This window comes from Lampris incognitus, chromosome 13 (genome assembly GCF_029633865.1).
Source record: "Lampris incognitus isolate fLamInc1 chromosome 13, fLamInc1.hap2, whole genome shotgun sequence".
In the NCBI taxonomy this organism is placed as follows: Eukaryota; Metazoa; Chordata; class Actinopteri; order Lampriformes; family Lampridae; genus Lampris; species Lampris incognitus.
Genome location: NC_079223.1, coordinates 18,690,114 through 18,760,487, shown reverse-complemented (window position 1 = coordinate 18,760,487; position 70,374 = coordinate 18,690,114). Strand labels below are relative to the sequence as shown.

The following is a 70,374-nucleotide window of genomic DNA, read 5'->3' as shown; positions in this document are numbered from 1 at the left end:
GACCAGATGGAGAGAGCCAAGTTGGGAATTTTGCCAGGACACCGGTGGACCCCCTACTCTTTGCAATAAGTTCCATGGGATCTTTAATGACCACAGTGAGTTAGGACCTGGGTTTAAAATCTCATCTGAAGGACGGCATCTCCTACAGCACAGTGTCCCCGTCATTGCAGATGGGCTTTCTGTTGTTTATTAGGACCAGGGGGAAGAATGCCCCCTATTGGCCCACCAGCACCACTTCCACCAGCAACTCAGTTTTCCCGGGAGGTCTCCCATCCAAGAACCAAGCAAGCCCATACCCGCTTAGCTTCAGTCATTTGGCAGAGGCAGGGTACATGTTGGTATGGCTGCTGAATTTTTGCATATGTTTGTATGCGATAATACCGCATATATAACAATATATATAATGGGTGAAGCTTTAAGGTCAGAGCCTTGCTCACAAAATAGGGTAATTACTTGAGGGTAGAATATCTGCCTTGATTGATGATCAATTGATGCATGGATTCACTACAATCATTTATTCCAATTAGGGCTTGTGGGAGGTGGGAAGAAGATGCAGAGGACAAAAAGGGATGGAAATGGATGATCTGCTGTGGCGACCACTAACGGGAGCAGCCGAAATTAGTAGCAGTAGTAGTAGGGCTTGTGGGAGATGGGTGGCTATTCCAAAAATATTTTCGAGAGGCCCAGAATGATTGCGACACTATCATAGGGCCCTCAATGACAATCATTTTCTCTATTCATTTTAATGTTGGGCTAAGTATTTCCTCAAATTTAAGAAAATATATGAAATTTAAAAAAACAAGGCATTTAATTTAATAATATTTTTTGAACAGAGTTGGATGTATGACTGATATGCCATGACTATCCACAAAAAGGGTTCATGAAAAAAAATGTATTTGTAACAACATCTAATCAGGGTTCGCCAAATATGTAAAGCACATACCCTGCCTAAACCAATGGACTAGAGCCCAATTAATTTTGACAGCCCTTCTAATATACAGCATAATAGTGTTTGCCCCAGTGTTTTATAGTTAAGACGAGCTGCCATGACGAGAACTGTCACCTGACTCGACAAGAGTTTCCCCAAAATTTCTTTTTCATTGTACTGCCAAACCCACCAGTCATCACAAATTCAAAGATGGATAAAGCAAGTATGACAACATATGCACAAAGCATCCGTTGAACAGCTGAGGTGCGTATTTTCCAAACACTGCGTCTTGGTTGCTTTCAAATCTCAAAACACGCTGCACCAGAAGTTGGTCCACCCCAAGGATCAGATCCTCCGGCACAAACAGAGCAATAGTGTACGCGGTTAAGTGCCGGGAGGATTGTCATGACTTGTACATTGGGGAAACCAAACAGATGCTGGCCAAGAGGATGGTAAAACACAGCGGAGCTAACACGTCAGTCCGGGACTCCACAGTCTACACCCATCGCCAATCTTTCAAGGATGAGGATGAGCAAATCCTTGATAGGGGGGAACCCTGGTTTGAACAGGGAGTCAAAGAAGCCATCTATGTTAAGAGGGAATGACCATCCCTGAATAGTACAAATTGCCATTTTAACTCTAGTTAATTGCTCGTGGCAATTTACATGTCAGGAATCAGGAACACTTTGTTCTTTGAAACAAAATATCATTTCCCCCAGCCCACAGCAGTGCAACACAAATGCCCCTTTTCCACTGCATGGTATTGGCTCAACTCGACTCTACTCTATTCGACTCTACTCGCTTTACTTTTTGGGATTTCATTTTCCACTGCAGATAGTATCCCCTCACGGCGAAGCCCCACTGGTCATTTGTGGGCGTGTTGACTAATTTTTTTATTTTTATTTTATTTATATTCAAATAAATATACATATATTTATACTTTATTTTATTTATAGTGGTTTTTTCATGTTACCTTTTAGTATTGGCTCAGCTCACTTGGAACCTCGACAGAGGTGGTACCAAAAAAGTACCTAGTACCAGGTACTATCCCTAACTTTTGCACAATGGAAAACCAAAAAAAGCGAGTAGAATTGAGTCGAGCCAGTACCATGCAGTGGAAAAGGGGCATTAAAGAAGGAAAAAAAAACACATCTAAAAACTACAAGAACATATATATCAAAATACAAAAAAAAAAAAAATCACTGTCCGAGAGAATGAACGTCATAATGACTGTTGTAACTGCCGGTCTGCATGAGCTAGCAGTTAGCTTAGCCTGCCCCATTTCTGCATCCTGTCAGACTGCACTCAGTGTTTCGTCTTCAGGCGCGGCTCCGGGCAGGGCTGTGGTCCCTGGGCCCACAGGACACAGCAGACCAAGCTCTCCCACCCGAATCAACGCCGGCTCTCCCGGCCATCAAACGAGGACTCAAACTTAGACGCAGGTGTGGACAAAGACACTGCATGGATGGTACTGGGTGAGGCCACCGCAAACTAAGTTTGCGCTGCCATCTTCCCACATTGGTACTGGGTGAGGCCGCTGCAAACATGAGTTTGCGCCGCCATCTGTCACCATCTTACAATGCTGTGATCCCCATTCCCAAAGACCATTCCCCAATCCTCTGAATAGTACACATGACCATTGTAACTCTAGATCAGTGTTTCTCAACCGGGGGTCCGCGGACCCCTAGTGGTCCGTGGTGTAATTGCAAGGGGTCCGTGAAATAAAATATCTTTAAAAAAAAGATCCTATGACATTTATAGAAATAGGATTATTTTACTCAAATGTGACTGAGACCTTTGTCTACCTAAACTATAAAGGGTAACAGGACTTTTTTCTCTAATTACATCTGTTTCACAAGTGTAATTTATTGTATTTTAATAAGAGATCTCGCTCCCGTTTGCATTGTTAAAAGTTACTGCATAAAAATTCTGTTGTTACATATATCTGAAAGTTACTGAATACATATTCTGTTTTGTTACATATAACTGAAAGTTACTGCATAAGAATTCTGTTTTGTTAACTATATCTAAGTTACAACTGAAAGCTCTTATTTTTGCCCCAAAGAGTGAATAAATGCTATAATGCAATTTAAAATGCAGTTTCTACTGTTTCTACAAATTGCAACCCCCTCCCCCAAGATCAGGTGGAGGGGTCCTCAGGGTAGATCAAAAATACGCAGGGGGTCCAGGACCCCAAAAAGGTTGAGAACCACTGCTCTAGATAATGGCCATGGCAATTTATATATGAAACGGATCATTGTCTTTGGTCGTTATGCCACTGTGTTGTTTATAAGGGTAGGGATACCTGCAGTCAGTTTAGACTGAAGAGGTCACTTAGATGAGTAATGAAATGTTTCTCCCAATACTAAATGTTGTGTTCAGATGAACTGATTCAACTTTCTGTGATATCTCCCTTTCAAAATGCATTACTACACAAACAAGAAACAGAGAACACTACAGCAGACAAAACACCCCAAAAGTCAAGTCAAGTCAAAGGTCTGCATTCAGTCGTCCTCTTAGGTTTGATTTATGGCTCTGGGTCAATGTGACTGTAGGGTTCAGTGTAGGCTACAGCGGGGTCTCTGTAGCAACGTGTGGGGCTTCGCCGCAGCCTGCGGTGACCTCATTAAACATGTAACTGAGACTATGGGGGGGCTACATGGACACCGCAAAAGCTGATTGGTTTGACTGGGCGGCTTACCTGCTATGTGTTTCTGCTGCACCATCTTGACTGCGAGATTGTCTGGGGGAAACACTGATATTGGCATGTCTTTGTATAATAATATTTAGTATATTGCTATAATTTATTAGTAAAATAATATCCATCCATCCATTATCCAAACCGCTTATCCTGCTCTCAGGGTCACGGGGATGCTGCAGCCTATAATAATTCAGGTATAATAATCATTAATCATCAGTATTTTCTTATAAACTGCTTCTTAGAATATGCTTCTTGAGAGAGGATTTTCAATAATTTGAAACTTTTCTTAAATGTGTTTTATTCCCAGATTATTTCATTTTATTTCACATTGTGTGCCCATTTTATAGAGCTGTCTTGTCTTGTCAAGCTGTTTTATCATGTGTTTTATTTCTATTTTACTCTTTTACCGGTGTGCCTCAGACCACAGATACTTTACAATTTATTTTTTAACCTTTATAAATTGTATTGTATTTTTATTTTATTTTCATTTTATTATTATCAATATTGTTTATTTCTGTTGCTGCACAGTTTTTGAGTTGCCAAAAAAAATAATTTCACTGCTTATTGTACTTCTACATGAAGTATGTGACAAATAAACCTTTCAATCTAGAACCTGTTTTTATTTTCCTTTTAAATTCTGTGCAAAAATACTTTGTAACTCCATCTTTGACAAGTTTTGATCATTTACATATTTCATCTGCCTCAAACTGGCTGCTTTATATGAAGCTCCCTTTGGGGGAAAAAAAGTGGTTCTATTCTAGTCCATTCTAGATTATTCACTTTCATGAAAAAGGTGGGCTATGTTTGCTCATTCTTAACAAGTCTGTGCAAAGCATTGAAAACAAAATCGTGGTACATCTCTAAAAAGAGTGAAACGTCCAGATCCAGAGGATACTGCCACGTCTTCGCCCCTCCTCCTCCTCCCCACCCCCCTCCCCCGTTGCTGCATGGAGTCTTTAACGCATGAGACAGACAGCCAGGGGGGCTTTTCAAGTTTTCGGTGGGCGGCTGTGTTACTCATTTATTTAACAGGCGCGTTTTGAAGAGCGCTCACAGTAATTATCCCACCAGTAAGTCAACTCGGCTTTAAAAGGAAAAAGGGGGAAAAAAGAGTCTACAATGAATGAGAGCATAGCGCCTGGTGAAAGCAGCAATACGGGATCACTGCCCCCTTCCCCTGCTAGGTTACAGTATTCAGTGTGCGAAGCAATTTGGTCTGCCATTAAAAAAGCAACGCGGGCAAGGTCGAATGTCAAGAAGAGAGACCATTTTTTGGGGGGGGGGGGCTGAAAGCGTGAAGCCAGCATCCCCACGCCGGAGTGCTACCCTGCATCACGGCGTGCTCACATAAAGCCTCGCCGGGACTCGTAGTAACCCGCGCATGACAGTATGAGGGTTGCAGTGACGGTCGAGAAGCAACGTCCAGAGTTTAGCAGTTAAACATCTGTAAAACGCGTTTAACGGTTAACCATTTAACTAGACTTAGCACGGCAGCCAATGGGAAAAAGAGTCGACAAAGTTCGGCTGAATAACTCAGCACCGGGTAATGGGTCAATGTTTACCTGAGCGCACAACCGGTTTCCTCCGCGGGATGACGAGTACAGTCGCCGTCGTCGGTCTGGTCCCCGCTGCTTTATAGTACCTCGGTCCGGTCGAGACCCACGACTGACCACGGGATCGCTTTGAGGCAAAACTAACGTGCGGTCGGCCCGTCTCTGAGGATGAGGCGTGCCGTTCGCCATCTGCCGGTCACTTCCGGTTTTACACCTCAGGGGTCTGGATATGCTACGTGCCGAGTCTCACACACTCACACACGCATGCAACACACACCCCCGGTCGACGGGGACGCTTTGGGGTTCGTAAATTGTACGGGGGAGGCGTCAGGTCGGTGTAATCCGGATGATAGCCGCCACGCATGCTGAATTTAGGGTTATTGTAGGAATTTGGGCCTCATGTTGCCCGAAGACGATGAATTTTACACTCCAGAGACAGACGACTCCTGCGCCAAATGTTGTCGGATGCGTTTGGCGCAGCGCTACTCTTCATGTAGATAAAGCACAACCCCGGGTATGAATGCGATTTGTGATGAGGCCCTATCGGCGTATATGATATGTTTGAGTCTAACTTGACAAGACATTGTACGTTTTATTTTAACTCCCACGTTATCCCTCCACATTCCAGAGACTTCTCCCTTGCCTTTCACTCAAAGGGAGGTTGAAAAAGTGAACTTTGCGGCTGCTTGGCGTGTTGAACAGGGTGGAGCCTCTGTGTGTGTGTGTGTGTGTGTGTGTGTGTGTGTGTACGCGTGTGTGTTTGTTCTGGTTCAGCTATTACTTGTGAGGACCCATTTTAGTTTTAAACCATAGAAGTGAGGAATTTTTTCTCTTTTTTTTGCAAAGTGGTGGCATTTTGGCTGGTAATCACCTATTCACTGGTCTATTTTAGGATTAGGTTTCAGGTTTAGGATTAAAGTTAGATTTAAAATCAGACTAAGGATTAAAGTTAGGCATGAAATGCTAATGTTTAAGTTTAGGGAAATTAATGCAGCCAATCACAAGTATAGAAAAGTGTGTGTGTCTGTGAATGTTCTCATTCATCAATGTCACGGTTATCCAAAGGAGTTGAATCAAGTGCAACTGGACTTGGTATATATCCGTGTGTGTGTGTGTGTGTGTGTGTGAGAGTGAGAGTGAGAGAAAGAGAGAGCGCGCGCGTGTGTGTGTGTGTGTGAGACAGACAGACAGAACTATGAAACTGTATGGACAGGTGAAGTGATTCTGATATAGTTGCCACAGTTGAAAAGTCACAAATCTCTTGAAAGCCGCCATGGAAACATATTCAGTCTGAAAATGCTTCCCTTTGTAAATATTGTGAAGTATTTCAAATAGAATTCAGAACATCACCACTCGGACAACTCGTGGGATAAAAAAAAATCATGCAGCAAAACTTTGATATAAACCTTATTAACTTGTCTTTTTCCACAGTCAGGAATCAGGAACACTTTTATTTGTCATTTCATTTCATGTACTTGTGTACATGAAATGAAATAGTGTTTCTCCCAGCCCACAGCAGTGCAACAAAAAGACAAAAACACATATCCAAAAACTACAAGAACACATATATCCAAGCTAGAACACATATATCCAAACTAAGAACACATAGCTGAACTAAGAACACATATGTCCAAACTAAACACATATCCAAACTAAACAAATATATCCAAACTAAACATATATCAAAACTAAGCAACAAAAAAATCACTGTCCAAGAGAACAAACGCCAGCCAAGATGACTGTCAGAACTGCCGGTTTGCATGGGCTAGCAGTTAGCTTAGCCTGCCCCGCTTCCGTGTCCTGTCAGACCGCCCTCAGTGTCTCCTCCTCGGGTGCCGCTTCGGGCAGGGCCGTAGTCCCTGGGCCCACCAGACGCAGCAGACCAGGCTCCCCCAGCTGATCCAACACCAGCTCTCCCAGCCAGACACCCCCAACATACCCCCCTGCACTTCACATGACGACACCAAAAACACAGTCAACGCTAGGTGAGGCCACTGCCAGACCGCCCTCGGTGTTATCGGAACTGCCTGTCTGGATAGGCTAGCAGTTAGCTTAGCCTGCCCCACTTCCGCGTCCTGTCAGACAGCCCTCGGTGTTTCCTCTTCAGGTGCACCTTTTCCCACCCGTCTTCCTTCCAGTCAAAGACGAATGTCGTCCAGGTTGGTGAGTCTGCTTCCAAATAGCTGCTCTTCGTAGGTCAGTAGTTGACGCAGGAAGTTCACATTTGGTGCCGTGCACGCTCTGCGCGCCTTCATCCAGCGCAGGGCATGGAGCAGCGACCAGCACCGGTGCTCCATGAGGAAGGCAAGCGTTACCGCAGAGCTGCGACTCCGGCCCAGGCTACAGTGGACCAGAACACGGCCCGCCGGTTCGCCCATCAACACCTCGCTGATAAACCTGGCTGCGAGTGGCAGGGCTTCCACCAGGTCCTGCTGGGCATTGTCGCTTAGATGCAGCCTCAAGTAGTTAAGTGCGTTGGGGAAAGCATCTGAGGAATCAGCAGTGGCGTTGACCACATGGGTGATGTGTAAATTCTTGATGATGCGGTAGTCAGAGGCCTGGGGTTGCAAGCCCTGGTAGAGAGCCCCCTCCAGGATCTCCGAGGGATAGATGGTGAGGGCGTGGCGTTCGTGCTCTAGCAGCACCATGTGTGGAGTGCAAAGGAAGGGGTAGAGGGCGTGGAAGGCCAAAAAGCCTCCTTGCATGATGACAGGGTCCATTCCTAAATCACTGAGCTGGAAAAAACAGCGCTGAAGACTTGGTGAGTCTGCTCTGGCCTCCACACTCCCAACTGAAATACACACATGCATAAAGATGCAAACAACCACTTGTACACAACACACAGGTGGCAAGACAAAGCCATATGACAGCCAACATGTCATAGATAGTCTAAAAAGATTTCATGGTGATAAGTTAGGGATTATTCCTCTTGTGATTAAACAAAAAAAATTTGCATTTGTTTGTGTGTGTGCATGTATCTGATGAATATATTTACTTATGTGTGTTGCTGACCTGGGCTGCTTCCCTCCTCAGCATAGAGCAGTATTATAGAAAACTCTTGTAGTTGTACACAACTGATCAAACATCCCAGCTCTGGGTGGATCACTGTCACACTTACCCGCCCTGTCACCAGGTGGTTCTGTTTGTACCTGGCATGCACATGTGCACAAACACCCCCATGTGCACAAACACACACACACACACACACACACACACACAAAGGATCAAAATCATTATATTGACTCAAACTGGTCACCAAAACATTTGTGGTATTTTTGATGGCTGTAATGAGAGTAAAATAAAGAGATCTGGGGGTATCTGGGTAGCATAGAGGTCTATTCCGTTGCCTACCAACACGGGGCTTGCCGGTTCGAATCCCTGCGTTACCTCCTGCTTGGTCAGGCATCCCTACAGACATAATTGGCCATGTCTGTGGGTGGGAAGCCAGATGTGGGTATGTGTCCTGGTCGCTGCACTAGCGCCCCCTCTGGTCGGTTGGGATACCTGTTGTTGAGGGGGGGGATACAGTGATTTCCCCACACGCTACGTCCTCCCTGGTGAAACTCCTTACTGTCAGGTGAAAAGAAGTGGCTGGCGACTCCACATGTATCGGAGGACGCATTTGGTAGTTTGCAGCCCTCCTCGGATTGGCAGAGGGGGTGAAGCAGCGACCGGGATGGCTTGGAAGAGTGGGGTAATTGGCCAAGTACAATTGGACAATTGGGGAGAAAAGCTACACAAAAAGAAAGATCTGTGGGCATCTACTCTTGCAATTTAGCAACAATTTAGCAGGGGTAGGTATACAGTGAAAACTGGGACTTGTGTACACCTGTAGAAATAGCAAAAAAATGTAAAAATCACTGTATTAATTTTTTTTTTGGAGATTACATTTCAATCATTGAGCTGACATTCCTATCTGTTTAACTAACAATGAGTGCAACCATAGTTTAGGGATGAAAATGATACACCCATGGACCACGCAACCGATAGGACCAGTAGGGCCCGGGCCCTACCTACTTTTGGACATCAAACATGTAAAAAAAGTTAAAATCCATCAGCAGCCACATATATCATACACTGCTTCCCTGTGTGCCCCCCCCCCCACAACCTATCAGGAAGTAGTAATTTCTGTTATGTGAAACTGTATTGGTTAATTTTCACACACCAACGCTGCTCCCTCCATACAGTTGATGTTAAACAGCCACTTCATTCTTTGATTATTCAGTTAGCGATTACCGAATAGTGTGAAACACCGAAAAATAACAAAAATAACAGATTTCTGTGGGGCAATGCCATCAAAAGTTGGGGATTGCCAAGGACTTCATCCAGCACAATGACAGACGGGGACAGTTCTTCGGCAATATTTAAAGAGCAGTGGTGAGTTTGACATTTCTTTTTAAATTCTATATGACAGGACTTATTCTTAGTGTCTTAATAATGTGTTAGCTGTAGTGTTGTGATGATCGTAAAAATGGCTCTGGAAGTCAAGTTGGTTCAAAGTTGGGGAGCAAGGAGGTGGTGGTGGTGTTGTGTGTGTGTTCGTGGAGGGGGGGGGGGGTTGATGGGCCCATCAATTCGAAATGTGTTCCGCGGTTCATGGACACACTCATAATGAATCATCCTACTAGAATAGAGCATACATCAGCAATACTCATAACACTGAACTTTATTTATCTGACTTCATTACAAATTAGATTCTGCACTTTCTAAAATCATCATAAACCCAGTCTAGTAGTCTCTGATTTACAGATAAATTAACACAAACTTAAAACACACTGTACAGTTTGTAGGCACAAGGCACAATTCCACTTTTACTATATAACCTAGCTCACTACTGTGGTGTTTTTTTTTCCTGGAATAGATTTATTTGCATGTCTTTGACTCAAGTGAATCCAATATCAGACTCATGCTGATCAAATCTTAAGTTTAAATTCTTTCACATCTTTCAGTGCATTGCCTTCTGGCTTGTTTCCAACTGTAGCTCGTCTGCTAAACTCGACAAGAATCCACATGAATCAAGAGCAAAATAAGGCCTATTTCTTAGGTTAGAGTTGCAAACAACCAAAAGGAAGAGAGCGAAATCTTCACCCCCTTGGGATTAGTTGTGAGAGGGAAAGAAAATAAATTTTTCTAGCCACTAAAAAAAACACCTGAACACCCCTGTTGAACACACCTCCCTGCACTGCGGCAGTCCAAGATGAGGATGTAGTATGGGTCGTGCAGTGCTGGATGGCCCGCCTCTGCGTTCAGCAGGTTGTACACCTGCTGAGGGGTGATGTAGCCTCGCTCTACTAAGGGTATCTCTGGAAGGGCAGGGATCAGCACCTCCTCTGGCTTACACACTGCATGGGGGTGCAAGCACAGGTCAGACACACACACACATCCATGAAAGGAAGCCTCAAATACAAAGATAAAAGGGTGCTGGCATGCACATGCATGCATATATGGGTTTGTATTGTGTTTTTGCGTGTCATAGAGAAATACCTCAGAACCCGCCACTTACCTTTAGTCTCAATAAGCGCAAGCGACGACTGGTCACTATCAGTGCTATTAGCCTCCCTGATGCTCTTCACTGTTTGACAAGTGTTGACTAGCTCTTGGAAGAGCCTCCTACAACTGTTACTCACTCTGGAATGGCACAGGTAGAGATGCAAGAGATCACTAAACACAGACACAGCAGTGTTCGAAGCTAGAGGAGGCAACCCCACAACGATACACTAATACTTTCTAGAGCACAGTTTTTAGACAATGACAAGGTTGAAGGGGGGCTGTGGTCACTCACCTGGACAGCACTACGCCCATCTTGTCTAAGGCATTTGACTGGTGCATTAGCCGTTCCCGACCAACCCTTCATCAAAGGAGCATGCTATTTTGAGGAGCAGGGAGATAACAGGGAAAAAAAGGGATGATTCCTCTCAAATGCTTCAGAAAAAAATCTCAGCAAAGAAGAAAAATGTTAGGAAATGAAAAAAAAGGAAAGGAAGAAAAGATGGAAAAACTATACAGGAATTGCTTAATTTTGTTTGTTATGCCGTCTCCTTTTGGCCTGGCCCTTATTTTAGCTGGTGGTCTTGGTAACGCTTTAAAGGACAAGTGCTCTACAAGGCCATACGGTAGCTGGCCGTAACAGCTGAGGGAGGAGAGACACAAACAAGAATTATATCTCTCATGTGCACTTCCAAACTGGTGGCAAGATCCTTCTTTGCAAGCCTCATACATCCTGGCCCTTAGCTATATTTTAGATGCTTTCCACCCCCTTCTGATGAATAGGAGCCTCAAATCCTCTGACCAAGGATTCCTTACTGATACCCCCGGCTTTTAGTTTTACATTTTTACAAATCATTGTTGTTTGTTTTCCTATTTTCTAGTTGATTTCTACTTTTTTGAGAGTGCCAATTCCTTTTATAAATGTTTGTTTTTGCTTTAGAAATAAAGTGACTCAAGTTGATGATTTCAAGTGTCTTTACTCACCCAAACTGACCCCGGCTACAAACAACAAGATGGACTATATTTTGGTTTGGACCTATTGGAAGAAATAGAGATAGGCGGTGAGGAGAGATGACAAGGAGAATTTAACTTGCATGAATGATATGAATAATGAATAATCATGGGTGTAACCAAGGGAAGGTGGATACTTTTATGTTCTTCTAACATGAAAGGTCCAGAAATTGGAACTAAAGTGTATTTGATGTAACCAAGCAGCAGTTAGCTTAGGAATAAAAAACGTTTATAGTCACTACTGCATGTTTTAAGTCTGAAATATGCATCATTTGGAGATCTTTCCAACAAATTACAAGTTTTGATACACTATAAAGCATAGCCCTAGCAGAATGCAGGCTGGCCTGTATTAGGTATGATGTGCTTGGAATTAAAAGGTCCACATTTTACCTAGACCCATCCCTTTTCAGTTGACTATGGCCCTGATAGTAGTAGCAGTACCTTTCCGTGGGGTTTCAGTCAGGACCCTCAGTAACGAATCAGATCAGCTGATTTGTGAATTAAGATCGACATCTCGTTTACTTTCAACACTGATACCCAAATATGTATACTGTCGCTGCCTGAGCTAAATCAACCATGCGCATGCGTGCAGCGACAGCGCAGCGTTGGTCGAGCGAGCAAGAGTGAACGAAGAGGGGGAGCGGCGGTAGTGAGCACAAACGTGATCCAAAAGATTTTAATCACCGCAACCACGACAGGTTCTTGATCATACAGTCATAACTGTGCACATTTTTTTGGGGTGATAGGTCCGTAGATTGCGAGATTATCCGCGGACAGACACACGCAACCAAACGCATAATCTCCAAACTACCGCCTGGGAGGTAACAAACAAGTTTCCGCAGTTGTAGTGTTCACCAGTCACTTGCGCAACTTCCAAAAGAATTCTTTAAATTATAGCCACAATATTGTAAATGTACCGCCTTCGATTTTTCCCCCGCCTTCAATTCAATTAGAAAAATATTCACATTACCCTGGAGTTAAAGTTTCACCTCACTTGAGAGCGTCATGGCAGCCTTCCCTCACAAAATTCATCGGATAATTTAGTCCGTTTGGGAGAACGTTTAAAACATGCAGACAATCCTACTACATTCACAAAAAACAAAAAAACACTAACCTTATCGGCAACAAGACCGTCAGTAGCTGTGAGGGTGGCGGCCATTGCGCTTAGTTTTGGTCGCAATCCGCCAAAGGCTCAAACAAACTCAAAGTTGAAGACGCAACCTGGGCTACCGCCGATACATCGCAGGGCCCTGGGGCTTTCTGTCACTACACATCGAAATCTGATTGGCTGGTGATACGGTCACTCAAAGTTTTGATCAGTTTGCAGCTTCCGGCTTCAATGAAGACAAGTTTATGCGGCACTTCCGGTCCATTTCCGCATTCGGGCCACCCTATGCTTTTCTTTTCCGGTGTAACGAGTAGCTACCTAGTTACCACAGTTCAGGGTTTTCCTTGGTTAGCTTTTTGCCAATGAAGTGATGGGAACAAAACAAAGATGTTTTTCGGTGGTTTCTTCAAATTCAAAGCCTTCAACCACATCCGTGATTCGAAATCTGCTGTTGGTTTTCTGTGGAAGGAAAACGATGGAATGCAGGGACATTGCCGTTTTGTGGCAGGTCGATGCGCAACACACTCTCTATCCAACCACTCATTCAGGCGTTTCCGTGTATTAGTACAGCTACGCACTGCACAGTGTGCCCCTGAACCATTTTTTTTAAATTTTCTAATGTCCATTTTTAATGTTTAATGTTGTTGAGATATCGCAGATCTAGGCTTGCATGTTTACATCCGGCTACAGATGTTTAAACCGGAAGAACAATGCATCCACCCCGGCGCCCTAGGTAAGGGCGGGAAAACTCGTCTATACAAACTAGTGCTGATTCAAGGAGCTGTGACGTGTTTTGATGACGTAGGAAATCTCTGTCCAGCCCCACAAGAAAACAAGTAATTTAATTCAGACACATTTCAGGCACACTTCAATTTAACTATGAAAAACAAATTATGATTTTGATTTTGACAGGGCCAGCAGAGTAGGCCCTGATAGCCCTGACAGCCCACCACTGTCATAATAATAATAATAATAATGAATCATAATACTTTATATTCTTCTTTAAGACATTGTTGTTTACTGTACCACACTTCTCTCAGGGTCACTTGGAGGTGTTTGGATGTGAAGGCCTCATGAGTTATTTACTGGAGTTTCTTATTTACTTGGAGAATAGAAAGCGTGACTGCCCGCTGCTGATCCCCTGAGTGATCTCCAGGATGAGAGATTGAGCAGTCACTCACCAGCAGCGGTGCCCAACCCTTTCTGGAGAGCTACCCTCCTGCCGGTTTTCACTCCAACCCTGATTTAACGCATCTGATTCAATTAATCAAGGTCTTGGTCAGTAGGTAATTAGTAGAATCAGGTATATAAAATTTGGGTTAGAGTGAAAAATGGCAGGATGGTAGCTCTCCAGGAGCAGGGTTGGACACCACTGCTCACCAGTAACCAGCAACCCATCGACCCAGTTTACCTAAAGAATTTTACATAGGATTAAGGTATTCACCAGATGTAAACTACAGATAAATTATCATTTCTAAAAGGGGAAAACGCCAAATTATTTTCTCAATAAAGTTTTTTTTTATCACCTCTATATGGTTTCCTTGTTAATTTTGACTGGGGTGATACCAGGTAACTTCTTGGATTTCAGCAATGTCTAACATCCACTGTCACAAAGTCAATCAAGGGGCTTTTTCCCTCTCCATAGTGTAGCACATTTAGCTCAAAAGAGTTTTGATTATAAGAAGCTATTTTCACAGACAAGGTAAAGAAAATCTGACATACTTATATATGTATGCCGTAAAGCAACCCCTGTATTTCCTGGGAGGCTTTGTATAGGCCTCCTGCGAACTGCTATGATTGTGTCTTTTTCCCAATGCCAGATGCCCACCAAAATGACTAACAATATGTTAAAGCAAATAAATAAACAAACAAATAAATAAAAAGTCAAGGTGCCACTTTAGTCATGAATGAGCCGATATCATTACATGAGGGCCGTGATGATGAGTTCACTGATAGAGGCCTGGTGCCATTTTGTCTTCTGGTTCAATTAATGGGCCACCTCTCCTGGCTACTTTGTTTGTTTGAACTCCAGGGCACCAAAAAAAAGAGTGTGTTTACTTAAATGGCTTCACACTTGCTCACATGACTAATGACCACTGTGGTGATAGGACTGGCTGTGAAAGCAATTCCAAAGAGAGAGAGAGAGAGAGAGAGAGAGAGAGAGAGAGAGAGAGAGAGAGAGAGAGAGAGAGAAAGATCAGTTGGGGGGGTTGAGATTGAGAGAACTGGGGGGCAACTGCCAGGAATGTCACAAACAGCCGTCAAAAAAAAAAAAGCTGAGAGGGAAGGCTTCAAAGTCCCCACAGTAGCAAATACAGTAGTAATTCAATTATGATCGGTTAATCTGTAAAATGGAAGATATTCTGGGCATTTCTATGTCAAGATAAGCTATCAGAACTTTATAGCTTGTTTCTTATCTCCGCCCTCTTCATCCTTAGGTTGTTGTAAAAGAGGTTTATGTCACACATTATCACACATAATGGGCCTAATTCATCAATCGTTTGTACGTACAAATTTGTTCTTACACACCTGTGGAATTTTAATTGTCACGTTTGTCTGACAAGTCAGCAGCAAAGCCTGATGGTTATTTGTAATTCCTTCCCCTTAACATCTATTGTTCTCTCAATAAACGTTGCGTCCAACTAATTCAACTTTCCGTGATCTATGTTCTACCTCTTGCAACAAGCAATCACCCAGGCTTGCAAAGTGTTAGCCAATTTGGTGGCTAAATTTAGGGAATACCAGTTCTACGCTGATATCTGAGACAAACTTTAGGGCTAAGAAAAATCATATGGACGTGTAAGAACAAATTTGTATCAACAATCGATGAAAATGTGTCGTAAAAATGTGTCTTTACATCGGCATGAAAGATTTCCACGTTCTAGTTTCCATGTGCTCAGCCTTGCTCACGTGACTATTTCACTGTCTACCAGAATGCCTATCTAATTATAGAAATACATGCAAAGCAGCAACCGACCAAAGTCCATCTGGACATCAGGAGGGAAACATTGAGTTGAATGCCTTTGGCTCAGAGGGCTCGGCAACAACCTGAGAGATAGACGTCTGCCTGTTTTCCCTAGATGGTGGTAAGAGAGGCTGTTCGGTATAACCTATTCCTCCTCCTCCTCTCTTCTTCCTCTTTCTCTTCGTTTTTCATTTTTAACGCTGCCTGCTTCATCATCATCATTATCTTCTTCTTCTTCTTGTTATTAGTAGTAATAGTTGTAGTAGTATTACCAGTGTTATGACTGTGTTGTTGGGAGTTATTATTTGATAATTATTGTTACTATTTCTATAACAATATGGAGGGATACTGGAATAGGATTTGTTGTAAAGACCTTATGGAAACCATAGAACGAATGTATAAAGTGAAACGTTTGCCAGATAGTGTTGTTGAGGATGTTTCTATCCTTTTTAGTGTCTTTTTTATGTCCCACACCAGGTGCAAATTCAGTCTGTTCAGATCTGCTGATCCAATATTACAATGCTTTTCTAAACCATTGTAATGTCATGGGTAGAGCAAGTTGTTTAAACATTTGTACAAAATGTGCTATACCAATTAGAAGCTATTTGCTGGGAATGAGTAAATATTTGAATTCTCATCAGATGACATTGAAACTGTGCCGGAAATTATTAATGCGTTTTTAAGAAGTAGTTCTTCAAATGCTATTTTTGCATTTCTACCAGGGTTGAATTCCGACAATAAAGCTTTCCAAATGAATCCTAAAGTTTATTTTGAATAACTGTTAATAATTTCAATACCTAATTTTTAATTTGTTTCGCATTAGATTCTTCTTTTTTAAAAAGTGATGATGATGATGATGATGATGATATTGTCTACCTTGACAGTAAACAAAGTGATTTTACAAAAATACAAAATGTCAGATATACCATAAATTTGTTTTTAAGCAATAATTGGGTGAAGGAGAATGTGCCCCATTAATACTGATCAACATAGTGAATTTTATGGTTAATCTTGAACTGAAATAACTCTCACATGGCACACTGCAAAACTCTTAAAATTTCACATTTCTACACTAACACCAAATTTTACATTTTCGGCATCTAGCAGACACTCGTAGCCAGGACAGCCGAAAATGAATGATTGTAGAGTAAATGGGACTACAATCTGACAGTAAATGCTAAACCTTGAAATTTTTTGGCTTAGGTATATAAACATGGAATTTACTCTTACTGATAAAAAAAAGTAAAACAAATAAGGAATTTTGCGCTTGTTACATATGATCACCCGTAACAGGGCATGGGGATGAATGGACGTCCTCATGAATCTATCCGGTACAGCGGCTTGGTATTAGAAACCAAACTCTTGTCACTCGCTCAATGCAGGGTGGATGATGAGAATGGATTTCTGGGATGACGGCTTGGCTCCCAGGACTGAATCAGCGACACGATGCAAAAGGTAGGATTATTTCATGATTACCTCTGTAGTCCGGTGTCAACGGCAAGTCAAATGTTGAGTACAGCCAACATTTTTAGTACCATTTAAGCCTAAATGACCTTGTGCAATGAGCACGTTAAAAAAAAAAACCTTTATTGTTTGTCTTTTTCAAGTCAAAAAGACAATCATAAAATGTAGGCATTCCATTAATTATGGAAAAAACAAAAAAAAACAACAACAACAACCTGTGGACTATTTTTCCCAAGTGCTGCTTTTCAGTGGTTACTCAGTAACAAACGACTGGCAAAATAAGGGCCGAGCCTTGGGCAAGGACAAATTTCTTTTGAACTGAATCTGTTCAGTTGTCTCAGTTTGCTTTCTTGTGCTGGTAGAAAACACGCTTGTCCTTTTATCTATCTATCTATCTATCTATCTATCTATCTATCTATCTATCTATCTATCTATCTATCTATCTATCTATCTATCTATCTATCTATCTATCTATCTATCTATCTATCTATCTATCTATCTATCTATCTATCTATCTATCTATCTATCTATCTATCTATCTATCTATCTATCTATCTATCTATCTATCTATCTATCTATCTATCTATCTATCTATCTGTCTGTCGGTCTGTCTATCTTTTATGTAGATATAGAGTTACACATAGGTAAAGACATTTACAAATGTATAAGTACGTATATGGACATGAGTGTAAAAGAGCAGATCGACTTTTCCATTGACAGTATAAAGATGTGGTAATACTGGCTGGCCTGCGCTTCATTCAGGGGTGTCTTCAGATGTCTCTAAGGCTGGAATGATTATCTATCGGCAAGAGAAAGGAGATCAGCAGGCTCAATCCCTATTTTGCTGATCATTTGTTAAGGGGCATAAGATAAGTCTTGAAACACAGCACCATGGATTTCATATTAACACTGTGAAGACATTTTACGAGTCTCTTCATGTGTTCTGTGCAGTTTGGAGAGGCGGAGGTTGAGATGGTGTGCCTCAAGTCTAAAAGGTCTTTCCTCTGACCATGCATGGAGGCCCCTGCTCCCTACTCTCCTCTGTGTCTCGGCAGTGGTCATTTATAGCCTAGCTGACAAGCTGCGTGACTTTGTGGCAGGCGTCTTCATCCCTCAGTACCACTATCCATACGCAGTGGCTCTCTGCTTCACTCAGGTTGGTACCTCCTGCTTCCTTTGCTTTGTTTCGATGGGCACTGCACACAACCGAGTCAAATGAAATCCATCAAAATGTGACTGAACTGGGCTTCTCTTAGTCACCGCACCAACTGTGTTATATGAGTACTTACTTCTTCCTTGGCTTTTTGGATAGTGTAGCATAAACGTGTTATATTGTGGGTAGCCTATGTGATCTTCATCCACACAGGGCTCCTTCCCACACCACTCCACTGTTTATAAAAAAAAAAAATCTAAGTCTATGTAATATAGGTCTGCTCACATCATAGTCCATGTAGACTCCTGCCTGATCTCATCCGTCAACCTGTCTATCACCATTGCAAACAAGAAAGGGCTCGCAGCCGATCCTTGATGTACCTCCACCTTGAACCTATCTGTCATTCCTACCCCACACCTCACCGCTGTCAAACTGCCCTCATACATATCCTGCAGCACTCCTACATACTTCTCTGCCACTCCCGACTTCCTCATACAATACCACACCTCCTCTTTTGGCACCCTGTCGTATGCTTTCTCTAACTCCACAAAGACACAATGCAACTCCTTCTGGCCTCCTCTATACTTCTCAATCAACACTCTCAAAGCAAACACTGCATCTGTGGTGCTCTTTCCTGGCATGAAACCATACTGCTGCTCGCTAATCACCACCTCTCCTCTTAACCTAGCTTCTATTACGCTTTCCCATATCTTCATGCTGTGGCTGATCAACTTTATACCTCTGTAGTTACTACACCTCTGCACATCACCCTTATTCTTGAAAATCGATACCAGTACGCTTCTTCTCCACTCCTCAGGCATCCTCTCACTTTCCACACACCAGTAAAATAAATAGTAGAATTTTCATATGACAATTTTTCTTGTGCTTGCACCTGTTGTGCATAGTGTTTGCTTTTAAAGATTTACATCTAATGACTTTGTCACATTTTAGTGCTTCAAAAAATAACAGTAACAGAGGAAGTAAAGATCAATCAATCAATCAATCAATCAATCAATCAATCAATCAATCAACCAACAAATAAATCAATCAATCAATCAATCAATAAATCAAGTTGACATGGGTACAAAACAACTTCAAGAACATTTTGGACAAAGGCATCAAATGAATTTATTGGGTCACATAATAGGTGACTTAAAAGAGCACAGAAATGAAACATCAGCAGCAGTACTTGTTTGAGATTTAACCATGCAATGCTGTCTGCTTAATGGCACATTTCTAAATCTTATATTAGTTTGTGATGTCTGTTAATTCTACACATCATGGGTTCCATACAAGTTCAACAACACGTTCCCTCCACAATTTTAATGATGTAGTTGAGATGCTCCTTGACATATTCCGTAAAACATAAGTAGCATCCTAACAATAGTCAGATGTAGAAGTGTCTCGTCTTGTCTTGCAGATGAGGCCAAACATGCAAGACACACACCTTGCTACACCAAAGACTCCATTACTTTTTCTTGAGAGTAAATTTTGGCCATGAACTTGAGGATTTTTTTCCCTCTTCTGCCAACTGGAGTTTTAAATAGACCAGTTTCACAATTCCCTATTACTAGGTCAACACAACGGTATTGTTTAGACCACAGCTGCACCTTGATAAACACACATCAGATTATTTTTGTAGGCTGTATAATGGCTAAAATCATGCACCTGTTCTTAGTATTATCTAATATGAATTTAGTCCTGTTTGGTTTTGTTAAATTACAGCTGGAAAATTAATTCTCAGTATTGTTTGGCACTTTCAAGTCAGCTACATTAAGCTGCATCGGAGCTCTAAGGGGACTTTGGTAACTACATGCCATTATCGTTGGCTCTGCCATTATCATATCACATGTCTTCATGACATCACCAGAACCAAGATCACAAAACAACTCACATCTACTGCCCAAATAGAAATATAGACATGAGAAGAAAAGAATGAAGGTATTGAGTCACAGCACAAGAATAACTGGTAGTCCCTCCCACCAAGCAAAGCCACACAAGGCAGGATAGAGATTTTGAAGAGGAATAGCCTACCCTGCAAGAGAGCACTTCAAGGGTAGGAAAGAGAGGTGAAGGTGACAAAGCGAGAGCAAAAACAGCCTGAGATCACCACCAAACGTCCAGTTTGGCACTTCCTAGTCTCTCCCAAAAGCCAAATACACCCAAGGTAGGGCTACAGCCGGGAGAAGGAATGGGTTACCCTGCATGAGGAGAGACTCCTATAAGAAAAACAGAGACTGCAGCAGGAAACAGGAGTCCTCAAGTGGGCAGTCCTCCTCCAGCATACAGAGCTATACCTGGATGTCTGGACTCCTTTGTCTCTCAGCAGAAGCAGGCCAGCAATAAAACCATCAAGGTTACCCTGAGCCACACTATGCTAATGAATCAACTTGGCCAATGGTGGGAGAAGGCCAGTCTCCTCAGCGGCTGGGCTGCTGCTCCAGCAAAAGTTCAGACAGGAGTGGATCAAGTGTACAGAGGCAGATCTGCAGAGCCAGAGTGGGAGTTAAGTCACCATTCTCCAGTTTCCTGGTCTCCATAAGTGAGTGGATAAGGCAGAGAGAGGAGAAAAAGAAGATGGACACAGAGGAAAAGAAGATCTAGAGCTCTCAACTGTGACTCAACTGATCCACCACTTTCATTAAAAAAAAAGAAAAAAAACTTCCTTAAGTAAATAAATGGTATTAGCAAGGACATCATCAAAAAAAGAGAAATTTCTGTTTGAGTTTATTTCTAAATCTAATATCTGATTATTGGTGGTGCTATAAAATTCCTATTGATGACAGCAGTATGTTTTTAACATGATTTGGCACGTGGGGACTTTTATTATTATTATTATTATTATCAACTGCTTTGTGGGATAGTTATGCAGTTTTTAAAGCTTTCTTTATGTCAACATTTTGTCATCCCCAGGTGCTAGTCTCTCTGCTTTGCTTAAACCTCCTCCATGTCCTAGATCTGGTGACTCTAAAGCATTACTCGAAGTGCCTGGGCGAGAGACTGCTGGTGCCAGCTATCTGTGACAGTGCCCAGGCTGTGATGGCCATGTGGGCCAGGGCCAACAGTTCCAATACTGGTCTCTTCGCTGTCACAACACGCCTGCTGGCCCTGTTAACTATTGGCTGGAGCCATGGCCTGAAGCTGGCGGTGCCACCTTCCAGCCACATCACTGTTATCATTGCCATCCTGAGTGGAATATCTGTCATTATCACAGGTACATTTATCACACTAATGTCAAGGATGAGCCCTAGTTAGTCCTGGGTAATATGGAAAATGTTATTGTCATGATAGTCATAGGGGATTTTACACAACATCATATGTATATCATGTTAGCTGCTTGCAAATATAAAAAATGCCATATTCGAGAATCCAACTGAGGTTCATCACATTGAACTATATTTGGTAATGTGAAGTGCAATATCCAAACAAACTAGTTTTCAAGTAGTGCTCCCTGCAAATATGTCAGACCGCATTTCGCGAGAAATTTTAGGTGATGGGTAATTTTAGGTATTAAGAATTTTTCAGGGAAAAACTGCAGTTAAGAGTGTGAACTGGTTGCAAGGAACTCCGCCATGGCAATCTCTAACCCAGCTCCTCTCTTTCCATAGCCTCACAGGGCCTGCCAGACATGGACCTTATGGAGTATATATACGCGCCGCTTGGCCTAATCTTCCACAGTCTGGCCTTGACCTGGATAGCCAAAGTCTCTGAGGTCGAGCACTGTCACTCCCCTGAAGCTCGGGTGTCTGTGTTCAATGTCTACTACACCCACTTGGTCAACCAGAGCTTGGTGTTGGGCCCTCTGTGCCTGCTTCACCCAGACGGTCCACGGCAGGTACTGAGTCACAGCAGCTGGCATAGCCTGCTGTTTGATGGATACCTGCTGGCCATACTGCTGCTGGGGATGATGCTGAATCTCCTCACTGGCCTGACCGCTCTCCAATTCTCTCCGTTTGCTGCTGCACTGCTGCACTCAGCACGGGAACTGACACAACCATTTCTCAAGCTCCTATAGTTTCACTCTTAATTTCAGGGACTGCAAAATTGCACAATGACAGTATTGGGTATAACATATATGCCACAGTTGTAGCAGGATGCATTGCTATTGAGGTGATAAGGTACGTAGGCCAGGACAAAGTGGGCTAACATCCTGACAGGAAGCAGGAAATGAGACACATTTTTTGGTCAGTCAAGCTTTTCTAATGTGAAAAATACTGCAATTTTACCAAACTTGGAAAATTAACTGTAATGCTGCTCATTTTCTAAAAGCAGTGTTTTATCTTACTCAGTTGTTTTTGTTTCCTATTTTAATCTGGTGTCCCATAATACATAATTTTGGACAGTAATGAGTTTCATCCAATGCCTTTCTGGAAACCTCCCATTTTGAGCTTTTTCATGTGAAAGATTAGACTTTTCACAGGGCCTTGACTTGAAGCGGCCCCCAGACAAAAGGGGTTTATGGACATGTGTCTGAAGTTTGCGACCCAGGAGGAGTCTGCCATAAAGTTATCAGCCTACATCAAATGTCTGTTAACTTCATTTGCTAACACTCAATAGGGACAGGAAGCAATGAATCATATTTATTCATTCAAAATGCCATTGTGGCTGCACAGCTACCTTAATTTGATACACCACATATGCACACCCCTTCTAATGCACAACATGGGTCAAAAATGACCCACATTCATTTCCCATGTTATTTCATGCTGGCTGAGTGTTTCTTTGCTCTATCTTTTGAAATCAATTTATTTTATGGTTGAATATTCCAAGTATTCTTTAAATATTTTGTTTTTGATTACCACAGATCATTATTTCCATTTTTCCTTTCATACTTTATGAACAAAAATAGTTTTTGTATTACTACATCAAGTTTACACACATGGGTCAAAAATGACCCATTCATCCAAGTGTGATTTGAAATTAAATGACTTAACACTATAATAATAATTTGTTTCAAATAATTACTTTAGCAGTGAGTGGGGACACACACTCATACATTTAATATTTGCAACATGTTTATTTGTCATTTTGTCACACATACACATACCTCTGATAACAGATAACATGGCTATTGAACTGTACTGTATCTATAGTGCAACTACTGTAAACTGGTGAAATGTGACCAAACAAAATAAAACACAACTGATCACATTACTAGAGAACAACTGCCATCTCAATTTTTACATACCTCAAAAATGAGCCCTACATGTTTGTGCTCCTTGCACACAGGCCTGGTGCACTGGGAACACCAGCTGCTGGCTTTTCTGTCTTTGGAAACTGGGCAGATCGCGCACCTCTTCCTCTTCCTTTGGCCCTCCTGTCTGATGTCCTCCTGTGGCTGGGTGCTGGCTGTTTTGTTTTTTTAACCCACATATTCCCATTGCTTCAATAATATGCTTTTGGAGTTTGGGCGTGCCCTCCATGCGCCTCTTCACATGTGGCATTACAAGCTCTTTGCCCAGTTCCTTGATGAATAGCCAGCGTGCATGGTTCACACCACCCATGTAATCAGGGTGTTGTGCAGTGAAGTTGGTGTAGGCATTGAGGGTGGCAACATCCAGCATATTTTATCAGAGCACCATGGGCCACCTCCGTGTTCTCCGCTTACATGAGTAGGTGCCATCTGATCCATTGTGTCCACTCCTCCTTTTGTTTTGTTGTAGTACTGGATCACTTCTGGTTTCTTCTTCTGACTGCTGTCATTACTGCTTTGTCATCATGCATGGTGCTCAGGAGGACAACAGCCTTTCCCTTCTTCTGCACATAGCTCACCATGGTCATGTTGCCATTGAATCCAAAATCTGAGCTATGAAGCTCCCGTGATTTGGATGACTTCATGATAGGTGGTTTGTCCGGCTTGTTCTGGCAAAGAGTCCCAACAATGGTCAGGTTCTTCTCGAGGAGCTTCTCAGCCAGAGGGACACTGGTGAAGAAGTTGTCCATTGTGATGTTGCGACCTATGAGAGGGGAAAAAAGATTGTAAATTTACTCAACATAGTATTCTCTAAATTCTAACACCATAATCTGTTGCACTGTATTGCATTGCATTTTATTCTATTCTACTATTTTGCTTACAGAGAAATCAAATAAAAAATTAAAATACACATTATGAAAGATTGGAAAAATTATGTAGGTATTGTGCTAAAACTTATACTACATTCATTTTTGTATTGTACTGTATATTCACCTGTCTGTCTGATTCCACTGCACAATTGTTGGACGACCTTCTCTCCAAGGTTCCTCTTAACCTCCTCTCCTGGCTGTCTCCCTGTATAGACAATTCCATCTATTGCATATAAGGTACCCTTGCATCGCACATCTAAAATATTTTTATCCCATATTTCGCAGGCTTGCTGGGCATGTATTGCAGGAACTTGCACCTGCCTCAGAATGGCACAAGCTGCTCATCTATGGTGACAGTCACTGGGGATGAACCGTCTTCTGCAGTTGTCCAGGAAACAGTCCCACAAGTACCTAAATGCCGCCATGTGGTCTGTTTCCAGACACAGAGCTCTGGTCCTCTTGTCGTCAAACTGTATGAAACAGCAGATATCCTCATATCTCCTGAGCCCCATGGTGGCCTTGTAAATTGTATTTTGCAGCGGATCCCCAAACAGCTCCCGCAAGGCCACATCCCAGCTCTTCTCCCCGCCTGCAAGGAGGGTCAAACCAATAAAGGCCATGAATTCTTCTTTATCAATGCTTCTCCACTCTTTCCCTTTTGCTGTGGCTGCTCATCGTCCCTCTAAGTTGGTGCATTTTAGAACCTCCTCAATGATGTTGTCACTCATGAACATATCCCAGGCATCTTTCGGTGAAACAGCAGTTGATCCAGGTGTAGGTCCTGGGTAGCACCTCTGAATGTTATGGCTTCTTGTTCTGCCATGAGTGGGGGGATTCTCATTCCAGCAAGATCCGTTTTTACTCAATCTATTGGACTGGGTCTGATTTTCCTCTTCAGAGGACTCATCAGATGAGTCTTCTATATCATCAGAGGAGTCTTCATGTAGGAGAGCTTGATTCCCAGACACACCCACAACTCCAGCTTGACCCTGTGGCAAATATTCTGGGTCATCGTCATCATCATCATACATTTCAGATTCAGACAAATTGCCTCCTCATCTTCTTCATCTGGTTCTTCCTGCAGCATCCGTACAACCATCTCAGCAGTAAATCTCCGAACAGCCATATTCTGGATAAAGAAAATCAAAAGCACAATAATATTTTCAAATGCACATCAATATACATACACATATATACAGTTTTATTTTGGTGACTTGGCTAAGTAGCTTAGCTAACTACTTAGTCAAGTTAGCCAAGTATTTAGCTAAGCTAACTACAATAGTTAAATAGAATATGTCAACAGCTAGCTAGCTAATAGTAATTACTTATACCTTTCTGACAAATAATGTACTCACTCTCAAAGTAACCTAAACCTAATCAACTATTATATACAGTTATCTTTCACAATTGTCATTAAATATTTTCTTAGGTAACGTTAGAACAATTGTAAAACAAGACTTACATGTATCAGATGTGCAAAGGGAGCTGCACTGAGCTGTGCAATGCCGGGCAGGTGAATAGTTGTGCGAGGTGAATATGTTCCGACTTGCAAACAAACAAATTTCACAGTTCCTCGCCAAATGCTATAGTAAATGCACGTGGGTCGTTTCTGACCCATGTGTGTAAACTTGATATAGAAATACAAAAGCTGTGCTTGTTCATAAAGTAAGAAAGGAAAAATAAAAATGATGTGTGCTAAACAAAAACAAGATATTTACTGAATACTTGGAATAGTAAATGATAAAATACATTTATTTCAAAGCTATATCATAGAAGCACTCAGCCATACATGAAATAACATAGAAAATGGATATGGGTCATTTTTGACCCATGTTGTGCATTAGGGTAGTGATACAAAAAGGCTTTTTATTCAAAAAGTAAGAAAGGAAAAAATATAATAAGGATGTATGATGATCCAAAACAAGTTAATTGAGGAATACCTGGAATACTGAATGATGAAATTCATTTATTGCAAAGATATAGAACATAAAAACTCAGTCAGGTCACTTTTGACCCATGTTGTGCATCAAATTAAAGTGTATTCTCTCAAGCGTCATGTTATGTAATACAAGATTTTTTTTTTCTTTAACGATTTCACATTCTTGGAAAAGATATTGAAATACCTGGTTATTGAGCGACAGAGATGACAGAACTTACTATAATTCATTAACATGTATCTTTCCTAGCAAAAACTCGAGTTGCTCTCAAATGACTTAAAAATAAACAACAGGACGCCATGTTTCTTCTATCCATCCATTATCCAAGCTGTTTATTCTACTTAGGGTCACGGGATGCTGGAGCCTATCCCAGCAATCACTGGGCGGCAGGTGGGGAGACGCCCTGGACAGGCCGGGAGACACCCTGGACAGGCCACCAGCCCATCACAGGGCTGACACATTCACACCTTGGGACAATTTAGTATGGCCGATTCACCTGACCTACATGTCTTTGGACTGTGGGAGGAAACCGGAGCACTACGAGGAAACCCATGCAGACACGGGGAGAACATGCAAACTCCACACAGAGGACAACCTGGGATGATTTCCAAGGTTGGACTACCTCGGGGTTTCGAACCCAGGACCTTCTTTCTATGAGGCGACTGTGCTAACCACTGCGCCACTGTGCTGCCTTGTTTCTTCCAAACTGTACTATTTTTTTCAGTATTTTAAGTGCTGTACAAAATACCACTGAAAGCCACAAGCCAAACAATATGAAGTCTTCAAATTGAAAAAAAAAACAAAAACAAAAAAAAACCAGAAGGATGTAAACCTGATGTGAATGGTGATTTATCAGTGGGACTGACCCTGTGAAAAACCACAATATCTGTATCTTATCAAAAACATGTGATTCAGTTGGATCGGGAGAAAATGAAAAACCCTGTACTGCCTTGTCCTACCTTTGCATTAAAAGAATAACCTTTTTTCTTGCCTCTCAGCATGACTAAACAAAAGAGTGGCGTGAACTTAGTTTGTTATTGTAGATCATCTGGCCCTTCTTAATAATAGCTTTGTAGGGAACCTCATAAACCAGATTCTGGCCTTATTTGTAACTCACTGAAGATAAGAAGCTTGGTAAATATTATCCCATTAAGTTGAGACATTCCCCCCAGTGGTCTTTATTTCTTTATGAGGGGTCACTGTTGGGGGGCAGGTGAATACCCAGACTTTGCAGCAGATTAGAGGCTGGTCCAGCCAATCCTGCCTGGGAGCTGAGAGACTCCAGTAGGTTGGTGACCAGGTTGACATCAATATCCAGCGGCTGGATCTCCTCCTCTGCTTCTTCTGTCTCTCCCTTGCCTGGAAGGCCCTCACAGGCAGGAGAAGCAGAGGTGCTGTTGGCTGAAACGGCATGGTCACACTTTTGCTAGAGGGGTAGGAATAGCCACAGTTAAGGGGGTTATCACAACTTCATATTCAGCATTTAATTTTGTTTCATTTTTAATTCACTCAAATTAGTTCAAAGTCCCAAGTATCACCAAGTGAAAAATCTTAAGGGTGAGACAGAGCAAGGAAGACAACGCCTAGAGGGATGTCAGTACATTTTATTAGCCAAGATGAAGTGGATGTGTTCACAAATACAATCTTACCTTCCGAGTAAAGCTTTGTCCTATGTTAGTGTCCATCAGCTCCAGGTCCATTTGGTCCATGTATCTTCTGAGACTGTCAAGCGTCTCCACTCCTTTCTGCCCTCCAGCCCCAAGAGAAACCTCTTCTTCTTGGTCATCATCATCATCATCATCGTCATCATCATCATCGAGATCATCCGAATCCAACTCTTCCTCCTTGCCTCCTGAAACAATTGAAAAACATTCATACTTAGTACAGAGGAAAATGCTATAAGGTTTGGCGAACATCATTTTTCTTCTGCATGTAATTCCCAATGTCTACATACCTAGAAGTCTGTCCAGCGCATTGGCCATGGTTTCTGGGTCCAAACTAAAAGGCTCATTTGAATGGGCACTGGAATAAGGTTGGCAAAAAAAGACTAGAATGAGTATTAACATTTGTGTCAGTTGTGTTTGCAGGCTAAGCAGAAAAAAAGACTTTATGTTCATTCAAACTGTCGTTTATTCTGAGCAGAGGTTCAGTCAAAGAGTTCATCAGGCATATCAATATATAGCTACTTAATGAACTCTTAGAGTAAAGCCTTGCTCAGAATAAATAGCATCATTGTGTGGGTGAGATTACGTGATGAATCTTTACTCTTTGTTGCCCTTTAGCATGACAAACTATTGTAGCAAAACATAGACCATTATCTTTGGGCATATTGTGGCTTAAGTTGAGCAAGAAACCGAGAAATATTGACTTTATCGACCAGGCTACTAGCCAGCATATTGAGTCAGTCTGTCCCACCCAGGCAGTTCAGCCCCCTCATGGGAAGACACGGCACAGAGGAAGTTCTTCATGCCCTGTGAAACTGCCACGAGGCTGTAACCAGCCTCCTCTTCCTCGTTTTCTTCCCCTGTCTCCTTTCTCCTCTGCTCTGTGTCTCTGGCCCACTGTGTGTGATTGGTGGAACTGCGGTTCTGGCTGCTGCTAACTTTGCCTCCACCCATTCTTTCCTCTAACATGCGCTCCAGATCCTGAGCTGTAATATCCAGCCAGCTATCATCTGGAAACAAACAAAACAAATAAAAAAGACATTAAAAAAGGGACAGAGAGACAGAAAGGAAGGAGTGGAATGGAGCTCATGACATGAGGACAGAAAATTGCAGGTAGAGGAAAATCTCAGGTCACAGACAGTAGTAGGCAGGGCAAGACAATATTTAAATTCGTGTGAACTAATGTGTTCACATAATATTGCGTTAACACTTATTTCATCTTATCATAAGCTTAAAATAGTTAAATGGAAATACTTTGACTTTTTTACAATAGTCGTAGTAAATGCTGACATCAATAAAATGATCATAACCAGGTGTTCCCAGGCAGATGAAAACAGTACTGAAACAAATGAACAACTTAAAGTTGACCAAATTACATCGAGTGAGTCACTGTGCACTGTGGGTAATATCACTGTATCATGTGGAAATGACCGCACATGCAATTCATTTTTACCAGGTATCAGGATAGCAATAAAATGCATCTGCATTAAATCAGGCAGCTGGTTCAACTTATTCTGTATCAGACTCACAGACACCCAATCTGTTGCTTGGTCAACATTTGTAGTCATTCTAAATAACGGACTATTCACTTTTTTATGTAAATATGGTAAAACCAGGTACTTTGGCTTACAATAGAGGCTGAGGTGATATCTACTTTAGTTTTCTCATCTTGATTTAAACGAATGGGCTACACAGCAGAAAAGGGAGCAAACTGCAATATAAAGTAGATACATTGATTTTTTACATAGTTTTTAGGCTTACAAATAGGCTAATATTCAATCCCAATATGGGCTAATGGGTTAATAATCTCTACATTCTTCTTTCACTGATATGAAAGAGGAATTGCATCAGCAATGATGAGCATTTCCACTCACTATCCTCTGGGGGGAGCTGCGACTCCTGTCTCCTCAGCTCCTCCAAATCGAAAGGAAAGCTCTGCAGCAGCTGAAGAATCTCCTCTCCTGGGGACTTGCCGCTGGAAGTGCACGCACCCACAGATGCAAAATAATTAAACAGATCCACACGTAAAACACAGGAACACTTGAAAGAATGAAAGATGTGAGCACTCCTTTAGTGTTCATTAACACATACATAAACACAGTCCTCACCTTTGCGTTGACAAGACAGAAAGTCTGAAGAAGTTTTCTGCTGATGTCATCAGTTCTATATAGTGAACTGAGCCTTCTAGTTCACCCTGTAACAATCATCAAAATCCCAGCTTTCAGACCCTCATGCACTGTGAAGCTCATCATATACGACAATATTTTCCTTAACTAGAGTAAGTTAGAAGAGCTCATGAAATCCCTGAAATGTAACATCTACTGCAAACTATGCTGGTAAGGCTGACCTAAGGACATGACAAGTTGCTAATATTTCATCCTTCTACTTGACCTTCTCGCTCAAATACGTGACAGACCTGAAAGTAGCCGTTCCTCTTCAGGCTCTCTAGGAAGCCTTTCCACTGAGGACTGCAACTGAGTGGAGCACCAGGCTCTGAAGATGGCTGCCTGCACTTAGAGGATAGGATCTCGAACCCATGGGCCTGGTACCGGTGTAGACACACACACATAAACATGTCACTTCAGTAAACAGATAGATTAGCAAATCTTGAAACGTACCACCCTCCCAATAGCCGGCTATTGGTAGGGCTGCTTAGAGGAATGAGATTGATTGGCTCACCAGTTTCATACCCAGCTCATAGGCTCTGTACTGGGGATGAGAGCGAGCAGGCAGGGTGAAACCGCTCCTCCGGTCTGGAGTGAACTGTTGCTGTTGTAGCTGGGCATACAGGCACCGAGTGAATGTCACCTGATAGGGTGAAATGTTACAATCACCTAAAAACTCCCATACTTTATTTTTTTATAATTTACCTTTTTATTATGTACCCTTAAACATTCTAAACATTTAGTTTTCACTTCAGATTTGCAGATTTTAGAAAAGCTGACATACAAGGTTAAACTATGACTACAAAACGAAAACTGAAATCATTTTTACATAGGCTATACTATTGTGAGTTTTACTAAGAAAAAAAAATGACACCATTCTTCATAATAATGAAAATAATTAAGAAAAAAATCCAAGAAACAACATTTTTTCACAATATGAATGCTTAACTTTTTTCCCCACTTTAAAGGCCCTTTTTTACCTGAATATATTACAACTGTTAATTTTGGAGTGTGTGTATTACCGAAGTGAAGACCCGTGTGCAAGGGGGAAAAGTTTTGAAGCTTCGACAGGCCTGAAGATCTAGAGGGTCCCGCAGGTAAAATGCTGACACTGCAGGGGCTACCAGGTCTGGCCTCTTGGTCAATACTGTGGCAATGCCTGCTGGCAAGTAGCAATGGGCACAGTGGAGGCTGTTTCTAATTTTCTCTGGGTACCTAAAAGAAGGACAGACATTTGCACGCGCGTGTGCACACACACAGACACACACACGCACACGCACACAACTGATAAAATCAAACTGGCAGAAACAGCCATATTCTCTACAATCAGAGACAACCATATTCTCTGCAATCAGTTGATTTGTTTTTTCTTTGTATCTTGGTTATCCATCATTGATGCTATTGACTCCATTAAAAGTCCTCCTCACCCCTCTAGTCGCTTCCCTAGTGCAGAGCGAATCTTGGGGCTTGCCCGGCACTCCTGTGTATGGGAGGACAGCAAGGCTAGAGCCTGTTCCACACTGGGCACTGTATTCTTGGGAAAGCCTACTGTGCTGGAAGGGGAGGAACATGGAAGAATACACAACTCTCCTTTGTGAAGGAACACCTATTAGAGAGAGAGCAGTGAGATTCAGCTGTACCTAAGCTCAAATTTATTGACAGCCAAGAAAGTTTGCACATACAAGGAATGTGTTTTGCAGAGTATACAGACAAAATGACATAAACACCGTTTAAAGAAGTAAAAAGAAAAAAGAAAATTCATACATAGCAAAAAATAACCATCAAAAATAAGTACTGCTAGAGCTCGATTTTAAACATAGCAATGGATGACTAGGCAGTTTGAACAAGATGGACATTTAACGTGGAGCCCATTACTATTATCATCTTACCCTGTTCTCACTGGTTTCTGGATTCAGCCATTTGGGAATGTAGTTTGCTGCTTCAATTAGAAGAAACTCTCCATCGTTGTCCTCAACTCTAAGCAACAAAAAGTAAGGTTCCATCATTAAGAAAACAGACAGATTCGTGCAGAATCCTCACAGACATATCATGGAAGAGGCGTTGATCAAACGAAAAAAAAAATGCACCTGGCTGCAAGCTCAGAAAAATCCTCTGTGATCTTTTGGAGAAGGTAAACGACAAACCACTCATCCTCCACATTGTCCCCGAACTGAACACTGCCTCCAATGTGAGCAGGAACTCCTCCTAACGATAATGACCAGGTCAGTCAGGTTAAATCTACATTCTCAAACCCTGATCACACTAGGTATGTGTGATAGGAAAATAGTTCATAAATATTCCAAATTACGCCTCGACTCTACTTTACCTTTGTCAGGCTGATACTTCAGGTTGAATGACTGATGCTGCCAAATATATTGAGTGAGGAGCGGAGCAAACTTGGCCAGAATCTCTTCGAGTAGATATGTCAGACGTTGCTTGTTGGTTTTTGAATCTGAATCGTCGGGCTGAATCAAAAAAAGTTTGTACTGGACCACATCTTCCAGCATCATTGTCCTCGACAGAGGATCCATGACAGCACTTTAAAAAACAAAACAAAAAAACAACAACAATAAGAGAGACGTGACGGTGGCTATATGCTTTGATGTTCGACTATATGCCCATGCGTGATAAAAAAATAATTTCGACAAACGCATCAACCAATAGACTAATCGAAAAAGTGAACAAAACGACTTTATTAAATGAGGCCATTACTATTCTATCGCTTTAAATACACCAACGAATATGTTGTACATGGTTGTCTGTCATACCTTGTTTTCTTGTCAGTTTGTAAGATCAGATTTCATCCAGCATTGAGGGAACAGGGAGGCGAATTTCAGTTTTAACAGCAATACCTTCGTCATGCCGTCAAAACTTGTTTTCGTCCTTTCATGAAATCGTTCGACTACAAATTCGTGTTACTCTCATTCGTTCCGCCTATATGTTTGAGTGGTGGGAAAAAAAACCCTTTTCTCCGAAAAGCTAACGTGAATTAAATACTGTAAAATACTCATCGGTATGTGTTAAAGCAAACATAAATATCAGTACAATAATGTGTTTTACAAACGCAGCCGAACTGAGCGGAAAACTCCCGGCACGCGCGAATCGTTTTCAGAAGCGCGACCACGCTCTCCCGATGGATTGTGGGAGTTGAAGTTAAAGTAGGAACTTAGCAAAGGCTCCGGTACGACGCTCTGAAATCCATTTCCCATGAGCCTATGGGACTATATGACATTGAGTATCCATGACAGCCCGGTTGTTGTTGTTGTGGCTAGTGTTAGTTAATCCTCTCAAATAGTTCACAGTTAACTACTCGTGAATTTAGTAATTGAATTGATAAGACGAATGACCAATGGAGGATAAGGTGGTCTGATTTCGAGGGATTATTTAACGTTGTGTCAGAAGTTTTCCGCAGGCGAAAATGCGCGCCGTGTCTGTTTGGCCACGGCGGCTAATGTTTTATTTCTATTGCCCCTAGCTAGGTTAGCGGGGTTTACAATTAACTAGCTTCAAAAATTACGTTGATAGCGGTTCGACAACGACGCTAACGTCACCAGCTAGTATCTAATTTGGGTCTCATGCTCTTTTAAACCATCTCCATTTGAACTGGAGATAATGTCAGACCTTTGCTCGGAAAGTTCACAGCGAGTCCGCGAAACGCTGGAGTGGACAATGAGAGAGAAGAACCAGATACAATAACTCGAGAAAGGGAGGATGATTTCGCGATACAACAGACGACCCGTATCGCACAAGCTTGAGATGTGAGTAACTTTAACGTTAACTCGTTCATCTTTACCCTGTTTGCTCACTCAGTCTGGCGACTAATTTAGCAGAATGGGAGGTGGACCTGCTTCGAGTTAAGCCATGTTCGTAATAGCTGCCAGTGAATGGTCGTTGTTACTCATTGCTGGGAGAAAGTGAGTTTGGGTGAGTCGTGACACGATCGGATGACAGTGTAAATTGAGAATTATATTAAACCCATTAGTTACAGTCCATCTCTCACACCAAGCTCAGCCGACCGAGGCATGCAATTAGCATTAAATAACATCTCATTTCAAAACAATACCTTGGTGAATGGTTCTTTTTTTTTCTTGCTGCGGGGCCATAGTTGATACCGCTGCTACCTTCCCTAAATGTGACTACATGTATATCAGTCCTCAATCTCTCTGTTGGGCAGTCGGGGGTTATCCAGAAGCAGCCTTGACAACCATCCTCTCCCAGAGGAAGCAGATGATAACCAGGCCCCACTGCGTTTCCTGCATGGCCTCCAAGAAGCAGTCTCCACTCACAACAGGTACCTGGGACCTGGACTGCACACAGTTGGAAAGGCAGACATATTTGGATTTTTCACAGATAGCTACCAAGCTTTACAAACTTAGGTAGTTTACAGATAAACAGGCAGACTGACTGACTCACTGACTGACCTGCCAACCCTCAGGTTTCCTGAAACCTCAGGCTTTTGCGGTCAAAGACTGTCAGACAAACCCAGGCTGTGTAAAGACAGACTAATAGATCAACAGATAGATTAATTGACATACAGACAAAAAGACATACTGAACAAGGGTTGGTTGAGACTGGCAGCCCACGTACACCTTAACAGTGAGCAGTCAAACAGGCAGAGCAGGGAAAGGGCTTATTCATACAAGTGAAACTTTCACATTTTTATAGCCACGTGCAATTTTAAGTATATGAGCTGAAGTTACTCTTAATTAGGGCTACACAATAGACAGATATGCTATGTTCCACCCTCTCTCATCTGGTTCTTTCTTGTTACGCCTTCTTGAATGGTCCACTGATTTTCAAGGCTTTGGATATGTGAAAGTAGATACCTCAAAACAATAGATAACTTTAGATTACAATGCCTCCTTCATAAATTTGTATGACTGTTTAAAAGACAAACCAGTGACTCAGCCTGTTCAATTACTTTTGCCTTTTACTTTTCACATGGAAACTAAATTTAAAATTGTCTATGGGCTGTGTTTCTTGTTTAATATTGAATTTAGATGGTCAGTATCATTTAACTGACAGTCACTTGGGGATTAGAAGTGTAATAAGAGAATACAAAAAATATGGTTGATTGCATTCTCTTAAAAAGTATCAGTATCTCTAGACGAGGTCAGCTGTAACATTAGCCTGGTGTTATTAGTATGAGGTCAGACATTTATTGATTGCAACGTTGTGAGCTATTTGCAGGTACATTCTTGTATGAAGCTGCAAATAGCTCGGTGTGTGTGTCTGCGCGCGTGCGTGCATGTGTGCGTGCATGTGTGTGTATCTTTGTTGGTAGGGTTGTCATTGTAGTGCATCAGAATTTATATTTGAGCATTTTGGTGGTGTCATGGGTCTTAAAATTTGTGCCATGGAGGTTGAAGGTGTCCACTTGATCCACTCAGTAATCAGTAATGTACCTACTCCCATCAACCTCCCTTTCCTGTAACAGTATGGGCAGGTTTTTACATAGACACCCACCCAAAATACCACAAAGGATAGTTCCATCATATTCTGTGTACTCATAGACATAGTAATGCCTCCATCGACCTTTGTTAAGTTTGAACAAATAGCACGTAAGACACACAATCCATCCGTGCCTATTTTCCCCCCTTAGCTCAGAGACATCTGCCGCGTCAGGCCAGTCTGACTGTCCCACAGTCACCACAGAAGACACCACTCAGTCCTGGTCAGGTATCAGCAGCTACACTGGCACTGGGATCTCCACGGAGAGGAGCTCTGTCTTTTCTTGGGGCTATGATGTGAGTAGCCTCATCTTAAGCAAATTACAAGTGAACTTTAATAACAGTTGAAAAAATTAAAATGCGAATCAGATGCACTTTTCAAGTTAGTGCTGCTTGTCCTTAGGATGGCCTTTTTTTTGGGGGGGGGGGGTTTCCCCGTTTTTCTCCCCAATTGTATCCGGCCAATTAGCCCACTCTTCCGAGCTGTCCCGGTCTCTGTTCCACCCCCTCTGCCGATGTAGGGAGGGCTGCAGACTACCACATGCCTCGTCCTATACATGTGGAGTCGCCAGCTGCTTCTTTTCATCTGACAGTGAGGAGTTTTTTCAGGGGAACATAGCACGTGGAAGGATCACGCTATTCCCCCCAGTTCCCCCTCCCCACTGAACAGGCGCCCTGACCGACCAGAGGAGACACTAGTGCAGCGACCAGGACACATACCCACATCCGGCTTCCCACCCTCAGACACTGTCAATTGTGTCTGTAGGGATGCCCGACCAAGCCAGAGGTAACACGGGGATTCGAACTGCCGATCCCCGTGTTGGTAGGCAATGGAATAGACTGCTACGCTACCCGCACACCCTAGTATGGGCTTTTTGACAAGCTTGCGGGAATGCCACTGAATGACTCAAAGTTTGTAGTTGTTAGTCTTCCCACTCTTTCAATAGTCGTGTATGCTGGGCTGGATTCCACCGGGTATTGCTTTGGTACAATGCTAGTCTCTACAGTCTCAGCCAGTCTCACTACACTTTTTTAGGACTCAATGATTTATTTAGTTCCGTGTCCTCAGATTGCCTCAGCATCAAACCCTTTTCTGTTGCAGACCCCTTCACCCCCCCCGTCTCTCTCTCTCTCTCTCTCTCTCTCTCTCTCTCTCTCTCTCTCTCTCTCTCTCTATCTATCTATCTATCTATCTATCTATCTATCTATCTATCTATCTATCTATCTATCTATCTATCTATCTATCTATCTATCTATCTATCTATCTATCTATCTATCTATCTATCTATCTATCTATCTATCTATCTATCTATCTATCTATCTATCTATCTATCTATCTATCTATCTTATCTACCTGTCTGATTTTATGGTTTTATGTGTTAGTGCTTTTTATTTTATTCTCTTAATTACCATGTTTTTTTGTATATGTGTCATTTTCAACAATTTTATCCTGTTCTGTGAAGCGCTTGTTTAGAAAAGTGCTATGTAAATAAAGTTTATTATTATTTCTTTTGTGTTTCCTGTTTTACTTCCTGTAGAGCCGGGTCCAAAGTATGGACCTGAGGCACTATAGGGCAGATGTCACTTGATTGACAGTACTCGTCGATTACACCTTACATACATCACACACTATTATTGTTGCTGATTTTTTGTTCAGTTTTGTTGTTGTTCAGTTACTATCGTTGCTTCAGTCTTGAGCAGCTGAAACTCAAGAATTTTACTCTCTTATACTTTTATAATGAGACGTAACAAATAAAGAATCTTGAATCTTAAATGGTGGAAGTGCATGGAGGTGCATGTCGATGAGCATGCACCTCTTTTCCTTCCTGTCCTTGATAACGATGTCGGGCTTGTTGGCTTTTATCTGTCTGTCAGTGTGGATGGGCATGTCCCAGAGGATGGTGACATCATTGTTTTCAGTGACCGTTTTTGGCTGATGTTCGTACCACTTCTCAGTCGTCTTGATCTTGTATCTCCTGCAGATCTTCCAGTGCAGGTATGCCGCTGCCTTGTTGTGCCTGTATATGTAATCGGTCTTTACCAGTTCTGGGCAGCCTGAGACAATGTGGTTGATGGTTTCTTCGTACATTCCACAGATTCTATATTTTCGGTCTGTTGCATGTTTGATGATGCAATGGTGATAGGATCTGGTTGCCAGGCTCTGGTCTTGTGCAGCGATTATCAGGCCCTCCGTCTCTGCTTTCAGTCTGGTGCTCCTCAGCTGCTGGTATGGCTTTTGTTGGTCCACGTCTGTCTTTCATTCTTTTTGGGTACTTCCCGTGCATTACTTTGTCCTCCCAGGTTTTTTGCAGTTGCTGCTGGCCATGGTGTTTTGCCTTCTGCTTCACTCGTTTGGCATAGATGGTAGTTGCGTCATTTTCTGGGGTTTCTGGGCCATCAAGCTCTTTCTTGAATTGTGCAGCTTCTTTATTGATGAAGTAGATCTGATGTTTTACTATTCAGAGGAGTGGCTCAGCTGTTTTTGTCAGGTATGCATCCAGCCCGATAGTGGTAGTCTTGAAGGTCAGTTCGAGTTGGACTAGGCCTCATCCTCCTGAAGCTCTTGGTAGGTACAGCCTGTCGACATCTGCTTTCAGGTGGTGCATCTTCTCCATGGTCAGCATCTTTCTTGTCTTGGTGTCTAGTCTCTTGATGTCATTCAATTTCCAGTTGATGATGTTGAAGCTGTACGTCACTACAGGTATCACTAGGGTGTTGATAGCTTCAGTTCTGTTAGCTGCATTGAGTTCGCTCTTTAGTACCATACGCACTCTCCTGTGGTACTCTTTCCAGATCTTCTCCTTCATGGTTGAGTGTTGTATGCTGTCTACTTCGTTCACTCCTAGGTACTTGTATGTGCCATCTTGGTCTAGCTCTTTGATTACGGTGTCAGTGTCAAGGTCTAAGTCTGTAGTTTTGGTAAGTCTTCCTTTCTTGAAAGTGGCTTTGGCACACTTGTCGATTCCCGAATTCCATCTTTATGTTGTCACTGAAGGTCTTGACGATGGTGAGTAGACCCTTCTGCTGATTGTCGTCCTTGGTAAACGTCTTGAGGTCATCAATATAGAACAGGTGGGTCAGTTGAGTTATTATTATTATTATTATTATTATTATTATTATCCGTGTATTTGGGCGGCATGGTGGCCCAGTGGTTAGCGCTGTCGCTTCACAGCAAGAAGGTCATGGTTCGAACCCTGGGGTTGTCCAACCTTGGGGGGGGGGGTGTCATCCTCTGTATGGAGTTTGCATGTTCTCCCTTGTCTGCGGTGGGTTTTCTCCGGATGCTCCAGTTTCCCCCACCATCAAAAGAAACATGCCTGTTAGGTTTTATACTCCTGTCTGTCTCCCTCACCAAGGCAATGGGAAAAGAACTGGAGTTGGTCCCCGGGCGCAGCATGAAGGCAGCAGCCCACTGCTCCTAGCTACACAGATCACAGCTAGGATGGGTTAATTTGCAGTAACTGAATTTGCCCAAGGGGATTTATAAAGGAAACTTAATCTTAATCATATCTTCATCAAACACCAACAACATTAAATTATATCTGAAGCAAGATTACATTTTTTTTTACTAACACAACACTTCTACAACACTTTACTAATATAAACAAATTCTTAATTTCTCAATAATTGGTATGTCCACCATATTATGGACATGAGCTGGCATGTCCACCAGCTTTAATTTTTCCTGGCATTGATTCTCCAAATATGTTCAGAATTTGAGAATCCACATTATTCCAGCAGTCTTGGAGCATTCCAGAGATTGCCCTGGGTTACATTATGTTTTGCTTTTTCCCTTTCCAAATGTTCCCATAGATATTCAGTGGGTTTAAGGTCTGGTGACTGAGGAGAGAAAGCCATATTAGTCAACACTTCTTGCTCTTCTTTTGACATCAAATAGTCTTGGCAAAGCTTTGATATGTGTTCTGGCTCATTGTCCTTCTGAAAAAACAATTCTTTTCCACACAACTTTAGAGTAGTGCATTATTCAGTGTGTAGTCGATTTTGTGCTAATCACAGACACTGGAATAAGCGAAACGGCCCCAAACCTGAAAAAAGTTTGACTGTAGATTTTATGCACTTTCATTAACCATTTATGCAGCTGTCGCCTCGCAATAAACCCTACGATTACAACCAAAATCTTTAAATTCTAATTAATCTATAAACAAGATTTTCTTCCAGTCTTCAGTGCTGGAATTACTTTATCTTTTGGGCCATGCTGACCATTTTGACATATTTTGACATCAAAGAAGTGGCTCGCAAACTGAGCCTTTCCATTGAGGTCACATTTTCTAGTTGTCTTGATGCATGCTCAATAACCCAGGTAAGGAAATCACAGAAAGTTGAATCGGTTCATCCGGACACAATGTTTTTTGGGAGAAACATTTCATCACTCATTTAAGTGACTTCTTCAGTCTCAACTGACTGCAGGTATTCCCACCTTTATAAACAATGCAGTTGCTTAATGATTGGTTTCATATGCAAATCACTGTGACCATTAGCTTCACTGGCCATGTATACGATTCACAGAGGATTAAGGAATAGCTGCAATCACAGCATTGTAAAATGGTGACAGATGTACTGTTAACCCCCCCCCCACACACACACACACCTCGGTTCAGGGATGGTCGTTCTCTCTTCACATAGATGGCCTCTTTGAGTCCCCATTCAAACCAGTGTTCCTCCCTATAAAGGATGTGCACATCCTCATCCTTGAAAGAGTGGCCACTGGCCTGTAGATGGGTGTAGACTGTGGAGTCCTGGCCTGACATGTTTGCTCTCTGGTGTTGTGCCATTCTCTTGGCCAGCATCTGTTTGATTTTCCCCATGTACAAGTCACGGCAATCCTCGTGGCACCTAACAGCATACACTATATTGCTCTGTTTGTGCCAGGGGACCTGGCCCTCGGGGGTGGACCAATTTCTGTCGCAGCGTATGTTGGGGTTTGAAAGCAACCGAGATGCGGTGTTCGGGAAAATACGCGTCTCAGCTTTTCCGACACTCCCGCCACATATGGAATCACCACTGGTTGAGGCTTAGGCAGCTGTTGTCCTTCTCCTCTCTTCGATCAGCTGGTGCACTGTTTGGGCGTCTTCCTGGCTTTGACAAAAGCCCAGTTAGGATAACCACACTTAACTAGGGACTGTTTAACATGGAATTTCTCCCCTTCCCTGGCCGCTGTGTCGGTGGGGACGTTGTCAGCTCGGTGGTACAACATCCTGATGACTCCTCGTTTGTTGGTTCGGTCATTATGAAACTGTGCTGTTTATAAGGGTGGGGATACCTGCAGTTTCTCCCAGTAAACATTGTGTCCAGATGAACTGATTACACTTTCTGTGATTTTCTAGTGGTCTTTCTTAATTGTAGTTTTACTAACTGGGGGTAGGGAGTTCTTTGGCTTTGAATCTTGGATATGGATGCCAGTCTCTAGTAAACATGTTAGCTTGACATTGGTCTTCAGATGGTGTGTTGCTTTAGGTCTGCCTGATCTTGCTTCGAACAAAAGTGACTTCTGAAAGTCTCTGTAGTGTACCTTGTACAGTCCCTTCTAGAAACTTAGATTTAGTTCCACTTTACTCTGGGATAGGTTTTTTATCACTCATCAGAACAATTTGACCTCTAACTACTTCACTTACTGCACAAAAAAAAAACTGCAGAAGCCTTTGCAAAAAGTGTCCTTTATCAAAATGAAAGCAGCTGCAGTGTCAAGCACCAATAGCACATATAGGACCATGTTATTTATAGCCAGTATTAATTGTTAAAGAACAAAATAACTGTGGAGTAGGAGTGGCCATGTATTGAAACGTTAAAGAGGGTTAGGCAACAATTTTATATTATCATTTGTCATCTTTAATTTTTATTGTATTATTTTGAAATTTGGATATTGTTATAAAGTGATAAACAATTTTGTCTAAATTAATGATAGATAAAGGGAATCAATTACTTAAAATTTCTCAAAAAATTTGGTCTGAAGTATTTAAGGGAGTATTATTTAAAAGCTGTGTTTGGTTTGATGTTTTACTAACATTACCAAACAGTTCAGTGGGATGAACCTCAGTTGGATTCCTCAGTATGGTATTTTTGCATATCGATGTTGCGTAAAATTCCCAGTGATTATCATCATGATAATTTCCATACCGCCCGGCTCTAGTTTTCTGTCATACTCTTGAACAACAAATACCACGAGTAAGATTTATATTTTATGTTAGTTTTTGATGAATGATAGGAAAAAAACATATCTCCGTTGTGGACTCGGACTTGTGGACTCCACCATGTGCACAACACATAAACACAGCAGGGGGCTGAAGAAGTTCGAAATTATGCATGTGGGCATCCCACTGAGAAGCAAAGAGAGCTCAGCAGTAAACCTGCCAATAACTGATGACTAGCCTCTCTGTCTGTCTGTCTCTCTCTCTATCCCCCCCGCACAGGAGTTTGACAAGGCCGCGTCTCGACAAGTTCAGCAAATGTTTGAGGAAATCGACAGAGAGCTGTACGAGGGGAAGTGTGACGGGAGAGGAGAGCTGCGGGGGCTGCAGGATGAGTGTCAGCAGTGGGCTGTCAGGTTCCCCCATCTCCGGTACATCATTCATTCAACTCCAGCATTGAACACGTAGCTTTTTTATCCCCTCATGTGTTGTGTGGAAACTTGACACATCAACCTTTCGCAGGCTTTGAAGGCCTAATAGGTGCTCTAATGAATCAAGGGTAAAAGCCTTTCATTATCCCCGTCAGGTGGGGTAGCCTGGAGGGGATTATAAATTTGGTCATGTTCGGTGTGTGTGTGTGTGTGTCCATCCAGGGCTGATCTTGTAAACTACTACTGGACCCATCGGCCTAACATTTTTTTGTGCACAGTTTGACTATATGATGAAGAATCTCTCGTGGTTGTAGGGATTCAAAACCTTCGAAAAACGTTTGTTCTCACTATCGCCACTCCCTCTCTTCATTCACTTTCTGGCTCACTCGACCAACGCTGCTCTCTGTCGCTGCTCGATCTAAGTTAACCAATGCATGTGCGACTTGTTTACTCGGATCGGGCAGTCACGTGATCATCCATCCATCCATTATCCAAACCGCTTATCCTGCTGTTCAATAGTTCAAAAAATGGGAAAGTTATAAAAGAACAACTTCTTATAGGTTGCAGTCAAAACAGGAAGTGTTACATATCTTTTTCGCCGAGTCAACCGTAGATGTGAGTTGCATTAGCGTAAACGATTTACTCAGCTTTATTATAGTATGAAAATAAAGACAGGGTTAGGGTTAGACCAAAATGGTCGCATAGCAGACCTTTTCTTATGGAAAGTACAAGGTCATAATAGGCTTGTTTGCATTCGTGCGATGGTCCATTTTTATGTTTTATGTAGTTGTTTTTTTTAATTTAGCTTTAGCGCTGCATATTAAAATCTTTTTCCCCCCCATATTTCCCATTCAATCAATTTGAGCGCTGCGCAGAGTCTTATAATGGCAGGAAAAACACTGGTTTCTCTGTCCATGTGTGCGTGTATCTGTCCGCTGCTAATCTCGCACACTACTGGGCCTGTCAGCTTAATAATTTTTGTGCACCGTTATGACTGTATGATCAAGGACCTCTCATGGGTGTGGTGATTCAAAACCTTTGAAAAACACATTTAATGCCACAATTGAGTAATAACTCCTCAGCTGGTTTTTTGCCTAAGTCCGAGCACTGGAGAAGGGGAGTTGCGTCTCGTGGGGATTTGCACTCCACTGAGTGCACTGTTCTAGTTACAAGTGCACATACATTGTGTTTAAACACGCAAAGATGCCAGGGTACTTACTATTGATTTGCTTATAAAAGCTCCCAAGGTGTATTCTCAGTAGGTCAGATGTACTTGAGCTAATCATGTGTCAGTAGTGTAATTCCGGCAGTTTTTTCACTAAGATGGAAGTGATGTCTGGTCAGTGTTTTAAAAGCCATTTGAACTGATTTGTGCATTTACAGTAATTAACTATGGCTTGATCAATTCTTTACTTTTCATGTGTGTTTGCATGTGTCCTTATGAGTGTGTGTGGACTTTTGCCTTGGTGTGTTTCGTGTTCATTGTAATGTGCATGTGTGCGTACATGTATTTATCCTCCAGGATTCTGGGAGGGCAGCTGGTGTGTCCTAGTGATGAGGGCTTCCAGTGGTATACAAAATCAACCTATGACAGCTATCCATCAGAGGAAAAGGACAGCACGAGCAAGGCCAAGGAAAAAGACAGGGGTTTCACCGAGTAAGCAGCGCCACCTCTAACTGGTTGATTTTTGGACCGAAATTAAAATCGGAAAGATTCTAGCTGCTTTGCTATCAAGTTTGTTTATTTTTCAAATTGGGAAGTTGTCAAAAGAAAAGAGCTGAAAGAGAGGCCAAAACAATGAAAAAACGTTCAAGTATTATAAATAAGTTTTTATGCTTGCTTGAGGTGGAAAAGTTGATGCATTGAAAATATATCATTCAATGGAGAGAGCTTAAAATATGTTTCTGATTTCTCAGCGGCATGTAATTTATTTATTTATTTATTCCCCCCTATTTTTCTCCAATTGCATCCGGCCAATTACCCCACTCTTCCAAGCCGTCCCGGTCGCTGCTCCACCCCATATTCTGATCCGGGGGGGGGGGGGGACTGCAGACTACCACATGCCTCCTCCGATACATGTGGAGTCGCCAGCTGCTTTTCACCTAACAGTGAGGAGTTTCGCCAGGGGGACGTAGCACGTGGGAGGATTACGCTATTCCCCCCAGTTCCCCCTCCCCCCTGAACAGGGGCCCGACCAACCAGAGGAGGTGCTAATGCAACGACCAGGACACATACCCACATCCAGCTTCCCACCTACAGACACGGCCAATTGTGTCTGTAGGGACACCGGACCAAGCCGAAGGTAATGCGGGGATTCGAACCGGCAATCCCCGTGCTGGCAGGCAACGGAATAGATTGCCACGCCACCTGGATGACTTAATATATATATTTTTAAAACCCTTTTCAATTTTTCTCCATGCTTTTGATGACATGGACATGCGTTAGAGCTCAGCAATGTATCTATATAATATCAATATCGCGATATGAGACTCGGCAGCATAATGAGTCAACGCTGGATCTCAGTGCAAGATGGTCAAAGCGGCCCCAGCCTGCCCATCACAATCAGATGTAATATAACGTCATATCAGTGACGAATGAAAGAAGTGAAAGCACCCAGCTTTAAAATGACCAGTGACAGTGCAATGCACTGCACAGTTCATGCCGAAATGAGATGATTACTAGGAAAACAGACCGCTGTGCTATAAACAGGAGTTATAATATGGCAGGGCCAAGATAGTGATAGACTAGCCTACGTCACAAAAACTGGTGTTGGAGCGCCATAACAGATGAAAACATAATCGGTGACAGCGCACCCGCACATAGACAACATTATTCATATCTGTGCATAGGCCCTGTAAACACAAAACACAAGTGTTTAGGTTGATTATTAGTCAAATAAATAAGTTTTACTTACATCATAGGCGCACTCTTAGGCCTTTTGCTGTGTGAAATTGTCTATTCTACTGCATAGTACATAGCAGTATGCATGTCCATAATTACGCACTGGCATACTTTGCACATTTTTTTAACATACCGTAGACTCAGTACTTGAACTCTTTGATACAACAGTGGCGAGATAAAGAGGGGTCTGTGCGTGCGGGCCCTAAACTGTTGTGGACCCCAATGCAGCTGCATTACCTATACATGTAGTATGGTAGTTTCGTTGCTGATGAGACTAGATATCATCTTGGATTTTGATTATCGTAGTGTAGTGAAACAACTTAAGTGTTGTCATGCCCTGGTCTTAAAGGCTGCATTACAGTAAAGGAATAATATTTTCTGAACTTATGTCCATGTTACTAATGATGATTTCTTCGTATTTTCTTGTGTGTAAAGATCTCATGAAAGCACCAATAGTCATCGCCAAACTGTCATCACATTATCAATCCCGAGGTTGATATCGGCAATATTGTGATATTTGATTTTGTCAATATCCCTAAGCCCTTGGGCGTCCGGGTAGCATATTAGTCTATTCCGTTGCCTGCCAAGATAGGTATCGGCGGTTCGAATCCCCATGTTACCTCTGGCTTGGTCAGGTGTCCCTACAGACACAATTGGACGTGTCTGCGGATGTGAAGCCAGATGTGGGTGTGTCCTGGTCGCTGCACTAGCGCCACCTCTGGTCAGTCGGGGTGTGCGAGGGCAATTCAACAGCGTGACTGTTCGGGGGGGGGGAATAGCGTGATCCTCTTACATGCTACATCCTCCTGGTTTAACTCCTCCCTGTCAAGTGAAAAGAATCAGCTGGCGACTCCACATGTGTTGGAGGAAGTATGTGGTAGTCTGCAGCCCTCCTCGGCTTGGCAGAGGGGGTGGAGCAGCGATTGGGATAGCTCGGAAAAGTGGGTTAATTGGACGGGTACAATTAACAACTGAGGAGAAAAAGGGGGAAAAAAATCGGAAAAAAATACATACATATTTATATATATGTATATGTATATATATTAAAAAATCCAGTGAGTCAAGTAAATTCTTTATGAGACAGTATTTTTTCATTTAATTTTTTTAATCATTTGATTTTTGAATCATTTAATTTTTTTTCAAACCATCACTTAAAATTGCTCAACATTCTGAGTGAGATATGTCTGTTACTCTAAACAGCTGTAAGAGTGACTTAAAATCCTCAGAGTACAGGACTCTTATGTAAAGTACTGACATTGACTGAGGTGATGGTTGTGTGAATGAGACCAGTAAAGATGTTTGAACCTTTAATACCAGAGACTTATTAATGAGTCTGGCTAGTAGAACTTGCCGTCCATCCAGATTCTAACATTTTGAAATGGGGCTACAAAAGCTTAAAGTTGACACATGAAAGATTTTTTTCCCAAAATAATGCAGGATTTTTCAGGGGGCATTTCATCTCGTGAAATAATCTGAAAGTAGAATAAAGACAAATTGAGACAAATTTTGTAACATTCATTATCATAGATAAGTGATATCATGGATTGTTCCAGATTTAATGATCAGGCTTGTCCTGGTGCTTTTTACCCCATCCTTCTCAGAGCAGAGCTGATTGAGAAGTTGGCGGGTGCAGCAGCGAGAACATCTAATTAGCTAAGGGAGTTTTTGAGAAGTCCTTTAGTGTCTCTCCTTCTTCCCTGACTGACTAGCCGGCTGGCAGGTCAGCCAACTGCTCGTTAGTGCATCAATTATGGATGCCTGCTGGTTGGCTCTGTGGTTTTGTGACCTAGATGTTGGCGGCTGTCAAATGATCAAGTCAGTAAGGAAAAGTGTTTTAACTAACTAACTAACTGCTACAAGTAGGCCAGCTGTCAATACCAATGATGGTTACCTGTGTTCAAAAAAATGGGCATCAGACTGTTGAGATTAATAAGCAAGAGAAGGGTAATGGTATTTTTCAACCAGTTTGTCAGTATCATTGTGCTATGTGTGTGTGTGTGTGTGTGTGTGTGTGTGTGTGTGTGTGTGTGTGTGTGTGTGTGTGTGTGTGTGTGTGTGTGTTTTGACAACTTCCAGCTTGCTTTCATTTGGTCAGCTTCAGCCAGTTCTGCACAGTGTATTGAAATTATATTGCATGTGTGCTTATGTGCTTCTGACTGTGTGCAAGCACGGCACCCTATGCATAGTACATGCCTTGGTTCTTAGCACTCTTGTTTTTGGGGACAGGTTGAACGTGCAGGGCAGGAGAGCAATGCTGGCCGAGCCCTCTGCAACGGAGTCAAATGGACCCCCTAGCACCCCTAGTGGCTCAAGGAGTCACAACAGTCAAAGAGTGATTGAAGCGGAGGGTTTGATGGAGGAATACCTGGCCTTTGACAGCAGAGACTTGTGAGTGACAGAATGTCTTCACACTGTTCCATATTAGTTGTTCAGTTGGTTTGTTGTTTTTCTTTTCCTTTGCTTCAAGGTTTAGGGTATTTTGAACAAACTGATCCAATTTGTTTCTCGTGGATATTTACTGTTTTTAAAAAAAAAAAAATTCATTTATGCTGTCTGTTCAGTTCTGTCCACATCCATATACAGTGTATTGTGTTTTGTATATACTGTATAATGAAGTGTACACAGCCACTATTGTATGTCGTACATATAACCTAATTTGTCCTACTGACTGCCATTGTTGACCTTAGTCACGTCTTCTGTTTAGTACAGTTGAAAATGACTTGCTGTCTTTTCTTTTTTTTTTTGAAGAAAAAAAAAGGGAAATCTGTGTCTGTAAATGGAGTGTGTCTTCTTAATACTGATAAACCTTATTTATGGAGCATTTTTCTGAACAGTGTTACAAAGTACTTCACAAAAAGATAAAATAATAAAACAGTAAAATAATTGAATTTCTGTTTCTACTCAAAGACATTGTATATTGAGAAGAGAAACACTGAAGGCATTTTGATAAACATATACACACTCACACGGTTGTCCGTAAGTTTGTCGTGATGTTTACGAACCTCCTGTGGTCTGGTTCTCTCCAGGGATGATGAGCGGGAACGGGAGTTTTCTGAGTCAGGTCGGAGGCGACACTGCCTGCCACCTGTCTCGCCCTACAGATGCCGGCGTCAGGCCATCCTGGACCTGTTGTTTGATGATGTTTGGTGGCAGCTGGTTGGCTGGATGGAGGAACTGGTCAAGCGCCACTGGGAAGGATGCCTCTCAGGTATGTAGGACTGGATTTTGCAAAGTAGACCTACAATGGACCATTTGCAAAATTTCTCCTTGCACCAACTCTTTTACTAACTATCGCTGTGATCAATAAACTTTCAAGATGAGCTCTGCTATTATGACTTGAGTGTCACATCAACGTGGTAAATAGACTAAGCTGACTTGTCGCTAACTTTTCTTTGGACAGATCCAAGTGTGGTTGTTGATGATTTCCTTTTTAAGGTGAAAGCAAGTCTTCCTTAAAGTCTTAGGAGGTGAAAAAAGGAAAATGCCCCCCCCCCGGCAATTGTGGATAATGTGAATCTAATTCACGAGTTTCCTTATCAACAACTATTCACCAATTAGTTTTCTTTAAATTATGTCTTTTTTACTAGTCTAGCATTATTTAATGTTTGATGGGTCAGAGCTGCTTTCCATTGCACTTAGTGGGAATCAAATGCAGTTGAGATATCAGGACATGAAGATGATTGCTTAGTGCCAGTTAGTGAATCACTGTGTCAGTCATCATTTTGCATCTGATCACTTGATAAACAGTGGTTCTACAGCTTGGGTGAAGAAACTATGGGAGTCACTAGGTCTCCAACCCTGACCGGACAGGCCTTGTCGCTGCACTTCTAACCAATGACACTTGGTGTGCTATTTCCATGTTGGCGTTAACCCTAACCCAAACCATAACCATAGCCATTTCCCTAAACTGAAATGTAGCCAATGTATGTAGACTCATTTCAGTCATCCAGATAGTAAAATATCCAGGAGGGGTTTAAACCTGTTCACTGGATGTTAGTTTTCAGTTTGAAACTTCATACTGAAAGCAAACATCCAGTCAATGGCTTTAAACCTTTCTTGGCAAAGTGTACTCTCTGTCACAACATTGTGCACAAGAAGCTAGTGACTTGTTCTCACAAGCCACTATTCTGTGAGGAGACCTTCGGAGCTGCTGCGAGCCTGTACCTTTTTTGTACTGTTTGAGAGTAGGGACAAGGTGGAGCTTCTGTCTGATTGGTGAACTTGTAATTACAGGGAACCACCACGGTTCCCTGCGAGAGATAACCATTAAATACACATTTATTCATATTATATGGACAAAGAGCATTTTAAACTGTACCAATGAATTAAGAATAAAATGCCTTATGCATTCATAAGGAATGATATTTACAATATAAGGAGTGCAGGTCTTTTTGCAAGTACCTTGATGTAATTCTGATTCTGTAATAATGATAATGATTGTCAAGCTATTTTGGAATCCTTCATTATTTGCGGCACTACTGATGGTCTGCCCACTGCCCTCTTATAGTAAACTAATTGTAGTGGAAATATCAAGCACTCATTGCAATGACAAGATTACTATTTAGTGCTCTTAAATATCTGTGGGTTGACACACTAATATATCTGCTAGTTGCTGAATCTGTATAGGTTGCTTTGGGTAAAAGTGCTGCTCATCGAGAAATGTAAAGTGTAAGCATAATTCCAGTTCCTGTGGTTAGGTTATATCATCAGTCCGTTCCTATTGCAACATGTGCAGTAATTGTAAGTCTTTCTAAATGTCGTTGGCAGACGATGAGAAAAACTTAGTGAACTTGAGTCCAGTCCAACAAGATGCACAGAATTCCCTTATGATGCTTTCCACCTTGCCCACCATGCTGCCCAAGCTTGGCCAGACCAGGATGCCTCAGCTCACAGGCGGCCTGCAGTCTCAGGTCAGTGGTCAAAAGTAGATTTAGGCATGCCTTGGTGGAGTCTCACAATGGAGTGTATATTGGAATTAGACTGGATTTTCTTTTAATACAATCCGTCAGTGTTGTAGTACTCGAGTGCAGGACTCGGAGTCGAGTCCATCTCGAGTCCTGATTTTCAGGACTTGTGACTCGACTTGGACTTGAGCACTGATGACTAAGACTTGGACTTGGACTCGAGCATTGACTGCATTCGGACTTGGAAGTTGGAGATGAGGACTCGGACTTGTTAATTGATAGACTGTTTTTTTGTTTTTGATAGTTTTTTTGTGATAGGCCCTAATAATTTGGCATAAGATATTGGTAGCTATATTAATATCGTAACATTATTCAATTTCATGCAAGGGCAGGCCCATGTGTTCCACCTACATGCAGATTCACGTGCAAACCCTCATGTTCAGTAACAGTTAGTGCTAAGATGCCTAAAGAGACGCCCCGACTCAGGCTCAACCTTGATGACTCGGACTCAGATAATGGGGACTTGACTCGGACTCGACTCAGACTCTTCTTTGGGGACCCAGACTCAGACTCAAACACTTGGGACTCGGGACTCGAGGTTTAGTGACTTGACTACAACACTGCAATCCATGCATAATTATTAAAATGGACCATTCCATTGCTCAGTTCAAATTGGCTCCTTTTTTAGTTATAACAAAATACCTGTTCAAAGCTCAGCTTTGACAGCTTTATTTTTAATTAAATGACAACACCCTGACCAAAGATCATCACTAATGTTATTACTAGAACAACACCTAGGCCTATTGTTATTCCTCTTCATTTCCTGTTCAATGAGGCCTCTGAGTGATTGCTTTTTCAGTTTTTATCAGTATTGACATTTATTGATTATGCTGAAAGTGTATTTCTCTATTTATTAAAACTGAAGTGAATTAATTGCGACACTGGGAAATGCAAATAAACACTGCAAACACAAGAGCAGATGAGGAAAAAAGTGTTGCTAAGCAAAGTCATATGCCCCGGTGGTAAACCTGTCACCACCCTTTTCTCTGTAGAAGACAGGGTTTACATTAGTTGTGTGAAATGCAACGGATTTTAGACCCAAGAAGAGTATCGACAGTTTTTGCTCAGTATCTATTGGCAAAGAGGACTCAAAGCATATTCACAAACCAATGCCCCCATTGTCTACACCTAACTGTCGACTGTTTTCATTTCTGCCTGTAGTTCTTTTCACCCTCCTTCAATGCTACTAATTCATTAACGTCTCACTTTTTTGTCTTTCCTTCCCTGTTTACGTTCTACCCTTTCCCTCACAAATGTATTCTGACTGTCTTATCTGTTTTTCTTTTTCTTTCTTCCTTCCTTTTTCTTCTTTCTGTTTTCTTTCTCTCTTTCTCTTTTTTCTTTCTTTCTCATTTTCCCTCCTTCACTTTCCTCCTTCCTTTTTCGTACTTCACTCCCTCCACCTCAAAGAGCACAAAATCTAGGGACTCAAAGCACAAGTCCAGACGGAAATCCAAAAAGCAGAAAAAGCCATCCACTGTATGTAAATCCCTTACTCAGAGCCAAAATGGCGGTGTAATGTCTGCACATCGACCATTGCGGTTCCTTATCTTTACCCTCAGTCTAAATGTGCTTGTGCCTGTCGACTAACACATCATGCTGCTGTCGTTCTAATCTGCTGCTGAGTTTGCTTCTTTGTTTTCAACTTGAACTAGTTTGTGTTTCTTTAATCTCACAATAAAATCAACAGGAATGGCTTTGTTTAACTACTTATCACGTTTAGGAGGGTTTGTTTTTTTGTTTGTCAGTTTGTTTGTGAATGTTGTCCCTGACTGTTGATGTAGGGCTTCCTGACTTCAATGCATGATGTTGCAGTTATGTGGGAAATATACTGTGCATTAAGTAAGAACTAACAATTATGTCATGGCATTTATTACAAAAAAATATTTGTGTGTAACATTTCTAATTCTTCCTCCTCTAACATGTTCCTTTCCTCTTCTTTCTATTTCTGTCTGGGTAACCAACACCCCTCCCATCTCATTTCTCCATCATCTCCATCCCTCTCACTTGTATTTCCCCTCTTTTTATCCATCTCTCTCTCTTCTTCTCCGCACTTCCCTTTTAATGCTTACTCCTTCTCCTTCCCACCACACACACACACACACACACACACACACACACACACACACACACACACACACACACACACACACACACACACTTTCTCTTCTCATTCCCTCACTCCGTCCATCCTCCAGGCTGGAAGGTCACTGGTAGGAGCAGCTGTGACCCACCACAACCTGAATGACCTCATTGTGATCCACGGAATTCCCCTACAACAAAGGAACCTGGGAGTGTCTGACAGAGCCCAGTACGGACACACTGAGCACACATTACCCAGAATGCACTTGAATGTTGACAGCATAAACGGAAAAATTTGAAACAAAAAAAGCTAAATGGAAACTGTCTGTTTGAAAAACAGATAGGATGAGCTTTAGTGGTTAGCACTGATGCCTCATAGCAACAGATTTGCTGGGTTTTTCTTGAGCCCATCTGTATATGTGTGCATAAGTGTCCCGCCGATGCTCTGGTTTCCTCCCATAGTCCCATAGTGTTCCAAAGGAGTGCTGCAAAATGGACTTAATGCCTAACACTTGCTCTTGAATTCCTAAAGTACTGTGTTATGTAATGTTACATGGGTGAGAAAGAAATGTCATTTTCATTGTCTGTTTCCAAGTAATTTAACAAACACACTGGCATCATCACTCCTGTTTCTTCCTTGCAGGGAGCCAGAGGAGAGGGTATCCCATAGACCAGGCTCCAGCATGGTCCCCGCCAACAAGCCCCGTCCCCGCCGGGCCTTGGAGCAGAGCTTCTCCTCACTGACTCGACCAGCCCAGTCGGCACGACGCAGAAACCCGCCCCCCCGCACACTCTTGCCGCTGGCGCCTAGCCTGGCTCAGTCCAGCGCCACAGCAGGATCCATGGACGAGATCATCCGTGGGACACGCCTGTGAGTTTTAGAACCATCCAGGGAGAAATAAACACACGCACACACAAACAGGGCCTTGTTGTCATATTTTTACCTCTGCAAACCCCACCCCACCCCTGAATCCTCCTCTTGCACCCTCATGTCCCTCGTCGCCGCAATGGTTTCTGAGGTCACACAGGCAAGAGATGAGTTTGGAAAGTAGACTGTTTCATCTCGTGCCTTGCAGCACAAGGATGGTCAGAAATATTGAGGGAGGGATTACAGTTGTGGGATGAACTTGTCATAATCTGAAGGTGAAAGAGTCATAGGATAGAATGTGACAGTTTATTTCAATAAGGAATGCGAATTCTGCTTTAAGAAGCAGTGGATTTGTAAAAAAAAAAGAAAAAAGTATGTAATATCTAATGCATGTGCATGGAAAAAAATGTTATTTCTTTTTGCTAAGATTTTTATTCTTTCCACAGACCCACGGCAAATGACCACCTGACCTCTCTCTTGATGCCTTTGAGCAGGAACACCCTCCTTCCCCCAATTAGTGTTGGAGACCCGGATTCAACTCACTCAGGGCAGCACTCCAGACCCTTGCAGGTGCAGCACCACAAAACAAATGAGCATAGGGAAAGAACGAATTTTATAGGTCAATGTATTTACATATGATGACACATAGTGCAACTTGAATTTATTTGTTTGTAATTTGCCCACAAAACACACAACTGCTCACTCACATTTGGGTCCATGCCTGACTATTTTAAAATTGCCTGTGTTCAGCCTCTCCTCAAAAAACCCTCTCTCGATCCGCCAAAGGTAGAGAATTATAGACCGATTTCCAAACTTTCTTTTTTATCCAAATTCCTTGAAAAAATGGTTGCAGACCAAATCCTGCAGCTGACTGAGGGTCATAACATTTTCGATAAATTTCAATCCAGTTTTCTTCACAAGTATAGTACTGAGATTGCATTGCTAAGCGTGTCCAATGACATTCTTATGCATGCTGATAAACGTGACTACTCTATTCTTATTCTTCTAGCTTTAACCGCTGCCTTTGATACCATCGATCATGCCATCTTACGTGATAGGTTCGGAGAACTGGTTTGGCATTTCTGGTACAGTGTTAAATTTGTTCCGCTCTTATCTGACTAATAGATATTTTAATGTTTGTATCAACAGTCGTGTATCCTCGTCAGCTCCCCTACTGTGTGGAGTCCCTCAGGGGTCTGTCCTTGGGCCAGTTCTCTTCTCTTTATACATGCTTCCTCTGGATCATTTGTTTGGTCACTTTCCAGACATGTCATACCGATGTTATGCCAATGATACTCGGATCAGTTTCTCTGCCAAACCCAATAACCTGAATCAACTGTCCTCCCTCCATGATTGCTTAGCTGCCACCAAAGAGTGGATGTTCCTTAATTTCCTCCATGTACTCCCTGAAAAAACTGAAGTTCTCTTAGTTGGTCTTGAGAACTTTGCCACTTCAGTTCAGTTTATTGGTCCACTTCATTCAAACATCAAACCTACCGCTAAAAATCTTGGTATCATCTTTGACCAGAATATATCTTTTGATCACCATGTTACGAAGTTTTTCCAATCCTGTTTTCTTCAGCTACGAAATATTGAGAAAAATCAGAAATATTTTGTCTTTTAAGAATATCGAAATATTAATTCACACTTTCATTTTCTCTCGTCTAGATTACTGTAACTCCCTCTACTCTTGCCTCAACCAAGCTACTTTAAATCGTCTACAGTTTGTTCAGAATGCGGCTGATAGACTACTAACTAGAACTAGCTGTAGGTCCCATATTACCTCTATCCTTGCGTCCCTCCATTGGCTTCCCATAAAATTCAGAATAATCTATAAGATTTTATTAATTAGATTGAAAGCACTACATTAAAGCGCTGCATCTTGCCCCCAGTTACATTTCTGATTTTCTCATTCCTCATTCCACTTCCCGACCACTCTGATCCTCAAACCTTGGTCTTTTATCCATCCCCCACTCCAACTGCTAAACAGAAGGTGACCGCACCTTTGCACTATTAACCCCAAGCCTCTGGAAAAATCTTCCCCAATCCATTAGATTTGCTGAATCTTTGGACTGTTTGAAGCGGCTTCTAAAACCCCATCTTTTCAGGCAAGCCTTTTTATAGATCCTCATCCCTGCCTTCTGTTTTGGTTCATTTTTAGCTTGGTCTGTTACTCCCTGTACCATGTTTTATATTTATTCAATTTTTTTATGTATTTACTCATATATTTCTGGATTGAGTGTAAAGCACTTTGTAACTGTGTTTTTAAAAGTGCTATATAAATGAAACTTTACTTACTTTCTTACTTACTTACTTACTTACTTACTTACTTACTTACTTACAAAGCTCGGCACCCAAGGAAGTCAGAGTGAAGAGTTGCCTGCTGTGTAGCATCTGTAGAGCAGTTTTGGGATGCAGTGCATTGCTCAAGGGCCTTTCGGCAGTGACGGTGGGCCTGTAGATATAGTAGATTCCATTGTACCGACGGTGAGCAACAAGAGAGGTAAATGCCTGATGCTACTGGTTTTTGCTACTAAGTAACATCTCTAATTACAGAAAATCACTCTACTCAGCATTATCTGTAGTTTGTTTACTACAGTGTGTATACAGTGAAGAGGCACAATTAACTGGCCTCATACTTAACTTCTACCAATGGACACCAAATGTCTTACAAAATTTAACTCCAGCAACATATAAACCATACTATTTATTATGTCCACTAGGCGGTAGCCTGGAGGGGAAATGCTACTGGACCTATCAGCCTAATTTTTTTGTGCCGTTATGACTGTATGATGAAGAACCTCTTGTGATTGTGGTGATTAAAAACCTTCGAAAAACGTTTGTTCTGGCTGTCGCCTCTCGCTCGTCATTCACGCTCTAGCTGTCTCGACCAATGCTGCTTTCCGTCGCTGCCCGTGCTGAGTCAGCCGTGCACATGCGCAACTCACATCTACAGCTGAGTTAGCTCGGACAGCGATACTGTCAGAACCAAAATATTAAGTATTGGGGTATGAATCCTGAAAGTAAACGAGAAGTCGATCGTATTTCGCAAGCCAGCATCATTCACTACTGATCTCGGCACAGGAGAACTGTAGGAACACTGGATGAACCTAAAACAATTCGCCTTGTTTACCCTGCCGCCACACGGAGGTGCCATAGTCTCTAAGATTAAAACTCCGCTGTAAAAATAAAATTTCAAGAGTAGAATTAATTGCAGTCACAGCTGGAAATCATCTCAGTAGCTACAACAAAACATTTCCTATGGCTGAGCCATGTTTTCTTACCATTGTTTTTTTGCTTTAGAATGAATGAAAGTCAATCAGCAGTCATTGGCCCTCATTAATTTCATATCATGAAAATCATGAAAATCATGAAAACCATGACGGTTAAACACATTTGACGTCTTTTAATAAGGGCTTTTTAATTGTGATAGCCTGATCTTTGTCATTTCATGTCAGATTTGGTCGCTGTCTTGCGAGGGTCCACCTAGGAGGCTGCACATCCACAGACTGACAGGCAAAACATTTTTACTAGGTAGATTTTTTTTTTAGCCTGAGCGCTGCATATTAAAACATTTTTTCCCTATATTCAATCGACTGGGGCGCTGCGCACAAGTCTTATAATGGCTAAAAAAAACAATTTTTTTCTGTTTGTGTCTGTGTACGGAGAAGGGGAGATGCGTACGCCTTGTGGAGATCTGCACTCTACTGTAAAGTGCCCTCCTCGAGTTAAAATTGTTGCTAGTTTTTGAACCATCCGAACTTGTTGAGCCACCTGTTTGAAATTTGTATGCTTGCTGAAAGTTGAGAACACTGCTCACAATCAAAGAGTCTCTGCCTTCTATAGCACTGTCACATAGAAAGACTGGGTTCATTACTTAAAGGACTTATAGGTGAATTGTGGTTGTGTTTCTGTTTGTGTATGCACATTTGTTACCCATTCATTTAGCGTCAGAGAGGCTCATCTAGCCGTGCCCATAGTGCTGTAACAGATGAAGCCGGCAGCACCCTCCCCAGGGATCGCCATCACCTATTAGACGTCATCTCTCGCCCCAACACCACTCTCACCTACAGGGTAGGAGGCTATTTATCATTGTTGCACAAGCTATAATAGCAATAGCAAATACCTCTACAAAGGTGACAGCTTTAGTAAAACAAACTTAACTAAGGACAGTCACCTCAAGCCACTAATTTGATGCTATTTAGCCTCAACTGGTTAATCCCACACAAACGTTGACAATCCTAAATCATTGTTTTTCTAAGTATCTTTTAAGCAAAGATGCTTGGAGCTTTTATGACACCAGTTAACAAGTTGATCTAATTTGTGTTAAGCGTTTATTTACTATCAAAGATAGTACCATTTATTACTGTGTCAGACAGAGTCAGTTTGATGTCTGTCTTTATTTTCTTTTAGTCAGATACCCCGTACCGTCGGTCCTTCACTGTATTGGACAACATTGGCCAGGGTCGGCCGGGCAGGGCCTCTGTCGGCACAGGTCAGCAATTCTGCTCAGGCATGTTTATGCTCATCCTTCATTTACATAAATATCTAAATAATGAATAAACCTTCATAATCCTTACTCTTCCTAAATCCTAGTCTACCGCAAGAGGCAGACCATTACAATAACGGTCAAATTACAATAGAATGAAAGACAAGAGCTTCTAGGCGAGGAATATGCTATTACTACACCACTACTCATATATATACATACCATGGCTGTGGAATATAGATTTAATAATACTCCAATAAATTATGCATAAATTTATTCATTGATTCCCTCAGACTCTCTTGGCATCGGTGTGACCGGCATCAGTCTGGGCATCAGCAGCTCCTCTTTCTTGGACTCTTTTTCCCATCATCCCCTGGGCCATTCGCCAATAGAGGATGAAGAGGAGCCAGGGCCACAAGCCCCTCTCCCAGGTCAGCAGAATAAACTGGTTTATCACACTTCCAGACTAGAGTCTGGGGCAAAACCTCTTTTGAGTAAGAGATATTGAGTTGCAGCTTTGGTTTCCGGTGAGTTATTGACATGTTTTCCAGAGGTCTACCTACAATTTAGACTTATATTCCAGATGCTTTCTGCAAGTGGATCATATTTCTGTTTTCCATCGATTGAGAGCAATTTCAAAAATTATGGGCCCATCCAAAAAAGTCGAAAGCTTTGAAGACTCAAACCACCTAAAAGTGGAAACTTTACGCAACAGAATTGTGAATAATAATGACAGCAGTTGAGAATGGCACAGTAGAGTTTGATTTAATCAAACTCTGGATTGGGTGTTGCCTTTTTGCAGTTTGTTTGGGTGACTGAGAATTTCATCCAAACCAAGTATTTGGGGATTTCATGAGGAGGCGTGCCATGTCCATGGTACAATATGTCCGTGAATTGACATCTTTTTGTCTCTCTTCTTTACCCCCTAGCTCTGTCGGTGCCTGTGTCAGTCCCACCGCGGTCGCACACACGAGGGGGCATCTCATCGAGAAGCAGCAGACCCGGCCTGTAGTTTTTACCATACCTCTTTATCTTTTAGCCATTCTTGCCTCATCTCAGCTGAGCACAATTCATCGCAGCACTCTGCGGCGCCCATCAGTGGCCTCGAATATAATTGATTTAAAGCTGTAGCAGAACTTTGTTTTTTATTGTTGTACTGTTTTGATTTTTATTTATCAGTGACACTTTTTTTTCTAGAGGGCTATTTTTTATATGTCATAAATACAGCTTAAGCAGCTGCCAAAGACAGTAAGCTGTCAACAGGAACTCCCCATCTTTATATATGTGTGTGCGCGCGTGTGTGTTTATATTTCATTGTGTAGTTGTGTATTGTGCATTGTGCATTTTCATATGTGGTTCAACTATGCAGGGGATGACGCATCCAATCAAACAAAGACACACAGGGAGGGAGCAAAAAGCACTTTTTACACCCTGACAATAAAACGTCCGGCTGTTTGGTACTGTATTTTTATAAGGACACAACTCTTTAACACTCCTTTATAAAACAGCATTCACAGTCAGTCACGATGCTATTTGAAATGGAAGGTTAACTTACCTTTCCCCACATCAATCCCTCTTTGTCAATGCAATTAGGGTTTAAGTCCAAGCCATGGGAGGCATGATGGGGAATACATCTGCTGTATTAGCAGTGACAGAGTGAAACAACTACTCACCACAGTACAAGCCATGTGCCGCATTCACTACAGCACTTCCCTTGGCGGACGATGGAAGAGATGGATAGGTGTAAGTGGCGTGATATTTTGTCTGAATTTGTATGTGGATAAACCATGAGAAGCAACCCATTCATGTCAGTTGTGCGCTGGATAGTCAACTATTTGCTGTATATGCGGTAGTGCTTTTTTAAACTTGTGCACAAAGTAAAACTCTGGCTGACTGCTTTGGTTTCTTTCTGATAACTACAACAATGCAAAAATCAACAGCAAACTATTCTCAAGTTCATTGGACCATTGCAGTAAAGTGAGTCTGATGGTTTCCTCTACTTCCAGTAGCCTACATTAGACAACCGAGTTACAGTGTAACAAACGTTGAAATGCAAAGCTGTTCTTTCATGTATTTCCTTTGACAATGTAACTTTGCGTTTTTGTACAAAAGAATAAAGTGATGTGTACATATTATATGTATATAAATATGAACTTGTGCTTTTGCTGAAGGTTGTGAATACAACATAAGAAGAAACAGAATATTCACAAGTTCGACCTAGAACATCTGTAAGCTTCAAACAGTGGATGCCAAGATAAAGTCCAGTTTTGTATGTAGGCATACAAAACAGTAAGCAGGGCACTGCTTATCCATGTTCATGGGCTGTCTGTTGGTAAGACTTTTTACACCAAACATGTCTGTCATCCATATAAAGCTATTACTATGCACCGGTAGCAGACTGAAATAAAACTAAAGCCCACTTTTAACTTCTCTTTTATGTAATTGTCCTCTTTTTTTGGAGTATTTTTCTCCCAGGTACAACTCATCTCATCATGAGCCGCTTCTTTTGGGCCGGGTACAGCACAAAACTAAAATAAAAATATGGGGTCAGATGCATAAATGCATATTTCACATATTAAATGGCGAAAATATTGGAAGAACAGCAGAGCTGCTTTAAATTAATTTGGCGTTTTCATCATCTCGTCCTCTCCAATCTCTTGCTGTGTTTCCTCAAATTATTTTCCATCTTCCTCTGCCTGGAAGGTGACTTAACCACATAATTATACTAAATGATAAAAAAAAATATAGACTCCTGCTCCTGTGTGTGTGTGTGTGTGTAAAAACATGCGTATGTATCCATGTTCTGTGTCCATCTCCATGTTAACGTCCACGTTTGACCTTGTGACCAAACGCATACGCAAACGTGTTTGCATATCACAATTGTCCTGTCAGCATCAAGATTACACATAAACTCACCCTCGTCTGTCGAGCCTCTTTCCCTCCTCTTTCCAGGGTGAAGGACTGGAAGGCAGTGGACGTCTCCTGTTCAGGAGGTCATGTGGATGATGATGCAGATGACACCATTAGTCAAAGTACGTTTTACATTTTTACATAATAGGAAATGATGTACAGATCTACTTCATTATACGTTTCCCCAATGTACTTCCCTGATTCTCACAATGTAGATTTGACTTGTTGAAATTCACTCCAGGTTTTGAATTGGGGAAATGAAACATCAGCCAGCCAAGAACATCTCTCTTGGTGATCCTGGTAACACACTATATGTACAAAAGTATTGGGACACTTGGCCATTAGACCTACAGGAGCATTTATGACATCCCTTTCAATATCCATAGGCATTAATATGGAGTTGGTCCCCCCTTTGCAGCTATAACAGCTTCCACTCTTCTGGGAAGGCTTTCCACAAGATTTTGGAGTGCGTCTGGGAATTTTTGCCCATTCATCCAGAAGAGTATTTGTGAGGTCAGGCACTGATTTTGGACGAGAAGACCTGGCTCACAATCTCTGTTCTAGTTCATCCCAAAAGTGTTCGATGGGGTTGAGGTCAGGGCTCTGTGCGGGCCAGTCAAGTTCTTCCACACCAAACTCACCCAACCATGTCTTAATGGACCTTGCTTTGCGCACTGGGGCCAAACTGTTCCCACAAAGTTGGAAGCATAGAATTGTCCAAAATGTCTTGGTATTTCCCTTCACTGGAACTAAGGGGCCTAGCCCAACCCCTGAAAAACAACCCCATACCATTATGCCTCCTCCACCAAACTTTAAGTTGGCATAATGCAGTCAGGCAGGTAACGTTCTCCTGGCATCCGCCAAACCCAGACTTGTCAATCAGACTGCCAGACAGAGACGTGTGATTCGTCACGCCACAGAACACGTTTCCACTGCTCCAGAGTCCAGTGGCAGCGTGCTTTACACCGCTCCATCTGATGCTTGGCATTGTGCTTGGTGATGTAAGGCTTGCATGCAGCTGCTCGGCCATGGAAACCCATTCCATGAAGCTCCCGGCACACAGTTTTTGTGCTGATGTTAATGCCAGAGGACGTTTGGAACTCTGCAGTTATTGAGTCAACAGAGCGTTGGCGACTTTTACGCACTATGCGCCTCAGCACTCGTTGACCCTGCTGTGCGACTTTACGTGGTGTGCCACTTCGTGGCTGAGTTGCTGTTGTTTCTAAACGCTTCCGCTTTTCAATAATACCACTTACAGCTGACCGTGGAATATCTAGCAGGGAAGACATTTCAAGAACTGACTTATTGCAAAGGTGGCATCCTATGACAGTACCACACTTGATTTCACTGAGCTCTTGAGAACGACCAAATCTTTCACAAATGTTTGTAAATGCAGACTGCATGGCTAGCTGCTGGATTTTATACACCTGTGGCAATGGGTCTGAATGAAACACCTGAATTCAGTGATTAAGAGGTGTGTCCCAATACTTGTGTACATATAGTGTATTTCTACCTGGGCGTCTGGGTAGCATAGCGGTCTATTCCATTGCCTACCAACATGGGGATCACCGGTTCGAATCCCCATGTTGCCTCCGGCTTTGTCAGGCGTCCCTACAGACACAATTGGCCGTGTCTGCGGGTGGGAAGCCGGATGTGGGTATGTGTCTTGGTCGCTGCACTAGGGCCTCCTCTGGTTGGTCAGAGTGCCTGTTGGGGAAGTGGATAGCATGATCCCCCACACGCTATGTTCGCCTGGTGAAACTCCTCACTGTCAGGTGATAAGAAGCAGCTGGCGACTCCATATTTATCGGAGAAGACATGCGGTAGTCTGCAGCCTTCCCTGGATCGGCAGAGGTGGCGGAGCAGCAACCGAGGCAGCTCGGGTAATTTACAGTTGGGGAGAAAACGGGGGAAATGAAAAAAAAATCTACCTGGCTCTTTCTTGTGGGAATACTTAAAGCAACAAGAAGTAATTTTGAACAAGGACAGGCGCGCTTGCATTACTCACCACATTTTTCGTTCCTGGATGCAAGATCTCAGTTTATTCCGTCACCTTCCAGTCGAGGCTGCTTCACTTAAACCTTTTGTCTTTACTCTGAAGATAAATTTGGCGGCGAGTGATTCCCAGCCCAATTAAAATATGTGTATTACTCATTCATTGTAGACATCAAGATACAGATACCCGAGTGTTTATTGGTGCATTTGAAGCAGCACAACAATACATCAAAGACAATGAGGCAAGTCACTAAGTCATTTTCACTGCTTCATGCGAAAGCAGAACACAAGGATACACATTGAGTTTGAGCTTAGCATCTGTAGATTACGCCCATCTGTGTTTATAAGCCTGTACAATATGCATCCCTAAAGATACACTGCAGAACCCCTCTCTCTGGTGTTTATCCAATTACAGCCCCATCTGTTTCTGTTGCATATTTGGCACAGTCTTTGTCGTCATTTTTTTTTTTTTAATTTGTTTTCGGTCATCAAAAACCTCATCTGTCCTTTGTACTCTGACATAAAATAAGCAGTTGGACAACTGGCACATCATTATCATGATAAACAACAATGAAAACAAGATGAGAGAAATGCACAGGAGTGGTAGTTGTAAATGTTAGGAATATTGCTGGTGTGCGGGTCTTCTCAGATGCTTCCCAGCCTTCTCGTCCACAGTTGACCCACTGCATGGGTAGCACTCCTGGAAGTTAAATGTGTCCACACTCTTCCAGAGGTCACATTTCCTCATCGTGTTAACAGTCTCTCCACAACAGTAAAATGGCTTTTGTCATTATGATCAATCACCAGGTCTTCCCCTAGTCTTTATATTATATCCGAGGCTGACACACGCTCTCCAACAAGAGTGGGACAAGTCCCGAAGCCTCCTGTAGGGGGCAGTGGCTCAGCATTCCCTCCTGGTTCTGATGATCTTGCTGTTATATTTGACAGGGATCCCCCAGCGTCTCATTAGATAGACATCAAACACGTAGGCAGTCCCCAACTCCAGGCCGCCAATCACAGCAGTGGTGACAGCCCGCCGGGGATTCAGCTCTTGGAAATACTTGCAGAGAACTCTCTCGGTGTCGGACCGCGACTCGGGCCCCAGGCAGGGTGCGGTGGCGGCAGCTGCAGAGGACCCCTCAGTCTCTCGCTCACCCTTGCCAAGTTTTCGGCGGTAGACGCAGTACAGGCTCCTTTCCTCTGTGCCCATCCATGCCAGGGTAATGCTGTTGCATCCGCGCAGGCGGTTAAAGGACTTAATCTGCAGGGTTGAAGGGAGAGATGGGATCCCTCTGCGGTGGTACGCAGAGGAGGACTGCATTTTGACAGAGTCCTTCAGACCTCCAGGCAGGGCTGGATTTAAAGCTGCAGAGGAGGCCTGGCCCATGGGAGCTCCTTCTCTCTCTAAGTGGATGAGATAGAAGGGGCTCCCCTGGAGCCAGATTTGGCTCAGATCCTTCCCCACAGACTGGGAGGTCAAAACTTGACCTTTACTGGACACGGTGACCTTAACCTTTTGACTCCCACTGCAGCTCTGCAAGGTGAGGAGGCCGCTCTGCTGCCAGCCCCGCGGGCGGAAGCTGAAGAGCTGCTCTGAGCCGGAACCCCCATTGCGGAAGGTCACCCACCTCAGCTCCCCCTCCCGGAGTGGCGTGATGGCCGGCTGGGCCTCCTCATGTGTGTGAGCAAACGTCCCCGTGTACGTGACACTGGTGGCGTTCAGCCTGTCGATCACAAACACATCAAAGTAATACTGGGTGTCGGGGAGAAGCTCAGAGACAGTGCAAACACTTTCCGTGCCTCGACAGACACACTGGAGATCAGCAAACTCATCATGCGGAGAGGAAGGTGGTGCCTCTGGCTCAGAGTAGGCCTCCCACTGCTGCCACCACCAGTCCTTCAAAATCGGCCATGCCGTCACTTTTCTTTGCCTTTCCTTCCTTTCACGTTTCTGGTCTTTTTCTCTCCACTTTCTGATGGCCTCTCGGGCAGCACAGAGACTGGGGTAGTTGTGTTTAGGGTTAATGAGAACGCAGTACTCATAGTTTTTTTGGGTATGTGGGAGTCCGGTTAGGGAAGGACTGGGTGCCCAGCTGAGGGTGACACTGGTCATTCCCACACCCAGCGTGTGAACACGCGGGTCGGCGGGGAGCGCAGGGAAGGCCCCAGAGGGCCCCGTGCCTCCGTGGAGGTACACCGTGGCTCTGGTGTCGTTCTCTTTTGAGCGCAGCCGCAGGATGTAGACGGAGGCCGGGGCATGGGAAGAACCCACGTAGGTGTCCATGACGTTGCCCGTGAAGCTGTGAATTCTCTCCTCGGTCCCGAGGCCTCGCCACCAAACTTCTGGCGTGCTCTTTTTGGCGCTCCCTAATGCGGAAAGAAATAGCGTTGAGAAATGCTTCAAAGATCAAAAAGATTACATGATAAAATAAAACCTAAAAACGAATATTTCCTCCATTAAAACATTATTTTTCTAGCTGAGAAACCCCCCCCCCCCAAACGAGACCAAATGTTACACAATCAAAGTGAATAATTCAGGCTGGCAATGGAGACCCCTGATGCTCAGGATGTGAATGATTCATGTGTCGCTTTATAGCTTCATAATGCTGTTTTAACGTGTGTAGGATCATGTGTTGAGTAAAGGGGGGGGGTGGCTCGAAGGTTTCCACGGCGTGTTGTGTGTTCTGGAAATACGTGACCCAATGAGTGGAAAAAATGAGGTTGTTTGCTCTGCTTGGAACGTGCATTTAGCCTTGGCTTGGTTTTATCTTTTTGGCTTTTGCGTGCGCGACAAATTGGAGACCACAGAGTGCACGCTGCTTTAGCGTGTTGGCTAGTTCTCCCTGGTTCAACACACAAAGCTAAAACGTGCGTCGTGGCCCGGTCACGCCGCCTGTGTGTGTGTGTGTGTGTGTATGTGATGCTACTTTACAATATCAATCCAAAGGCTTAGATATTTATTTTTGGGGGGGGGGGTTTGAAAATTGGATAACCAGATCCATCACGCGGTCTTATCTCGTTCACATTCAAGCAGACTGACTGACGGTGGCGTTGCAGACATATGGCCTCTGGTTTGCTTTTGAGCGGTTGTGAAAGAGAGAGGCAAAACGCTCGCATGTGAGGAGAAAAGAGATAAGAACGCGTGTTGACCACAAAAGCACCAGTGACAGGAGGGGTTTAGGCAGGTTTGCTTTTCCAAACCCAATACCTGCCGCGATGTGGACGTGTTTAGGCGAACAGGTATCTTACTGTAACCGCCTGCCTGTCTCTTAATGGTGGCGGTGTTAGCAAACTGAGCCAAGTAGCTACGGTTTCCTCCACTGGCTGGATGGGAGTCGAGGAGTAAACGTGGTGCTTGTGTGTCGACTCACATTGCTGGCTCTTCACGGGTTTATCCTTGAAGGTACGGGCGGCCAGGCTCCATTGGATGGGCAGGTCACATGGGCTGACAGTCACTGACATTAACGCCGTCTTCTTCTTCAGCGTGAAGTAAAGTCTGCAGAAAAACACCAGAGATAACAGAAGCAAGATGTCCTTTATTTTTGTTTTTGCTTATTTTTTTAGTTTTTTCCCTTTTTCTCCCCAGTTGTACCTGGCCAATTACCCCACTCTTCCGAGCTGCCCCGGTCGCTGCTCCACCGCCTCTGCTGATCCGGGGAGGGCTGCAGACTACCACATGCCTCCTCCGATACATGTGGAGTCACCAGCCGCTTCTTTTCACCTGTGAGGAGTTTCACCAGGGGGATGTAGCGCGTGGGAGGCTCACACTATTCCCCCCCAGCCCCCCCTCCCTCGAACAGGCTCCCCATCCGACCAGAGGAGGCGCTAGTGCAGCGACCAGGACTCATACCCACATCCGGCTTCCCACCCGCAGACACGGCCAATTGTGTCTGTAGGGATGCCCAACCGAGCCGGAGGTAACACAGGGATTTGAATCAGCGATCCCCTTGTTGGTACCCGGACGCCCCTTGTAGTGACTTCCTGACTTTCTAAAAGGCAACTCATCCCATTTCCGTGCAACTGCAAGGTGATGGATGAAGAGGACAGCGTTGCATCTGTGGCATGTTTCCTGATTTCTCGATACGGCTCACTGTTGTCATTTCCGTCACTGGGGCTCGAAGATCCCAACTTCGGAGCTAACTTCAAAAAGTTGTCAAATCATTGTTCTTCCTTTTGCCTACACAGTGATGAGTCATCCGATAGCAGGCCAGCAGAGGTGACCTGAATGTCAGATGATAAGGCAGCATCGACGGTTTCAGATTGATATCTGCCCGTTTGCTGTAGCCCCCCTGGAATCGTGCTTAGCATGGGGAAGGAAAACAAAAAAGCCACCAATTTGGCATTGGTGTTTCGGGGACTTTGAGCTGTTGATGTCTCCTTTCAAATGTGCGTGTCAGACATTGGTTCAAAGGCAAGAAGAGGACATCTAAAATGCACACCGAGCTCTATTAGCACCTTGTTTTGGCTGCCAATGATTTGCTCAAACAACTACTGGATGTGATGATAACCTTCAGCCCAGAGGAGTAAACCATGAGATCAATACCACGTCCACAAGCAATAAGGGTACACTGACGAAGATCTCATCTCAAGCCAAAACCATGTGTTTTACCCTACGCTATTCTGGGATATAGCATATTTTTACATCAAGCTATGCTTCATGAAAATAAGAGAAATAATCATTCCTAGTGAATACTTGTTGGTCTGAACATCAATATCCATGATGTCGTCGTTCGCAGACGCCACTTGCTTCCAAACAGATGTGTAACATTTGCTCTCGGGTAGTTTGCAGCTATTTAATTGAGTGATTTATTTCATTGTATTTTCCTCTTCTTTTTTTTTTTTTTTTGCTGTGTAGTTTCCACATCACTGCACCGGTGAGCAGGCTGCACCACACAGGGACATTGCATTTCTCAATTTGCAACTCCCAGTTGCTGAACAGCAGCACCGTCGCTGTAATGTGGGCCAGTGAGCTCCACTTCCTCTTTACTCTACAGCGGTGTTGGAAATAAGACACTGCCCCGAAAAGAGCAAGGGGAAAGGCTGGTGACTTGTTCCATATTAAGGGCAGATATGAGTAATCTAAAGGATATGTGTTTTTGTTTGCTTTTCGTTTTCTTTTTCCCCACGGGCCCTCAACATAAATGTGCCAGTGAAAATCTCCGTTAAATACTTTTCACCCTTTTCTCTCCCCCGTCCCTTATTGTGTTTAGCCCTACCTGCGAGCTCTTCCTTTTGGAAGGGGGACGGTAGTGACCCTTTCCTCCAGCAGCCACGCAGTGGGGCGAAGTGGCACCTCATTCTCAGGGGCCAGGGCTGGATGGACTTGGGGCCACGAGGGGCCACACAGGAGTGCCAAGGCCACGCCAAGGCACCATGACACGCGTGCGACTTCCATCACTCCTTCTCCCTCCCGTATCACTTGGAACGCTTCCCCCAGACGCTGCTTCCCGGATGTGTCTCGGCCTCTGAAAGGGCAGGGCGGAAAGGTCAATATCATCCATCAGATTTCATGAGCACCCCAACCCCATCTAAACACATACAAGGACACACACACACACACACACACACACACACACACACACACACTTGGAGCGATTTCAATTCCTACTGTACCATTCACAGAGTCACTGAAGAGGCCTAGCGGCTGATGATTCATTGATATGAACTAACATTTCACGCTGTTCAGACAGAATTATTCATGTGGAGGGGGGGGAGAAAAATGCCAAGCTTCATTACTTTGGGATCCATATACTCTCGCCAGAAAAAAAAATCACTCATCCCACCGCTTTTCAAAGCGTGAAGCGGGTTGCTAATAACGCGCAGAAGTCAAAGTCTTTGCATGCATATTTCTATTTATAGTAATAATTGAGTTCAAATGGATTTGTTCTCCAAATAGAGGGGGTTTTTCATTGCCGGGGCTGACGGCCTTGTTTTTTGGCAGGAAACGTTGCCGGACCGATGTTGAGAAACGCACGCGAGCAACACCTGGAGGTGCTCTGGCACAGGCTAATCCTATCAATCTGCAGAAAGATGCCCCCCCCCTCCTCCTCCTCCTCCCGACAAGAGCCGCCATATGGGATTAAGCAGTTTCAAATTTCCCCACTTTCTCTATCTCCCCATCTTGCGTTTTGCCCTTTTACTCTCCGTCTCTGTCCCCCGACTGTTTCACCCTCTCACTCCGCGTGTGTGTTTTCGGTGTACACGTGCGCGTCCGTGAGCACGTGCAGTGCAAGTGTACCTGCCTCCTTGCGTGCAACGATTTGTAGAGAGGATAATTACAGGTCGCATGGTTACGGCTCGTCCCCCGAGAGAGAGAGAGAGAGAGTGACTGTTCAAAGACACAGTCTTCACAAGCATGTGTCCTGCCCCCCACCCTGCTTTAACAAGGTGTTTTATGTCATTGAATCAGACGACAATCGCAGCAGAACGTAGGAGGAGGCAGCGGGAGGTACATCTGAGTAACAGCCAAGTCTTTGGGGCCTCGGGACGCGCACGTAGGGATCCGAACTCGCTACCTGCTGCCACGCGTTGTTGTCAAGTAACGCAGCGGCGCCGCTCATTATCCTTGCAAAGAGAGACGGGGGAGGGGAGGGGGTGGGGGGCGGGGGTTGACCCATAAAGACACTGAGGGAGATTGAATTGGGTGGGAGGGAGGAAAGCGAGAACGGGAGAGGAGGGAAAGATTAGGTCGTGGAGTAAAGAGAGTGACAGATGAGTAAAAGTGGAAGGGATACATGCGGAGGGAAAGAGTGACTGAGGGAGGGTCATTATAAATCAGAAAATTGTTCACGGGAATCCTTTTCTGTTTTTTTCTTCCCCCCCTGCGGCAGAGAAGTCAGACTGGTGTTAACTTCAGCCCCATGTCCAATTGCTCCTAATGTGTCAACCATTTACCATCCTGCCTCACAACCTTATGGCCTCTCTCACCGACATCCTCCCTCCCTCTCTCTCTCTCTCTCTCTCTCTCTCTCTCTCTCTCTCTCTCTCTCTCTCTCTCTCTCTCTCTCTCTCTCTCTCTCTCTCTCTCTTTCTCTCTCTACCCGTCTGTCTCTCTCCCTCTCTCCCTCTCTCTCTCTACCCGTCTGTCTCTCTCTACCCGTCTGTCTGTCTGTCTGTCCGTCTGTCTGTCTGTCTGTCTGTCTGTCTGTCTGTCTGTCTGTCTGTCTGTCTGTCTGTCTGTCTGTCTGTCTGTCTCTTCCTTTCTCACCCCGACTCTGCCCCTCTCTCTCACCAGCTCCCCTCATTCAATCTTGATAAAGACGCAGACACAAGAAAAGAAGCTTGGCGGGCTTGTTTCTTCAAAAACGCGCCTGCTGATGAAATATGCATAAGGCTCCTCAGCAAATTATGGCCGGCTGAATTTTCATAAGGCAAAAGGAGGCTAGGTCCTACAGAGAAACCCACCACCGCTCACCATAAACAGAGGCGAGCTCCCCCTTTAAACACACAGTCCCGTTTCTCTGACGGTCCTGCTCCCACTCTTCTCTTTCCTGCTGCTGTTTGTTTTTCTTCTCCTTGCTGTAGATGAAACGCCTCTCTCCGTTGCTTTGTGGTTGTCCCAGGAAGCACAACTGACTCTTATTACTCCAGATACTGCTGGGTTTTTAATGAAATACCCCCTTCCTCCCAGAGCTCTCTCTCTCTCTCTCTCTCTCTCTCTCTCTCTCTCTCTCTCTCTCTCTCTCTCTCTCTCTCTCTCTCTCTCTGACTGGGTTTAACTTAACTAGCTGACCTACCCGTGGGTAGATGCTACCAGCTCTGTTGCAGAGGGGGCAGGTATCTTCCCAGGCGTTGTATAAACTACCTCGTAATTCCCAGTGCTCTGGCAAGACCATCTGCCTTCTGTTATCTTTGGGCAGGGACAGATTAAATGGCATGGGGTGGTCCCCTGCAAGAGCTGCTGTCCGCCAAAGCCCAACCCCGGCTACTGTGGGCTGG

General features: G+C 43.1%; 6 protein-coding genes across 8 annotated transcripts in view; 2 read left to right on the top strand and 4 right to left on the bottom strand.

Annotated features, from left to right (window-relative positions):
* Positions 1–5,357, bottom strand: part of p4ha1b (prolyl 4-hydroxylase, alpha polypeptide I b) — a 30,108-nt gene extending 24,751 nt beyond the window's left edge. For both annotated transcript variants that reach the window (XM_056291596.1, XM_056291595.1), the window contains exon 1: positions 5,192–5,357. The gene's annotated coding sequence lies outside the window, so the exon portion shown is untranslated. The remainder of the gene's footprint in view (positions 1–5,191) is intronic.
* A 1,963-nt stretch (positions 5,358–7,320) lies between these two features.
* Positions 7,321–10,984, bottom strand: styxl1 (serine/threonine/tyrosine interacting-like 1). Its single transcript, XM_056292301.1, has 5 exons — positions 10,965–10,984; positions 10,686–10,810; positions 10,356–10,524; positions 8,195–8,331; positions 7,321–7,973 (listed from the first exon to the last, which is right to left on the bottom strand). The coding sequence occupies exons 1-5, from the start codon at positions 10,982–10,984 to the stop codon at positions 7,321–7,323; spliced, it is 1,104 nt and encodes a 367-aa protein (XP_056148276.1).
* A 4,860-nt stretch (positions 10,985–15,844) lies between these two features.
* si:ch211-248a14.8 (uncharacterized) lies at positions 15,845–22,802 on the top strand. Its single transcript, XM_056292383.1, has 5 exons — positions 15,845–15,874; positions 17,047–17,208; positions 18,169–18,373; positions 21,327–21,584; positions 21,979–22,802. The coding sequence occupies exons 4-5, from the start codon at positions 21,410–21,412 to the stop codon at positions 22,383–22,385; spliced, it is 582 nt and encodes a 193-aa protein (XP_056148358.1). The 5' UTR covers positions 15,845–15,874; positions 17,047–17,208; positions 18,169–18,373; positions 21,327–21,409; the 3' UTR covers positions 22,386–22,802.
* Positions 22,803–26,380: 3,578 nt separating this feature from the next.
* ecd (ecdysoneless homolog (Drosophila)) lies at positions 26,381–33,074 on the bottom strand. Of its 2 annotated transcripts, none has more exons than XM_056291615.1 (14): positions 32,968–33,074; positions 32,526–32,737; positions 32,287–32,404; positions 32,089–32,176; positions 31,627–31,805; positions 31,222–31,414; positions 30,714–30,842; positions 30,451–30,576; positions 30,143–30,228; positions 29,909–30,009; positions 28,786–29,044; positions 28,325–28,392; positions 28,020–28,222; positions 26,381–27,796 (listed from the first exon to the last, which is right to left on the bottom strand). In XM_056291615.1, the coding sequence occupies exons 2-14, from the start codon at positions 32,728–32,730 to the stop codon at positions 27,557–27,559; spliced, it is 1,995 nt and encodes a 664-aa protein (XP_056147590.1). In that variant the 5' UTR covers positions 32,731–32,737; positions 32,968–33,074; the 3' UTR covers positions 26,381–27,556. The 2 variants fall into 2 exon arrangements, with proteins under 2 accessions (XP_056147590.1, XP_056147589.1); XM_056291614.1 differs by having other exon boundaries at positions 26,381–27,771.
* A 482-nt stretch (positions 33,075–33,556) lies between these two features.
* On the top strand, positions 33,557–59,942 carry fam149b1 (family with sequence similarity 149 member B1). Its single transcript, XM_056291613.1, has 16 exons — positions 33,557–33,957; positions 34,374–34,490; positions 35,802–35,946; positions 42,078–42,226; positions 43,749–43,883; positions 47,355–47,516; positions 48,155–48,336; positions 49,896–50,038; positions 51,503–51,571; positions 52,291–52,403; positions 52,818–53,045; positions 53,489–53,612; positions 56,991–57,116; positions 57,456–57,537; positions 57,825–57,962; positions 58,461–59,942. Exons 1-16 carry the CDS (start codon positions 33,911–33,913, stop codon positions 58,541–58,543), a joined length of 2,043 nt encoding a protein of 680 aa, XP_056147588.1. The 5' UTR covers positions 33,557–33,910; the 3' UTR covers positions 58,544–59,942.
* Positions 59,943–63,337: 3,395 nt separating this feature from the next.
* On the bottom strand, positions 63,338–67,831 carry ndnfl (neuron-derived neurotrophic factor, like). The gene is made up of 3 exons (XM_056292299.1): positions 67,653–67,831; positions 65,808–65,932; positions 63,338–64,803 (listed from the first exon to the last, which is right to left on the bottom strand). The coding sequence occupies exons 1-3, from the start codon at positions 67,829–67,831 to the stop codon at positions 63,338–63,340; spliced, it is 1,770 nt and encodes a 589-aa protein (XP_056148274.1).
* Positions 67,832–70,374: the final 2,543 nt, after the last annotated feature.

Coding starts and splice junctions, on each gene's coding strand:
- styxl1 (XM_056292301.1), bottom strand. CDS start 10,984: ATGGGCGTAGTGCTGTCCAG. Junction 10,811..10,964: donor ATGGGCGTAGTGCTGTCCAG/GTGAGTGACCAC, acceptor GTGCCATTCCAG/AGTGAGTAACAGTTGTAGGA. Junction 10,525..10,685: donor TGCGCTTATTGAGACTAAAG/GTAAGTGGCGGG, acceptor ACCCCCATGCAG/TGTGTAAGCCAGAGGAGGTG.
- si:ch211-248a14.8 (XM_056292383.1), top strand. CDS start 21,410: ATGGCCATGTGGGCCAGGGCCAACAGTTCCAATACTGGTCTCTTCGCT. Junction 21,585..21,978: donor AATATCTGTCATTATCACAG/GTACATTTATCA, acceptor CTCTTTCCATAG/CCTCACAGGGCCTGCCAGAC.
- ecd (XM_056291614.1), bottom strand. CDS start 32,730: ATGGATCCTCTGTCGAGGACAATGATGCTGGAAGATGTGGTCCAGTAC. Junction 30,010..30,142: donor TCTGTCTTGTCAACGCAAAG/GTGAGGACTGTG, acceptor GTGCACTTCCAG/CGGCAAGTCCCCAGGAGAGG. Junction 28,223..28,324: donor TGCGCTGGACAGACTTCTAG/GTATGTAGACAT, acceptor CAATTGTTTCAG/GAGGCAAGGAGGAAGAGTTG.
- fam149b1 (XM_056291613.1), top strand. CDS start 33,911: ATGATTTCGCGATACAACAGACGACCCGTATCGCACAAGCTTGAGAT. Junction 35,947..42,077: donor TCTTTTCTTGGGGCTATGAT/GTGAGTAGCCTC, acceptor CCCCCCGCACAG/GAGTTTGACAAGGCCGCGTC. Junction 48,337..49,895: donor CTGGGAAGGATGCCTCTCAG/GTATGTAGGACT, acceptor TGTCGTTGGCAG/ACGATGAGAAAAACTTAGTG.
- ndnfl (XM_056292299.1), bottom strand. CDS start 67,831: ATGGAAGTCGCACGCGTGTCATGGTGCCTTGGCGTGGCCTTGGCACTC. Junction 65,933..67,652: donor CCAAAAGGAAGAGCTCGCAG/GTAGGGCTAAAC, acceptor GTTTTTCTGCAG/ACTTTACTTCACGCTGAAGA. Junction 64,804..65,807: donor ACCCGTGAAGAGCCAGCAAT/GTGAGTCGACAC, acceptor TTTCCGCATTAG/GGAGCGCCAAAAAGAGCACG.